The 72,089-nt window shown below is 36.5% G+C and overlaps 2 protein-coding genes across 2 annotated transcripts; one reads left to right on the top strand and one right to left on the bottom strand.

The window, feature by feature from the left end:
* The first annotated feature begins 42,298 nt into the window (after positions 1–42,298).
* LOC113283410 (cysteine proteinase 3-like) lies at positions 42,299–45,771 on the top strand. The gene is made up of 5 exons (XM_026532651.1): positions 42,299–42,561; positions 42,646–42,686; positions 43,357–43,764; positions 44,102–44,245; positions 44,437–45,771. Exons 1-3 carry the CDS (start codon positions 42,412–42,414, stop codon positions 43,709–43,711), a joined length of 546 nt encoding a protein of 181 aa, XP_026388436.1. The 5' UTR covers positions 42,299–42,411; the 3' UTR covers positions 43,712–43,764; positions 44,102–44,245; positions 44,437–45,771.
* Positions 45,772–47,122: 1,351 nt separating this feature from the next.
* Positions 47,123–52,044, bottom strand: LOC113283409 (DUF21 domain-containing protein At2g14520-like). The gene is made up of 11 exons (XM_026532650.1): positions 51,568–52,044; positions 51,028–51,104; positions 50,845–50,928; positions 50,607–50,720; positions 50,109–50,195; positions 49,529–49,668; positions 49,314–49,401; positions 48,929–49,002; positions 48,016–48,143; positions 47,676–47,938; positions 47,123–47,570 (listed from the first exon to the last, which is right to left on the bottom strand). Exons 1-11 carry the CDS (start codon positions 51,743–51,745, stop codon positions 47,526–47,528), a joined length of 1,278 nt encoding a protein of 425 aa, XP_026388435.1. The 5' UTR covers positions 51,746–52,044; the 3' UTR covers positions 47,123–47,525.
* Positions 52,045–72,089: the final 20,045 nt, after the last annotated feature.

Genomic DNA, 72,089 nt, shown 5'->3' with positions numbered 1-72,089 from the left:
AGTTAAATGAACCATGATGTCGAAAAAGAATGGCGGAAAGTATTTCTCGAGCAAGCACAACATCACAACGAGATCCGACTGCAACCTTGATTTATTTTCTAGATATTTCCCTGAAAAAGAAACAAAACCTGATAATAGCATATCTTGTTGGATGCGGCATAATTGATTTAATCGCAATGGACAAAAAATGTTGCATTAGCATGTGATAATCATGTGATTTTATTCCGATAAGATTTCGATCTTTTTGATTCACCAGGGTTGAAAAGTTTGAAAAATACCCTTGTGGAACCTTTATCTCGGATAATGTTGCACAAAACTTGTCCTTTTCCTCCAGGATTAATGAGTGACATGCTGTCTTTAGTATATATCCCCCTTTGTCATTTTCCTTAGATTGCAACTCGTCTCTAAAACCCATCTCCTTCAGGTCCATTCGAGCAACAAGGTGGTCTTTCGACTTAAATTCATTGTTCAACAATGTTCCAACGGTACTCTCGCATACATTCTTTTCGACGTGCATGAAATCTATGCAATGGTGGACAACATGATACCGCCAGTAGGGGAGGAGCCGGAACCATATATTGGAATTTTTCCAGTAGGGCCCGTCGGTCTCCTTCTCCTTCCCCTTCCCCTTTTTTGGGTCGATGGTCCTTTCGATTCTCTTCATCTTTCCACCTCTTCCAGGTTTATCCTGCACTAATTCCACCACAATGTTCTTCCGTACTTTCCCCATTTATTCTTTATAGACTTTACCTCATTGTATATTTGTTTAGGGGTCATAAGTTCCGGAGCCTTTTCAGTTTCATCTTTTTCGTTGAACCCCTTCTGACATCTGAATGGATGATCTTATGGTAGGTATCTTCTATGCCCGGTATAAACCTCTTTTCTACAATGTTTTAGCCTGACATAGTAAGTATTTCTCCCACACACCTTATAATGTTTCATCATCTACTCTCCCCATGCACCAACTCCACATAATGCTTACCGAAAGAAAATGCATTAATCTCACGCAAACGCCAATAATCTGCATGCTTCCTCATGCAGATTATGAACACGCCGAGTCTAGGCTGAAGAACTCGTACATCGTAGTCTGCGATCTTAAAATCGTCTTCTAGGGTTCTTCTTAATGAATTGTACTCAACAGTTTTAGGACCCATAGCAATAAATTGGTAGCAATATTTTGTGCAGTTTATTCTGATCGAAAAGGAAGAGCGGTTGGTAGCAGGAGAGAAGAAAAGGTCCTTGTATTGACAATTAGATATGGTGGCCTAAAAAAATTAGGTTGATTTATTTATTAAGTTCTTTATGTTCAGAAACTACATCTGATTAAAAAGGAAATTAAATAAAGATGAAATATTCATTCCATATATATATATATATATCTCATTATCTGTTTCTGCCATATTTATATATAGTGATGCAGAAATTGAAATATTCGATGTTCTTTATCCAAAAAATGTAGGGACTAAAAAAGAGAGATACATTATCGTACCATTATCCCATATTTGTAGTGGTAAATTCATGTTTTGTATTTTATGGATAGTTCATGTTTTATATTGTACCAATGCCGTTGTAAATATTAAGATGTTGTTGTGATGGGTATTCTAATTCCAGGAGGTTAGCATTAGTGAATTGGTGCATAAGTAGATGTAAGGAGAATCGCAGCTGGTTTCTGCAATTCAAATGAAAGCTAGGAAGACCCCTTCCCCTTGATGGATTCTAATTTTATAGAATCCATGTAATTTCAGCATTCCTTTGTGATTTCAATACAATGTCAAATTTGTGTAATAAAATTAGGCGTGATTTTTCCAAGTTTTCAACACAATACTTGTGCTTTCTATATACTCCTATCCAGTTCTTTGGTCATAGATTGAGTTTGACAATGCAACCAACAACTCCAACACCATTCAATCATACACAAGAAAACAATCATTATTAAACAAGAAAATTAATCCATTAGACAGTCATTAAACATTCATTAATTAAGCAACTCCAACACCATTCAGTCATTAACATTACAAAAAACATGAAAATAAATCTTAAATCCAAAACACAAATTCCAAAAAACAGAACAAGATTCAGTCGTCCACAGTCCACAATTTCCCATTAGATCATTCTTAATTCCAATTTTTCTCTGTACTTTGATGATACCTATTTCTTCAAAATAGTAACTTGTGTAACCATTTGCAAAATCTCTATCATCATTTCCATTAAAGCAAGTTAACCCAAAAAATCCACCAGCTACAGTAGAAACTCTATAAATTAATGTTGTCGGGACCATCAAAAATTATTAATTAAGCGAGATATTAATTAACCGATAAATTAATAATTATTAATTTATATATTAATTAATACTTTATTAATTTATAAATAAATTTCATAAATAATTAGTTTCTGAACAAACAAAATACCATATCGTATCTTTTATATTTCTTATATAAACACAATATCAATATCAAATCATATTCTTTTATAAACACAATATCAAATCATATTTTCTAAATAATTTTTTTTATTTATTATCAAAAAAATAAATATTTCATATAGAAATAAAATATGAAACCATACTAGCTACTAACAGATAAAAAAATATTTTACATAAATACAATATGAAATCATACTACTAACACAAACAAATCATAAACACAATATGGCTTCTCATCTTCAAGTTGTTAAAAAATCAACAATGTCCGATGAAATTCCTAGAGCATTATGCAAGCACAACAAGGATAATCCAACAACACCAAATTTTTTTACAATGATAAGAAAAATTAGAGATGAAATTCAATGCGATATTGATTTTAGTAAAAAAATAAGACAATTAAATCATTTTTCAAAAAGTCTTCGTAAATCATTAATGTACTGAATATATATATAATGCATTACTAATTTATATTTCATATGGGTCCTACATAGGTAATCAAAAAAGTATTATCTTATAATTTTAGCGAATTATTAGTTTGGCACGTTGTCCCTGACTCGAGACCGATCAAAAATATTATTTAAGAGAGTTTATTAAATAATCGAGTATTAATTAAAAGAGTTTCTACTATATAAGAAAATTGGAATAGGTAGAGCCTAACCTGTTGCCGGCCATCACTCGGAGTCGTAATCCGACTTTTCCCTATCCGATCGCATCTCAGTTTCAGAATCAGTCACTATGTTGAGTATGACCTCATTTTCATGTGTTGTTCGTGATAGGTACGCCTGATACTCATCCTCTAAACTGATTTCATTCACAGGGTGGTCTGTATAATCCTTATATCTTCCAGCATAAATTGATGCTATTCTAGCCCTAATCTTTCTCATTATAAACACACCTTGTCTCCTTTCTCTTTTCTGCAACAACTGCAAAAAAATTTCTGGGTATTCTTCATCTTTTACTTTCTCTATGCTTCTCTTCTTTATCTCTTCATTTTCTGCCTCACATACTGATAAAACTCATTCCACAACAGATCCATATCATCATCTTGGTTATTGTTCTGCAAACCTAATTCTTCCTCTTCTCTCATATTCCTTGCCTCTTCTTTCTTCTTATTTTTATTCAATCTTATTGCATTCGATATATGGTACTTAGCTTTCTCTAGTTCCTCCAAATTCATTTCACATACTGCTAATTTGAACCTCATCATCACTTCCTTTCTCTTCAAGCACTCCTCCTTATCAACTTATTCCGCTGTCATTGGGGTCTTTCCTTTTGATGGTTTGGAACCACTCCATTTTTCTGGGTTATTCGGAGCCATTGGTATCTCTGAAACTTTTTTTTTTCTTCTCCTCTCTTGGGTTAATTTTCTCTCTGGAAAATGAATATAATCCCTAATTCCTCTTTCACATTTATTATCTTTTTTTTCTTTTTTCTTCCGAGACCTATTCCCAAGAGATGCATGCAGCGGTTGAATTCAAAGAAATAATAACACCCTATTAAAATGTCATGTCCTTTCAGACCTACTTCATGACGTAATGGTTATCCTTTAGATTTTGTTCCCTTTTAAATAAAAATCCAGTTATAGGTTTAAGCTATTACCGCTTATAAGATAAAACGTGCAAATATGAGTTACTTGCCTACTCATTAAGGATGCGACCATTCAAATAATGCATGCTCATCAAGGACGCGACCATTCGCCAACAGGTGTATTGGATGTCTATATAAGCTTTACTCGTACCTTCTTGAAGCATTCTACAATATTAAGAAAATCCTAAAAGCTTGTAAACAATTTTTTTTGATAATCTTTCATCAGTATAATAGTGATGGATATGTTGCCGGAATTAACTACCAAAATACTACAGCACCTCCAAACTGCATAAAACATTTTAGCAAGCAAATGTATTTCCAAAGAGTGGAATATTATCCTCGGGGACAAAAGAATTGGACTCCTTTTTGGTGTCACACCAAGAATAGGGAAATAAGTTACTCAACTCTTTTATAGATAGGAAGATTTCAGCTCGATCGTAACAACCATCAATCACGATTCCCAGAATGATGGAAACCACGAAGATTTGAGTAAGTTGCACCCAATAGTTGGATCTTGCAATGGTCTGGTATGTTTTTATGTTTCACACCACGGCATACAAGATCTTATATATGTTATGAATCCAGAAACTGGTGAGCACCTACATCTGCCACAACTATGCATCCCAATTGCACGAGATCAAGTACTTTCATGGTATCCGCGATACAATGTAATTGGGGTTTCCGGCTACTGTTAATATACCAATGATTACAAGGTTGTTCGAATTCACATGGATGGAAAAGTTCAAATACACACTCTAGGAGACAAGAATGGATGGAGGAACATAACAGAGGAGATTCCTTACTTTTCGGAGTTCAGGTGTGTGCGCACATGGTTGTATTTTTTGGAAGGATTGTTTTCAGTGGGATGGTGGCATAGTTTCTTTCAATTTGGACACTGAGACATTTCATCAACATTCGCGACCTCCGCATCATATTCCTGATACTAATTTCCCATTACTTGGGATGGTTATGTTCGGAGTTCGCCTTTTATTTTACTACATCCATGAGGCCTATGATGAGGGGTTTAATCATCCTCGGATAGATTTCTAGGCAGTCATTTCCAAAAAAAAATTCAGACATGGGCACCTGCCGGGGAATGAAATTGGAATCATAAGATAAGCATTTTTTTGGAAAAGGATGAGGATGAAGGGTGGCCTACCTATTACCCGATAGCTTTTGGAAAAAACAAGGACCTCCTATTGTGGCAGAATGGGCGTTTATTGCGTTACAATGCACCCACCAGAACTTGGACGGAAATTTGGGGGAAACTATTGTGGGAAACAAGCAGGGTTGCAATTATTCCTCATATGAGGAGCGCGGTCTCGTTGAAGAATTTTGGTGGACAATCAGAAACATGTACTCATGATGTCCATGCCACTAACACATTCCTTGGGTTATCTATGTAGTTTTTTTTTCTTGTATTTGTGTTGTTGTTGTTTTTTTTGGTATTTGGATTTTTTTTCTATGTACAATTTATTCCTTGGGTTATCTATGTAGCTCTTTTTCTCTTGTAGTTGTGTTTTTGTTTTTTTTTTGGTGTTTGGATTGTTTTCTATGTTGAAATGTACAATTTAATTAGTTTGGGTCATTGTTTAACTAGCCAACCTTTGGTTTTTTCCTTTTTATGCGTTACACCTGTGGTCCATTCGTCCGGGCCACCCCAACCGACCTAAGTAATTAGTCGAAAAGTAGAAAACTTATTTGGGTATTTCCTAAGAGATCATGATTTATTTTAGTTTGTTATGTTCGGAATGTATATTAGATTAAAATGGAAAATATATAAACATGAAAATATTCATTCCGTATCTCATTATATTGCTACAATATCTCATTTTCTTAGTAATATGGAAATTGAAATATTCGGTGTAAATACCAAAGAATAGTGATTTAAGATGGAAAACCTAAAAAAATTAGCCAATAGGTGTATTGGATGTCTATATATATATAAGCTTTACTCGTATCTTCTTTTAGCATTCTACAATAAGAAAATCCTAAAAGCTGGTAATTTTTTTTTTATAATCTTTCATCAGTATAATAGTGATGGATATGTTGTCGGAATTAACTACCGAGATATTTCAGCGCATCCAAACTGAATAAAGCGTTTTATCAAACAAATGTGTATGCAAAGAATGGAATACTATCCTTGGGGACAAAAGAATTGGATTCCTTTTTGGTGTCACACCAAGAATGGAGAAAGATAAAGTTACCCAACTCTTTTATAGAGAGGAAGATTTCAGGGGGATCATAACAGGCAACAACCACGACGCCCCGAATGATGGAACCCATGATGATTGGACTATGCTGCACCCAATAATTGGATCTTGCAATGGTCTGGTATGTTTTTATTGTTAGAGAATTGCTCGGTCGAACTCGCATGCGTTGCTATCTCAAGCATGTTTGTCAATGTTAGTGATCATAACTATAAGTATTGATTCCTAGTCTATTATAGCTAAGTCTCGGACTAGGATAGAAAGTGCAGTTGATCTCAAGGACTTCATGGCGATTCATCGTACAAGCAGAAGAACTACTCAAGGAACCGGTGGAACTTCTCTACAAAAAGGTATGTGAAGACTTGAACTTATCTATCACTCAAAAGTCTATCTACTCTATCTACTACTCTTTGAGACAAAAAGTCGTATGCTATATATATAGACTTGGATTATACACACTTGGTATTTCGAGCCGAGTATACCTCGCCTATCTATATCTCGAAATATGTGTTGGTAAGCTTTTCGCTTCGATCAAGTTTATCTTTACCTAGTGACGAAAGTCATGATATGTTTCAATCACTTTGAAAATTGCTTTGACGAGAAATGGTGTAACAACTATATAACGTCCTCTAAGAATGTTTCAATGATTGAAATGAGAGTTTAGATTACATAACCAATGATGGACATAAGCATTGTTGTGGAAACACATTTATGTATAAGTCTTATTCATTGAACCAAAGTTTGCGAACTTTGTTGATCAAGAGAAACCGGAAGAATGGCTTTGCCAAGTCCACGAACTACCGAACTTTTCTTCCCGAGAAATTCTTCTAGAGTTTACGAACTAGCTGCGCCCGCGAACCCAGTCCGCGAACCGACGGAAAGTCTTTTGCCGCGATTTTCTGCTGGAGTTTGTAAACTCTGCCCGGTTGCTTAAGTCCGCGAACCTAGTCTGCGAAATTAAGAAGGTTATATATTTGAAGATGATTTCTGAACTTAAACTTAAAAAGACTAAGGAATGCAGTTTGCAAACCGTGGCTATAAAAGTTCATAAACCGATTCAAGTGAATCAAATCATCTTTGCTTTAATTGTGTCTTGTGTAGTACATGAGATTTCCTTGCAATTGAACAACTCTCTAACTAGTTCATCTTGAAGTCATTTGAACTAGTTATGGTGAAGAAGAACATGGTTTATATGAAATGCTCATATGGCTAACCTTTTGGTTAACTATTATTGAACCAACAAGTGCATACGTTTGGGTACGGTTGACAAACCCAGAAGCGTGCATTGTCAAGTGTGTGTAACAAGCTAAGTTTTCGATCTACCGGTTGAGAAATATTAGCTTGAATCTAAATCAGGTTTTCATTTAACGGTGGATATTGTTGTTTTGTGACCAAGGGAAAACCCTGATTTGAAAGACTATATAAAGGAGACATCTAGTATTGTACAAAACTAATCCCCACACCTTACGTGTGATACTAGTTTGTATACAATAGTCGATTCTCCTTTAACCTTTGGTTTTCTTCTTCTAAAACCAGGTTAACGACTTAAAGATTTCATTGGGATTGTGAAGCCAGACCGATAATACTTTTATCGTAGTTGTGTGATCTGATCTTGCATCTTCTATCATACGAGTACAATCAGATTGATTGGCTTGAGATTGCATCTCCGACAGGCAAGATATAAAAAGTAATCACAAACATATTCGCCTCATTGTTTGTGATTCCGCAACATCTTGTTTCGCTACCATACTATTAAGATTGTTGTGAGGTGATTGATAACTCTAGGATGTTCTTCGGGAATATAAGACCAGATTATCAATTGGTTCATGTTCACCTTGATTATTATCAAAGACGGAACAAAACCTTTAGGGTTTATCTGTGGGAGACAGATTGATCTTTTGATAGACTTGTCTGTGTGAGACAGATTTGTTTATTATCAAAGCCTGCGATTTTGGATCGTAGAAACTCTTATTTGTGGGTGAGATCAGCTAAGGGAATCAAGTGCGCAGTATCCTGCTGGGATCAGAGGCGTAGGAGCATAACTGTACCTTGGATCAGTGGGAGATTGATTGGGGTTCAACTACAGTCCAGTCCGAAGTTAACTTGGAGTAGGCTAGTTTCTGTAGCAGCTTAATACAGTGTGTGTTCAATCTGGACTACGTCCTGGGGTTTTTCTGCATTTTCGGTTTCCTCGTTAACAAAATTTCTGGTGTCTGTGTTATTTCATTTTCCGCCTTATATTGTTTATCTTTATAATTGAAATAATACAGGTTGTGCGTTAGATCATCAATTAGAGTAATCCAACCTTTGGTTGTTGATTGTCATTGGTTGATCCTTGGATATTGGTCTTTGGTACCATCCAGGTTATTCCTTGTGTTTGATTAAAGACTCGTTGATTTCTATTAGATCGAGTAAATCAAAACAAGAGAGAGATATTAACTACTCAATATACTTTACTCTAGATTGAGTGTGACTGTCTAGTTGATTCTCTAGCAAAGTATATTGGAGTTAGTCCATACAGATTGCTAAGTGGAATATTGGGTGGTGTTTTTAGACCCCCGCTTTTTTAATTGGTATCAGAGCAGGCAAACACGTTTAAGACCTCAAAAGTTTGTGTTTGTAGCGATGTGACTCTATGGACAGAGGTGCTATCTCTATTAACGTACCACCAGTCTTCGATGGCTCTAATTACTTATGGTGGAAAATTGTTATGCGAGCTTTTCTTCAAGCACGTGATTTTCAATCATCGGTATATGTTGTTAATGGCTATGTTGCTCCCGTTGTGGCATATGGATATGTAAACGTTCCCAAGAATATTGGTGAATACAGTCCTGCCGAGATACTTGCTGCAAGCAAAATTCCGACGGTTTGAATGCAATCATACATGCCATTACCCCAATTTTTCAGCACCATGTGTCAAATTGCACAAGGTCTAAAGATACTTGGGATATCTTAGAAACCTTATTTGAAGGTAACTCCAGTGAAAAGGAAGCTAGACTTCAAAATCTTAATTCCGATTGGGAGAACCTTCATATGGCAGATGAAGATACATTTGATGGGTTTAATCACAGAGTGTCTGAAATTGTTAATGCTTCTTTTTCATTGGGTAAGACTATTCCTGAAAAGGACATTGTGATAAAAATTCTCAGATCGCTGCCATCTAGATACGAGTCTAAGAATCATGCCATCGTTGAGGGAAATAAGCTTGATAATCTTTCCAGAAATACATTGGCTGGAAAGCTAAAGATCTTTGATCATGAGCAAACATCCAAAATCGAAAAGGATGTTGCCTTTAAAGCACAGGAGAACACTAAATTACTTGATAAAGGTAAAAGTGTTTATGTCTCCGAGGATGATCGGTGATGAGCACGAAAGTGCGGCGCATTTTCACCCATAAATACATTAGTTGGGACTCATTTTATCACTAATAAACTTGTTTGTATGTGTTTTTGTGAAATAAGCTCTTATGGAGAAAGTTGCTCGAAAAGTGGTTTTTGTACCCCGGAGGACACATGTTATCCGGACTCTCAGTTTTGGATAAGGGACACCTCAACTACTAAGGGGCGTCCAGTTACTAAGGGGCACCTTGTTCGCTATTTACATCCCATGGCTATTTGCACCCCATCTTTGTTAAGGGGCGACCATCATCGTCCCCATTTGAATCTGGTTTTTGGCGGGAAAATGGTTGCAGAATTAGGGTTTGAGAATTGGAGGTGTTTGAATGAGACTAAAACGCTGAAACTAAATGGGTTTTCTCTAATTGAATTAACAGAGCTGGTAATAGTCTTCGTTTCGACCAGAATTGGATAGATAATCATATTTCAATAAGACAGTATTTTCAAGTTTTGGCGGGACAATTTTGCAGTCAACTGAGGAAACTATGGTTCGATTTCTTTAACATTTTCTGAAGAGATTAAATGGCTGAGATTGATTGCATATACTTGAATTGGTCGAACAGGAATGATATGGGCAGTGGATTCGAAGAAATTGGGCTGGATATTTGATTTGAAGAAAATAGGGCATGTTATCTACGAGAGCAAACCCGAAACTTCCCGTGAAGAATTGTGGAGTGTTTTAACGAGATTTTATCTTGGAATTGAATTGAGAATACAATGCTAAGTCAAAACAGGGAAGGTAATGTGATTTGTTACGTGAAAGAGAGAAGATTTCTTCATATCTCGAAAGCCAGGGAGGATAAAATATCTCGGGTATGATTCTCTATATTTGGAAATAATGCGTGTGTTTTGAGAGTATTTGACACTAGCTGGGATGTGCAGAGGCGTGTTCATATAGAGTTGGACTTATATTGACGCGTGAAAGAGAGAAACAAGGAAATAATTCCTGTAATATGGCCACGGTAATAAATAGAAGATATCTGCATTAAACTCGAGAGATTTCACTGCTGTTGTGTATAAAAGGGGCTTCCAGAGGTCATAGAAGGGATATCGAGAGTTGGGGAGAAGAACAGAGGGTTGCAGAGCAGATTTCTCTACTGCTGCAGAGATGAAGAAGAAGAAGAAGAAGAAGAACATTTGACGCATGTTGACTGTCGCAGAGAACTGTCGTTTATTAGTAGAACTCGTAACAGTCAGTTTGGCACGCTTGTTTTGAATTTGCAACAATTCTTGTAACGGTGACTTCTGTAACACCAATACAGCGTTGCAGATTCATTGTTTTATTAGTTTTCTTCAATAAAAACACCATTTGAGCTATGAATTATATTTTTGAGTGTGTTTTCATCATGAGAAGCTATACCCCAACACTGGGTCGACGGAGGAAGCCGAGTGTCATACATGGGTAAAATTATTTAATTCTTTTTAAGACTTTTGCATTAATTAAAATAGAATTATGATTTGAATTAATTAGTTATTATTTTATTTGATGGGTCATGGTTGCTTAAATGTTTGATGTCCCATGCTTACGATTTATAACTAATATTTTGAGAATCTACTTTGGCAAAGTAAGAGTCGATGTTATTTTTATTGAGCGATAATTGTTGAGAATGAATAATTGAGCCTTATGATATGAATTCGGTGGAATCCTAGTCCCAGTAGCTCTCTTTTATTATTTTCGTTAAATCTTTAAATTTAGTCTTCACATCTTAGAGTTCGAATCTTATATTACTACAACAAAAATTAAAAATCACATCATTTTGGCGCCGCCGACGCGGATTTGTTTTTAGATTAATTTTTAGGTTTATTTTTTTTATTTTGTACAGTATTTTCAATTTTTAAAATTTTTTTTATTTGCGTTTCTTTTTGTATTTCTTTTCGGGGAAATTTTGAGGATAATGACTTCTTCTGGGGATACGTCATCTAAGATGACGCTGGCGGAATATAAGCGTAGAAAGTCAAATTATCAGGAAACCTCGTCTGAGATGATGCTTGCTGAATATAAGCGTAGGCAACGGTATGGAGTTTTTGACCCACATGTGGTAAGTGAGGAATCTCCTCTAGAGATATATGAGAAGAATTATAAACACACACCACTTAGTTTAGACTTAAGATTGAGAATTCTGGAATTTAAAAAATTATTTAATGATGATAATGATCAGTCTTGTAGTGACTCTCTGGTCGAGATAGAATTTTTAGATGACCCTGTGAATGATTGTGTAGATGATTTGTCTAATATATTAGAAGAATCTATCTCGCAAGATCTTTCACCCGACTTAGAGGTTGTTTCTAGTCCCCTAGACTTCCAAAAATTGCTTAATTTAAGGTTAGAATTGTGTGCTTATAAAGTGTTGTTGGATTACTTTGCATCTAAATATCCAGAAGATTTTCCTATTTCTGATACTGTGCATGAGCCAATTTAAAATTTCCCAGTCCCAATAATACCCCCATATTATGTTCTTTACACACTTCCATGTGTTGTAAAAACTTGGTTTGGAGGTAAGTCTCTGTTTTTGATAGTTTCAGTGTCTCCGCATCGTGATAACATAAGTGTGAAGCTGTCATTTTAGGTTGTTAGTTTATGGAGATCCTTTTTGTACATTCCAGTAGATGTATTTTTATTTTTATATTTTCGTTTACTTTTTGCATTTCTCATCTTAATATTTGCGGTGGATGACTCAATTACATTGAGGACAATGTAATGTTTAAGTGTGGGGGAGAGGTTAACTTTTTACTTTATTTCTTCAGGAAATTCCTTGTAAATCATGACCAGCTATGTAACGGGTCCGTTCTTTTTTCTTGCATGTTATGACCAGCTGTGTAACGGGTCTAAAAAAAATGAAAAATAATAATAATAATAATAATGTGATTGTTAGGGTTATGACCAGTTGTGTAGCGGGTCTTTTCTTTTTTTTTTTTGCATTATATGACCAGCTGTGTAGCGGGTCTAATATATATATATATATATATATATATAAATATGACTAGCTGTGTAGCAGGTCTCTTTCTCTCTTATTATATGACCAGTTGTGTGTAAAGGAGGCTTCCAGAGGTCAAAGAAGGGATATCGAGAGTTGGGGAGAAGAACAGAGGGTTGCATAGCAGATTTCTCTGCTGCTGCAGAGAAGAAGAAGAAGAAGAAGAACATTTGACGCCTATTGACTGTCGCAGAGAACTGTAGTTTATTAGTAGAACTCGTAACAGTCAGTTTGGCACACTTGTTTTGAATTTGCAACAATTCTTGTAACGGTGACTTCTGTAACGCCAATACAGCGTTGCAGATTCATTGTATTATTAGTTTTCTTTAATAAAAACACCATTTGAGCTATGAATTATATTTTTGAGTGTGTTTTCATCATGAGAAGCTAAACCCCAACACTGGGTCGACGGAGGAAGCCGAGTGTCATACATGGGTAAAATTATTTAATTCTTTTTAAGACTTTTGCATTAATTAAAATAGAATTATGATTTGAATTAATTAGTTATTATTTTATTTGATGAGTCATGCTTGCTTAAATGTTTGATGTCCCATGCTTACGATTTATAACTAATATTTTGAGAATCTACTTTGGAAAAATAAGAGTCGATGTTATTTTTATTGAGCGATAATTGTTGAGAATGAATAATTGAGCCTTATGATATGAATTAGGTGGAATCCTAGTCCCAGTAGCTCTCTTTTATTATTTTCGTTAAACCTTTAAATTTAGTCTTCACAAATCTTAGAGTTCGAATCTTATATTACTACGACAACAATTAAAAATCACATCAATCGGTCTGAGGATGATTTTTCGGATGAAGATCTTGACAAATCAGTCTCCTTGATCACAAGACTGTTTAGGGATCTTCTACTGAAGAGAAGTAAACGGTTTTCAAGAGACAAACCTAGGTCATCAGATAAACCTCACAATCGCGCTCCTCTTAAAAACAGGGATGCTGACGAGGCTGATGACGAGGATATGCCACAGTGCTTTAAGTGTAAAGGTTTTGGTCATTCTGCAAATGAGTGCCCAAATCGTAGAAAATACATTGGGAACTAAGGTCTTGCTGTAACACTTGATGAGATATCTGAGATCTATGATTCTGATGAAGACAGGAAATCAAGTGTCGGTCTTCTATGTGAAAACATTGATTTTGATAATTGTATCAATACATATATCAACCTTGATGGTTTCGGTAAAGAGGAGAATCCAATCAAGATGGAAGAATCAATTGACCCATCCTTTGGAAACTCTGGTTGTAATATATCAGGATCTACTATGTGTGTAGCTGCGCTCATACCACAAATGCCTGAATACTATCCAAGTTTGACGTGCTCGTTTTGTTCTTAGAAAGGTCATGAACTATCAAGATGTTACAAGTACAAACATCAAGTGAGGCACGCCAACAAACTTCAACGAAGAGCAAATCGATTGGCAAGGAAGCTTAAACTTGCTCAGAAGACTGCAGAGGTATGTAGGATTTTATCTTCGCCTAAAAATCTGGTTTCCAAAGATAAAATAAGACCATTAGAGAAGAAGGTGTGGTAAAATTGCATTGATAGACAGAAGCCTGAGGATTCCTCTCTAGAGGAAAATGGTGGACAAATTGTTGTTCACAACAACATAAATTGATTGTGTTGTTTAACAAATCTTGTCTCATGTGCCTGATCAAAAGAGATAAGATTGTGTACTGCTCAGGCTTTTAGGAAAAGTTTTTTTTTGGTTTGTTTTCCTGTCTATCAAATAAAGTAAAGGGTTATCATCGACAATTCTACTCTTTATAGGGTTTAGAGTTGGGCATCCATGAACCTGTTTAAAGGTTGTGAACCTTACATTCCTTTTTCCTCTCTGATATCCTTTATATCTTAAGACTGCTTGATGAGATTGTGAATTCCACTCACAAAAACCAGTTGTTTATAACTTTTCTCTAAGCATCATGTCTTTGGATGGAAAATATGTCAATATGATTATTAAGCCATCAATCAAGGAAAAAGAAAAATCTCCAGTAACTCCTTCCTCAAAAAGAAAGAGGACGAATACAAGAAAGCCAAGGGTTGTCCCTTCTAACTCTCAGAAGTTTTTCGATGTTCTTGATGAGTTGAAGGAAGTAAGAAAGGATATTAGTGAAATAAAGGCTTGCGTTTTAAGATCTTTGGAAATTCAGAAGGTCCTGATTCAACATCATCATCCAAGACGGTTCATTGGTATTGATTCCTTCCTCCATGAACCTTATATTCCAATGGCTGTTTATGACAAGGAGTTCGGGAATGATAAGGAATTTCTCAAAGATATTGTTGCCTAGTATGTCTTCTTTTTGATTTAGTTGGAAGAATAACTAGTGCTTGAATAACAATGATTGTGGTTACACATAGCTATTATTTTCATCTTTTTTTTAGGTTTATTGGTATTTAAATTCTAAAAATATTTGGAGGATGATGTTTTTGCAGTATTAATCTTTATGATTTGTTATATTGCAATTTTTTATGGGATATGTACGTTTGCGTCCGTGAACTTGAAGGTCCCATATTCTGTCAAAAGTAAAGTCGTTTGTGATCGGTATTCACGTACTGGTAAAAGAATGAATAGACTTTTGACAAATACAAAAGTTAAGCCTATATTGTCAATTCTTTGATGGAATATAGATTAAAATCTTTTGTTTTCAAGGATTATGTCTATTAATATCATTATGCAAATAGTGATTCAAGATAGAATGAATCCTTGAGTATTCCGCAGTATTGATCATCCCTGATCCATATTTTATGTATTACTGTGAGGCTCCGTAATATGTCTTATGTTGAGCACGATACAACCAAGTTGATTAATTCTTGATTTGCTTTGTTGGTTGTTCCGTAAGGTACTTTATGTTGAGCATTTTTGAACTAATTAGTTTGGTCGTGTATTCCAATTATATTAATTATGGGTTCACTTGTAATTAATCTAGTTGATTATTTTCATACTCTGTAGGATTCCTCTTATGTTGAGTATATGAACGACTATCTTATTCATTTCCTAATGGTTACGTTAGCCGTATGCTCTGTAAGTTCTCTTATGTCGAGCATAGTCAATTAAGTTGATCACTTTTTGTGTTTAATTTGATTGCGTATTCCGATTAAATTAATCATGGGTTTACTTGTGATTAATTTGATTGAGTTTTTGGATATAGAAAATCAATCTTATGGTTTTTGGTGTCCAATAAAAATCCTTCTTTTCTTTCAAAATTAAGGTCGCTCTTGTTGTTATTTCGGGAATGACATCAAATGGGGGAGAGTTCTTTTGAACTTGTGCTTAATGGTAATATCTTGAGGGGAGTGTGGCTATGGAATATTAGAGGGGTTATCTTGTATCTTTAAGCTCCTTGATTAATGCTATTATCTTCGGCTATATGATTGCATCTAAATTAGATGATATGTATTTTCTTTTAGTCATGAAATGTCTCTTACAGAAATTTCATTATGATCCCGTTCTTGTACCTTTGCCAATTTTATTGACAAAAAGGGGGAGAATTAATATGTGGTTCACAATACAAATACATATGCTTTTGGGATCATTGTGTAAGGGGAAGTGGTTTCCATTTGAGATGGAGTATTGACTAAGGGGGAGTGATGCATATCACCATAGTATTATTGTTGAAGTTGTGATACAATTGGACTTTGACACTGTGTAATAATACTATGACACTATATAACAATGATCGAGACCGATGCTTTCTCATTGTTATAGCTACGGATCTTCAACAGCGGTGATGCTAAACTTACAACCTTTGGGATCATTGGAGTACTTGTAAATGACGAAGATTTTGAGGATTGTTGAAGATTAGACATGTGGAATATGAGCTACCAAAGTTTCTTTATCTTTTTTGTATTCCATATGTATTGATAGTTTTGTCACTAAAATTGACAAATGGGGAGATTGTTAGAGCGTTGCTCGGTCGAACTCGCATGCGTTACTATCTCAAGCATGTTTGTCAATGTTAGTGATCAAAACTATAAGTCTTGATTTCTAGTCTATTATAGCTAAGCCTCGGACTAGGATAGAAAGTGTAGTTGAGCTCAAGGAATTCATGGAGATTCATCGTACAATCAGAAGAACTACTCAAGGTACCGGTGGAACTTCTCGACAAAAAGGTATGTGAAGACTTGAACTTATCTATCACTCAAAAGTCTATCTACTCTATCTCCTAATCTTTGAGACAAGAAGTCGTATGCTATATATATAGACTTGGATTATGCACACTTGGTATTTCGAGCCTAGTATACCTCGCCTATCTATATCTCGAAATATGTGTTGGTAAGATTTTCGCTTCGATCAAGTTTATCTTTACCTAGTGACGAAATTCATGATATGTTTCAATCACTTTGAAAATTGCTTTGACGAGAAATGGTGTAACAACTATATAACGTCCTCTAAGAATATTTCAATGATTGAAATGAGAGTTTAGATTACATAACCAATGATGGACATAAACATTGTTGTGGAAACACATTTATGTATAAGTCTTATTCCTTGAACCAAAGTTCGCAAACTTTGTAGATCAAGAGAAACCGGAAGAATGGCTTTGCCAAGTCCGCGAACTGCCGAACTTCTCTTTCCGAGATATTCTGCTGGAGTTGTCGAACTAGCTGCATCCGCGAACCCAGTCCGTGAACCGGCGGAAAGTCTTTTGCCGAGATTTGCTGCTGGAGTTTGTAAACTCTGCCCGGTTGCTTAAGTCCACGAACCTAGTCCGCGAACTTAAGAAGGTTATATATCTGAAGATAATTTCTGAACTTAAACTTAAAAAGACTAAGGAATGCAGTTTGCAAACCGTGGCTATAAAAGTTCATGAACCGATTCAAGTGAATCAAATCATCTTTGCTTCAATTGTGTCTTGTGTAGTACATGAGATTTCCTTGCAATTGAACAACTCTCTAACTAGTTCATCTTGGAGTCATTTGAACTAGTTATGGTGAAGAATAACATGGTTTATATGAAATGCTCATATGGCTAACCTTTTGGTTAACTATTATTGAACCAACAAGTGCATACGTTTGGGTGCGGTTGACAAACCCACAAGCGTGCATTGTCAAGTGTGTGTGACAAGCTAAGTTTGTGTGTGCGACAAGCTAAGTTTTCGATCTAACGGTTGAGAAATATTAGCTTGAATCTAAATCATGTTTTCATCTAACGGTGGATATTGTTTGCTTTGTGACCAAGGCAAAACCCTGATTTGAAAGACTATATAAAGGAGATATCTAGTATTGTGCAAAACTAATCCCCACACCTTATGTGTGATACTAGTTTGCATACTAGAGTCGATTCTCCTTTAACCTTTGGTATTCTTCTTCTAAAACCAGGTTAACGGCTTAAAGACTTCATTGGAATTGTGAAGCCATACCGATACTACTTTTATCGTAGTTGTGAGATCTGATCTTGCATCTTCTATCGTACGAGTACAATCAGATTGATTGGCTTTGATATTGGTATCTCCAATAGGCAAGATATAAAAAGTAATCAAAAACATATTCGTCTCATTGTTTGTGATTCCGCAACATCTTGTTTCCCTACCATACGATTAAGATTGTTGTGAGGTGATTGATAACTCTAGGCTGTTCTTCGGGAATATAAGACCGGATTATCAATTGGTTCCTGTTCACCTTGATTATTATCAAAAGACGGAACAAAACCTTTAGGGTTTATCTGTGGGAGACAGATTGATCCTTTGATAGACTTTTCTGTGTGAGACACATTTGTTTATTGTCAAAGCCTGCGATTTTGGATCGTAGCAACTCTTATTTGTGGGTGAGATCAGCTAAGGGAATCAAGTGCGCAGTATCCTGCTGGGGTCAGAGGCGTAGGAGCATAACTGTACCTTGGATCAGTGGGAGATTGGTTGGGGTTCAACTACATTCCAGTCCGAAGTTAGCTTCAAGTAGGCTAGTGTCTGTAGCAGCTTAATACAGTGTGTGTTCAATCTGGACTAGGTCCCGAGGTTCTTCTGCATTTGCGGTTTCCTCGTTAACAAAATTTCTGGTGTCTGTTTTATTTCATATTAAGCATTATATTGTTTATCTTTATAATTGAAATAATACAGGTTGTGTGTTAGATCATCAATTAGAGTAATCCAACCTTTGGTTGTTGATTGTCATTGATTGATCCTTGGATATTGGTCTTTGGTACCATCCAAGTTATTCCTTGTGTTTGATTAAAGACTCGCTGATTTCTATTAGCTCGAGTAAATCAAAACAAGAGAGAGATATTAACTCCTCAATATACTTTAGTCTAGATTGAGTTTGACTGTCTAGTTGATTCTCTAGCAAAGTATATTGGAGTTAGTCTATACAGATTTCTAAGCGAAATATTGGGTGGTGTTGTTAGACCCTCGCTTTTTCATTTATGTTTCACACCACGACATACAAGATCCTGCATATATTATGAATCCAGAAACTGGTGATCACCTCCATATGCCACAACTATGCATCCCAATTGCACCAGATCCAGTACTTTCGTGGTATCCACGATACAACATAATTGGGGGTTTCGGCTACTGTCAACGTACCAATGAGTACAAGGTAGTTCGAATTCACATGGATGGTAAAGTTCAAATACACACTATATGAGACAAGAGGGGATGGAGGAACATAGCAGAGGAGATTCCTTATACTTTTCGGAGTTCAGGTGTGTACGCACATGGTTGTATTTTTTGGAAGGATTGTTGTCAGCAGGATATTGGCATGATGTCTTTCAATTTGGACACTGAGACGTTCCATCAACATTCGCCACCCCCGCATCATATTCCCGGGAGTAAATTTTGGATAAATACTTACCCATCACTTGGGATGGTCATGTTCGGAGTTCACATTTTATTTTACTACATCCATGAGGTGATTGATCATCCCCGGATAGATTTCTGGGCTCCCATTTCCGAAGAAAATATTCATACATGGGCACTTGACGGGGAATGGAATTGGAATTATAAGATAAGCATTTACTTTGAAGAGGATGAATGGCCGACTTATAACCCGATAGCCTTTGTAAATAACAAGGACCTCTTATTTTGGCAGAATAGGTGTTTATTGCGTTACAATACACTCACCAGAACTTGGACGGAAATTTGGGGGGAACTACCGTGGGAAACAAGGGTTGCAATTATTCCTCACACGAGGAGCGTTGTCTCGTTGAAGAATTTTGGTGGACAATCGGAAACGTGTACTCATGATGTCCATGCCGCTAACAAATTCCTTGGGTTATCTATGTAACTTTTTTTCTTGTAGTTGTGTTTTTTTTTTGGTATTTGGATTTTTTTCTATGCTGAAATGTACAATTTATTACTTGGGTTATCGCTTTTTTTCTTGAATTTGTGTTGTTTTTTTTTTTTTTGGCGTTTGAATTTTTTCCTATATATGTTGAAATGTTCAATTTCGTGTATCAACATGATAGTGTTGCCGCTAAATGTTGGGTCATTGTTTAACTAGCCAACCTTTGGTATTTTCCTTTTTTTACGTTTACACCTATGGTCCAGCCGGTCGGGCCACCCCAACCGACCTAGGTAATTAGTTGAAAAGTAGAAAAATTATTTGGGTATTTCCTAAGAGATCGCGTATATTAAATTAAAAAGGAAATTAGATAAATATGAAAATATTCATTCCATATATCATGAGATCGTGATTTATTTAAAAAGGAAATTAGATAAACATGAAAATATTCATTCTATATCTCGTTAGATTGCTACAATATTCGGTGTAAATACTAAAGAATAGGTGATTTAAGATAATGATGGAAAACCTAAAAAAAATTAGGGTTTTCCTTACAAATATATATAAATTCCACCAAGCATATAAAAAAATTAACATAGAGTATTAAGAGGAAGATGAGTTCTGCTAAGAGGGATTGTAGAGATGAAACTGAAGAGAGGATCAAAAAATGTCCTCGACTGATGGCTGGTCCTCGTAAATTGAGGATTATCATTACTGTGGATGGAGTAACTACTGTTCTTGGTGTTCCTCTCGACGTTGTAATTAGTTCTGTTGTCAGTAGTGTTGACAATGATGATGTTCCTATTTATGATGATGTTATTCCTGGTGTTCCTCTGGACGCTGTAATCAGTAGTGTTGAGAATGCTGATGTTTCTGCTTATGCTGATGTTCCTACTGTGAATGATGATGCTCCTGCTTAGATTATTAAAATTATTGATGAAGATCGCGATGTTCCGACATGGAAGAGGATCCAAAAGTTAACAAGCATGATCTTAACAAACAGGTGGAGCCTGATGAAGCAGAAAATGGCAAATCTGAGGATGACAAGGCGCCCAAGCCTGATGGTTGGAGTGATCAAGTTCACCTCAGCATTGTGAGAAGAATTGTTTGAAGATTGGGGATGGTTCATTTGATATGGGTTTTTTTTTTGATGATAGGTTTTGATTTATGTATTTCTTTTTGTGGACGCTTTGAAAGTTGTTTTCATTTCTTGTTTCGTTTGCTAATTTTGTCATTTATAAGAAGGTGATGTTTATGAATTCTTTTATTATTTAGGTATTGGAATCATGAAATAAATCACATAATTATTTACAAGTTCACAGACTTTACAGAATGCAATATACTCTTGCAAATTTATTTATTTATGAGGTGTGCATTCTTTTGGAAAACTAAATATAATTAGCTGAAAGAACAAAGGAAATGTAGAAAAATACAGTTGTTCCGCTCTGTAAACAATAAGAATCAATTTATCACTTTAAGTTTGATCTTATTATCTCCTTGCCAATACTTTTAACAAAAATACGAGTTTGAACAAGTAAAGTCCTATTGAAAGTAAAGTACTGCTATACGACGATGTTAATGATAATGATCTTTGCGTGGATTTGGATGAGATTGAGGAACCAGACTAATCTGACAAAGAACCAGACTCATCTAAGTTCTTTGCTTTTTAAACAGGGTTTTTAATGTGTGAACTTTTAGTTTACGTATTTTTAAATATAAAGCATTTCGTCTGACCATTTTGTTTTCAGTGGTGGTTGTATTTATTTTTTAATATCGCACTAGATGCAGGCTTTTTACGCTGATAGATAGGTTGACATTTATGTGATGAATGATTCACGTTGAACTTTTATGTTTTCTGGAAATGATGAACATGAAAATGGATGGGTTTAGTTTCTTTATCTTTAGTAGCTTATTGTATGATTAGACTAATATGTTTCCTACATAGGTGCCACTAATAATTCATATGTTTCCTCCATATACCATGAATAATGCAGGAGACAACCCAGCTTAAAATTATTAAGGAAAATATTATTTGAAATAGGAAAGTAATTTTTTTCTATGGCCTCTTTTTGAGTTAGTTAGAGATAGGAAACTAAATTTCGAAAATTTTGGGAAACAAATTTATCATAACTGTCTATGATTTATTCTCTCATAAAATAAGGAAACTAACCATATTGGTTACACATCAAAATTTTGGAAATAAAAAAAGAAAAACACCAAAATATTTTGTTTGGAGGGTGATGAAAATGAATTTTACTAGGCGGGATGATTTCAAAAGGAAAATCAATTCCCGCATGATGGTTTGGTTAAATTCCAAGAAGAAAAAGAAAGATGAACTTCGATCTACTTTTTCATTTTTTATAACTCGATTCATTCTCTCTATGAAATCATAATTCTAGTACTATCTCTGATCTTTGCAAGGAACCCAGCTCTTCAGACTCGATCGTTGTTGTTGGTATTATATCTAAAACCCATTATCGAATGACTATTAAATTGATGTTAGATTTTTTTTTTGATCTCATGGAATCAAATGTTAGATCTTATAGGTTTACTAGCTAAAACATGATTAGGGTTTTTATTCGGCTGTATCAAAGAACAAGTTAATGGCAATCACGGGTTTTACGATGAGATGTGATTTCATTTTGTTACAACAATAATGTTTTAGGCTTAAGTTACATGCATGAACTATTATAAGATTTAGGTAAGGATTTTTCTTTCATGTTACTTAGTTAGGCTTTACTAGTTAGTTAGGTTTTACAAAATTAAAAAAAAAACTTAACGATGCTAATTGTTTTCTAGGGTTTTATTTATTGTTTTGGTTGGATTTTTATTGAGAGTTAATAACTCTACTTTGATCGACGATGTTGTGTCAATCATATATATATATATACAAGGCTTCTCAAGATTTAATCATTTGAGTCTCTGTTACTTGGCGAGCCTGTAACGTCTGCATTTTAAGTTGCCACTTTTAATGATACCATGTTGCTGGTTGGCCAATTTGACTATCATCTTCAAGCTAAAAATGGATAATCATTATGTGGTGCTTTAGTGATCTTGGCTTTTGTAACAAAAAGTTATATAAGACCGTTTAAGCGGTACCTTTCGCTTTGTGGATAACACAATATTCATGAGGATATTTTGTGTGTTGCAGTGATATTTTAGCCTCAAGTTACATGCATCAGTGAGTTCATGTTTGTTTTATTTTCATATAATAGAAAATAGGTGTAACACATGTTGCCTATCCTGTTAGGTTTAGCTAATATTTTCCAAAATAACCTCAAATTCCTAACTGAGATGCACGTACCTACACAGCTTTTGTCATGGGAGAAGATGATGATTACAACGTGTCCCCAGAGGAGGACCAATGGGATGATGAGGGGGATTATGATGAAGAAATGATGGAGTTAGATGAGAGTCATGACGACATTGTACAATCAGATGACGATGATGGTGAAGATATGGTCCCCGCTGTTAGATTTTAAGAATTAATAGGTAATGTTCGAAATCTTGTACTTACTTGTTTCTACTTAAACGTCACGTGATTTCATATGTTGCCTCAGTTATTTCCAGAGTCATACGATTCTGAAAATGATGATCTCAAAGTGTTAGAAGAAAAAGAATTGAAAAATGCTCCAGAAGCAGAAAAGCAGCCATAACAGGAAGACTCTACAGAAGAGATCATAAAAGAGAGGGGAATGACAAGAATGTTGAAAATGCATAAATACTTCAAGAATTCTGATGCCAAAAGAAGGGATATTGAATTTGATAAAATGTTCCGGCCTATTGGTGACCATAGAATTGAATTCAGTAGTTACCTAGGCTATTTAGCCCGTGATATGGTTGGCATAAAACATTATGTTGGAAGGAAGTCCTTCCAACAACAAAACAAAATATGTGGGACAAAATTCTGGTATGCATATGCGGTTATCAATTGTCGTGTTTGTTGTCTAAATGTGAGTCTGTGATGAACATACATTAGTTGTTATTGCAGCTTCATTTTGAGGTGCCCCATGAATTTAAGCGAGTGGTTATGAAGCGTCTACCTGTTCAGCTGCGGGATATCAGAAGGAAATTGTACAACAATCATGTAAAACCCTTCCTGGAAAGACCAGATAAACTAAAAACTTTCCCCAAAAAGTACGAAACGGTAATGGACCAAGAAAACTGGGACAATTACCTTAATCATGTATTAAAATCGCCTATATTTAAGGTATGGAATACACATTGATTTTTCTAATTTGTGTTTCGTTCTTATTGTCTATCCTAGCATACTAATGAAATTATTTTTATTTCCTCAACAAGAAAAATTCGGAGAGGGGAAAAGAGGCAATATCACAATCCAAGTTCCCACATCGGACGGGACGAGGAGGATACCCGGGATTAAAACTAAAATTAGTAAGTCTGTTGTCTTATTTATTATACACTGCACAGTAAAACCGGCCATATCAGATACTTTTGTTTTGTATGTCGTGTTGCATGTCTCGTATATGCAGAAACTTATAACGGTATAGGGATGTGTCCTCTTACACCAATCTGTAATTTTGTCACATTAGATGCTTTGGAATAGGTTTTCTGCTTTACACAGTTAATATTTGTGCGGATGTAAATCCTTACTTGTTTCTGGTAACTATTAGGTCAAAGGGGGAAATGTTGCCGAAGAAGATCTTGAAGACCGGTGCTTCATGTGGGAAAAAGCACGCGAAAACAAACACGGAATTGTACCAGACGATTTTGTCAGGGAGAAGACAACTGAAGTTGTGAGAAAACAGAAACTTTACAGTCCTCATGTTTTTAACCAAAGTAAGTGCGCAAGGTTTAAATCAGAATTTAACACATTATTTGAACAGGAATAGAAGCGGAAGATGATTCGAGAGGGAACTCTAACGGTTGGTCATAACGAGGATGCCCTAACAGTTGTGATCGGCCCGGATAAGGGTGGACGTGTCAAGGGGGCTGGCTTTGGAGTGACGACAACCCTTTACTTTCCAAATGGAAGAAAACCAAGACACTCGAAAGAGAATGATGAACTGCGTGAAAAGCTGAAAGCTAAGGAGAAAGAATTAGAGTCTACTAAAAATGCGTATCAGATATTAACAGATAACTTGTTATCTCAAGGAGTTGACATTGCGAAAATTGTGGGCAACAATATCAGCAAGTCTGGAGGAGAGGTAAGTGAACTGAATTTTGATTAGATTATGTAATTTTTTTAAAAAAAATTGGCAGACAGTATCTGATTTTTTTAAAACAATGTGTTCAACTACAATCACAGGATGCAGGACCTAGCAACGTCTCCAATCGATCTAAGAATAACATAGGTCCAGAACCAGTTAAGCAACTTCCAAAAAAATATGGGAAATCCGGTCCGCAGAAGTCATCTGAAAGCATCTATACCAAGAAATAACACAGACACCAGAAGTCAACTTTCAAGTGTCAATCAATTTATACCAACAACCAAAGGTTGGATTATCTAATTGATTGAGCTATGCACAACCTATGACATTTCAATTATATAAACAAATATTATGCGAAAAATAAATAACACAGACACCAGAAGTTTTGTTAACGAGGAAACCGAAAATGCAGAACAACCATGGAACCTAGTCCAGTTTTGAACACCACACTGTATTAAGCCGCTATAGACACTAGCCTACTACAAGTTAACTTCAGACTGGAATGTAGTTGATCCCTAACCAATCTCACACCGATCAAGGTACAGTCGCGTTCCTTACGTCTCTGAATCCCAGCAGGATTCTACGCACTTGATTCCCTTAGCTGATATCACCCACAACTAAGAGTTGCTACGACCCAAAGTCGAAGACTTGATAAACAAATCTGTCTACCACAGAAAAGTTTATTTTAATAGATAAATGTATCACCCACAGAAATACCTACGAATTTTGTTACGTCTTTTGATAAATCACGGTGAACAGGAACCAATTGATACACCGGTCTTATATTCTCGAAGAGAAGCCTAGTAATATCAATCACCTCACAATAACTTGAATATGTGGTAGTAGAACAAGTTATTGTGGAATCACAAAGAATGAGACGAAGAGCTTTGTGATTAATTTTTATATTACCTATCGGAGATTAAATCTCGAGAAAATACTAGAGAAGATAGTACTCAATACGATGAAACAAAGTAAGATCAGAACACACAACTACAGAGAAAATAGTTGGGTCTGGCTTCAGAATCCCAACGAAGTATTTAAGTCGTTAACCTATAATGGTTTTGGAAAAACCTAGGTTAAAGGAGAATCGACTCTGGTCGCAACTAGTATCACACAGGAGGTGCGGGGATTAGGTTTTCCAGTTGCTAGAGTTCTCCCTTATATGGTCTTCAAATCAGGGTTTGCAATCAATGTTACCTTGGTAACAAAGCATTCAATATTCATCGTTAGATAAAAACCTGATTAGATTCAATCCAATATCTTTCAACCATTAGATGGTCTTGGCTTGTTACACACAAATGAAATGTACCTTCATTTATATATGGGTAACCGTACCTAAACGTGTACACTTAGTTGGCTCAAAAATAGTTAACCGAAGTTAGCCATATGAACACTTTCATAAACCTTGTTCATCTTAACACAACTAGTTCAAATGACTCAAATGAAACTAGTTATAGAACTGTTCAATTGTTTATATTCTCATAGAAGTATACAATACACAATTGAAGCAAAATCGGTTTTGATTCACTCGAATCAATTTATGAACATTATAGCCACGGTTTGCAAAGATTGCATTCCTTATTATATAAATGTATTTGTTCATGAGTATGTAAACATACTTAATCGATTTTAGTACTTAAACCACTCAAGTATGCAAACGGGTGCGCATACTTCAGTTCCTGGACTTGGTTTTGTTCGCCAGTATGCAAAGGGTACGCATATTGTCGTTCATGACGGAACTCAGTTTAAATCAGTATGCATACGGGTATGCATACTATAGTTCCCGGACTTCAACTGTTGAATCAGTACGCATACGGGTATGCATACTAAATTCTCGGACTTGGAATACACTTGCAACATTTAGCATACAAGTACGCATACTATGCTATATCCAATCAATGGTTAATTGTTCTAAACTCCCATTTCAATCATTGAAACATTCTTATAAGACGAGAATAGCTATCTCACACAAACTATTAGCTTCAAAGCAATTTTCAAGTGATTATGTGATCAATACGAAACATTCAGAGTCTACATCAAATAACTGTCTCAAACAAATCATATAAGATGTTACCAGGCGATTTTGACATGATCATATTTTGACTTTCCTCAAGAATTAAAGATGAACTTGGTTAAAGCAAGAGCTTACCAACACATAAAAATATGTAAGCGAGTTAAACTCAGCTCGAAATATCAAATATGCATAATAACGAAGTCTATATAGCTAATACGACTTTGTCTCAATAGGAGATAAAATATAAAATAGACTTCTGAGTGATAGATGAGTTTAAGTCTCCACATACCTTTTGTTGATGAAGTTCCACAAAATCCCCTTAGTAGTTCTTCGTCTTCAATTGATGGATGTCGTGAAGTCTAAATCTCAATTACACATTTTATCCTAATCCGAGACATAGCTATAAGTAAACTAGAAATCAAGACTTATAGTTTTGACAACTAAACTTGACAAACAAGCTTGAGATAACAACGCTTGAGAGTTCGACCGAGCAGTGCTCTTACACCTTCTGTTTAGCTAACCAGTTAGGACATACTGCATCTTTGTGATCAATAATATGACAGGAGTGACAGAATTTTTTTAGCACTCTAAGATGTCCACATTTAATAAGGAAAGGATTTATTATGCATTTAGTAACCAGAGGGATGCCTGCCGGTAGAGCATGTTGAACAGAGATACAAACATAGACTTTGACATTCTTTTTTAGAGGGTGATTACCGTAAGGTTCTTTTGCCTCAATGAGTTCTCCAAGCTTGAGGGTGATCTTTTTAAGATCTTCAAATTTAGTGAACTCTTTAGGAACACTGCACAAGATTATCTATATTATCTCATCTGTAAAGAAAATATGATTATAGACTGGGTAACCAGTAGGAGGAACAACTCACATAACAATTAGAAAAACACAAGCAAACCAATGACGTTTTTCATTAACTCTATTTAAATAATTTTCTGCTAGAAATCTAACCTTATTTATTAAGCCAATGAAGGTTGTGACTGTTGAAAATTGAGCAAGTGGCCATTGAGAGCCGATATGGTGTCTGATGGAGGATGTATGAACCAAAGTCTCACTACATACATAACCAACCATGCACCATTTCCAGTTGTTATCAATTTCAGCTAAAATTACTGTTTTTTCGATGAAAACAAGTTCAGTAAGAGTAGAAGGAAGATTTGTAGGTAAGGTGAGTTTTTCCGTCATTTGATAAGATAGATTTTTTATATTAGCAGATGTGGGTTAAGTAGTGTCTGAAGGATTAGAGGACTCCATATAGCTAAATAATTAAGATAGGTGAAGATGATTGGACTTAGGTAAGTTTTTAAATGAGTGGTTAGGGTATGTTTATACATGCACATCTGGAGGCGACACTTGATATCAAAGCATGTGTTATGATAATGACATATCACAAGTATCTCCAGGAGGATTGAAACCATGGTTTATATAGGAGATTGAGCCTTAAATTTGGAAAGGTTAGAGAATTGAATTTGGTCTCCACACATAAAAGGGAATGAATAAGATGAAAGTCTGAAGAAGAAAAAAAAATCATGCCTATGGTGAGAGATACTTTTGTTGATCAGAGTTTTCACTTTACTCTCATTTCTCATAAGATCTCTGTAGAGGAGAGCATATTTGATCACGTGAATTTGGTGTAAAAGGTATAATAAGACAGCTCTACTGATGATGCAATTTTGATAGCGTATCATGACGTAAAACAAGTGAACAATCGCCTCACCAATTGTAGTTATTGAGTAATGATTGTCTTTGTTTTTTGCACAACTAGGTTGGTGATATCCACATATACTTCCAAATGTGATAAATGTAATATGGGTGGGTTTAGGGGTGGTATGAAATATATATTGGGAGGGAAAAATTTGGTTTGTATATTGGTTTGAAAAATGGTTGCATGATGATTTGATGAAGTATTAGTGTAATTGTGATCAAACCATAATGCTATCAATGGCAATTTTCTGTGGTTTGTATAAGGGATTTGGAGAGGTAATTTCCAAGGCACATAAAATCAACCCAAAAGTAGAAAAAATAATTAATGAAAAGAAATTATTTGAGATGGCAAATCATAGAGGAGAAACAAATTGTGCTTTACAAACTTCCGGCACCTACAACTATGCCAAACAAGTAGCATTAACACTAAAAACCAGGGAGATGACTTATCTGAAAAACTTCCTAGAAGGCAAGATAAATTGAAGGAATAGAAATGCTTAGAATGAAAGAGGTAGGCAGGGTAATGCAGTTGAATATACCTTATGGAAGGAAAAAAGCATGGTGAGAGATGCTCGAAAGTAGACAGAGAGAGAGAGAAAAAATGCAAAGTTGGATACGTGGGTGAAGAGGAATAGGGAAACACAAAATGATTCTGATGAAGATGATAAATTTGCGAGGATAAAAGATAAGAAGGTAGTTGAAAGTGATTCTGAGACATAGAGAAGAAGAAAAAGAGAGTATAGAACGATAGAGATGAACGATAAAGGACAAAATGCCCCAAAATCGACCCCCCAGGTTTGAAAATTCCCCGGACGTTAGGCAAGAAATCAAAATGCCCCAAAACCGTATCAAAATGCCCCATTCTGTTATGTTTTCCGTTTCAGAGCGTTAAGTGGTCAAATGCATAAGCATGTGGCCCGCACGTGGAAATCGTTTGACATTTATACCCTTCTGTTCACCAAGATGAAAATCCAGGGTCCTGTTTTGGGGCATTACATGTACCGTTTTTTTTAAATGACCACGGTGTCCTATTAGCTAGGATCGCGACACGTGGAACATCCTAGCTAGTCAACGGCTAGATTTTCCGACCGTTGTGATATTCCGACCGTTGTAATAACGGTCATTTTTTTTTGTCTCCCCTGACTTATAAATTGTGAAGATGATCCAACCAAAAATCAGTAAAAAAAATTCCTTCTTCATAATGGCTGCTACATCAAGCCAGGAATGTGAGATGTGCAACGAAAGAAATCATCAATCAATTGATTGTCATTGGATCTACACAAGGTGTAAATTAGTTCCTTGTAATGGTATTCGTAAACTTTTAAAGGTCAAAGATGGTGCTAATTCAGGGAAGAAATTCTTCTCTTGCTCTAATCCCATGTGTTCATACTTCGAATAGTTTGATGATGCAATTAAATCCATTGCACCTCAGTATAATGGAGGTTGTAAAGCTTGTTTTGGTGATCACAAATTTTCTGATTGTCCTTGGTCACAGACTAGATGTATCAACCCCAAATGCAATTCAACAAAGGTGAGGATTTTAAACATAGCTCAAACATCATGGAATTATGGTATTGGCTACCTAAAATGCCTAGAATGTGAAGATTTCCAATGGGTTTCTGATGCAATCTTTATGAAGAAACAAAAGCAATTAGATAATATTGAAGATCAAATTTGTGCACAACTAAAGATAAAGTGCACAATTAGAAGATAAAGCACAACCAAAACTCATGTCAGAAAAGCTTAATGTAATGTTATCATATTGGAAATCCATAGATTCATAAATAAAAGTCTGCTAAAACTTTCAACATAAACTAACTAGTAGTATGTATGCCATTAAAAGACATAGGTCTATAAATGCTAAAAGACAAAGACATAAAAATACATAAAATAAGAACCCAGCATTTCTATTGTTGATACTTGGAGTTAGGTTTTCTAACCCTTTTTGATGATGGTTCGGTAATGTTGATTGTTTGGCTAGAAATGTTAACAGTACCATTAAAAATCTGGTTAAAACAGGCACTAGAAGGTGTAGAAGAAGTAGATGGTACCTTCCTTTTAGATCCAACATCAACTGCAGTGGAGGAGGATGGTGCAGTTGTCTTACACTTTTTCTGGGAACCAGCTGTAGAAGAAGATGGTGTAGTAGCAGCTTCCTTACCCTTTGAAAATGGTGGTACATCAGTAGTAGCAGTCTTTGATGCAGATGTTGTTGCAGTAGTTGGTGCAGACAAGGCCTTCCTCATCTTCTTTTTTGGTGCAGCAGTAATACAAAACTCATCTCCATTAACAGAACATTCCATTCTAACTCCTTTCTTCTTTGGATTAGAACCAACTTGAGGACCTTGACAGGTAAGGATGTTATGATCAAGACCTTTACATACACTGCACTTTGTTACTCTTTTGGGCTGCTTGTTCTTCTCATACCAAGACTTCTTTCTCTTGACACAAGGTCTTCCCTTATCTCTCAATCTGTGTGGATGTATAATGTTGATACCAGTCTGCAAACAAAATAGAAGTTAGTAAACTTTAAATGCACAGATCTAGAGAATAAAAAAAATCCATAATAATAATACAATAAAGTAAAAGTACAAAAGTAGATAATATTATTCAATGAAAAGATTCTCAAAAAAAAAATAAAAATGAAATCAGACAATGGAAAAAGTAAAGACTTTTGAAAAAGTTAAGGGCTAAAAGTTAATCTAGGTTGTCCTTTTGAGTATCAAACCTTATTCTGATACTCATCAATGTCTCCCAAAGGTGTTATTGACCATTGGTAGGCTGTCCTATAGTAATCTACAGTGTAGTACTTACTGCAGTACCTGCACAAATAATTGATAGAATCAGTCATCATTCATTTATTGCATAACCACATTCAACTATGTAGGTGTAGTAGATTTACTCACTTGGACCAATTAGGATTCAATTTAAACAATGCAACTACACCATGCAAGCAAGGGAACTGCCTCAATTGCCACTGTCTACATGTACATTTTTTTTCTTCTACTTTTACCACAAAAACTTTGCCAGTAGCTTTGTTGGTCACCTCATACACTTTGTGTTCTACAGAAGGATCACATTCATAGTTACCTCTAAGATCATACATCACCTTAATGAGATCTTTCCCAGCAGGAACAAGTTCACCAGCTTGCCAAGTTGCAGCAAGCTTTCTTCTATTTGAAAACAGCACCATCACCAAGTGTGTGAACATGGTTGTCAGCAACAGATGCTTGTGTCAATTCCACTTGCTCTTCATTCTCAAAATCAAGTCTTGTTGGTCTCATATCTTTAAGCCCACTAACAGTAACAGTCTTATTAAGTCTTGGACTCCTCCTAAACTCTACCCTTTTACTAACAGTTTTCTTCTTCACTGGGCTGATATAATTAGTCACACCACTTACCCCACTAACACTGGAAGCATCATAAACATAACCCCATTCTCTCACTGAAGGAGTAGGAATAATTGGAGTGAACCACAGTCTGACCAAATTATCTTTATTTACTTTCCCTTTGTTCCAAAATGAAATAAACATTTCTTCTGATTCACACTTATCACATGCATTCCCTTCTTCATCATTAAATAAAAACAGCTCAAGTGTAGAATTCATACCTTGTTCATTCACCAACCTAGTCTTTACCATAGCCATAAAAGCATCTCCACTGGTACCAGCTTTACAACCAAGAATATGCAAGTCTCTAAACCGGCCACCTATATCAGTTAACCAGAAATTCCTATCCTTGCTACCCATTCTGTAACAGATCCCCAACAAAAAAACAATAATTATTACAGTAGTGAAACAAATTTTACAGTAATCATTACTGTAAACAAATAGTATGAAACAAAACACTGAATAATATGATTACATTAATGAAACAAATTTTTACAGGAAATTTTTTTACAGTAATGAAACAAAATAATACAGCAAGGGTGTTAGCAGCCATGGTAGTTACAGAAATGTTTTGCAGTAATCATACTAAAGATTACAGTAATCATACCAAAAATTTCATAATCATACTAATTTCATTTTACCTGAATGAAATTACAACACAATCCCCAATTTCATAATCATACTAATTTCATAATCATACCAATTTTCTTCAGTTTCACAAACAAACCCTAATTTGTACTTTCTGAAATCACCCTGCAGCCATTACCAACTCAGTTTAAATCTCAAATCGTCACAAACCCTAAAACGTCACAAACCCTAACTTCAGATTATAACAACATCATCTCAAACCAATTTCATAATCACATTCCCTGAATCGAAAAATCAAAAATCATAAATATCCTAACCCATATCCTAAATCGCAAACCAATTTCACAAACCCTAACCCCAAATCGTAAAGCATATACCAAATCAAACAGATCAAATGTAGAAAGATACTCATCACATGGTTAATCACAAACCCTAAAACGTCAAATTTCTGAACGAAAAACTTACATGTTCGTCACCGGGAAGAGAAAACCTGCCTCTTATCTACTCCGTCTCATCTATCTTATCGATCTGCAGTTCCCTTTGTCCTTCCGGTCTATCAATCTCTCAATCTCTCGATCTCTCTCGCCTGTAACCCTATCACTCTCTGAACTTTCGATTTCTTTCTGTGGCTGAAAATCGATTTTGGTGAAGATAATACCTGTAGCACACGTACGAAACACACATTTGCTACAGGTGTCAGTCCTTGACCACGTGTCCTTGAAATAAATGCCCACGTGTTAAGAGAACCATATCAGTACGTGTCGGGTATTTTTTCTTGCGAAGGGCAAAAATGAAAAATCACACAATAGTTGACTGGTCAAAGGTAGTGAAAATGCCCCAATTTTGACCAAAATTTGAAAACTAACGGAATGGGGCATTTTGATTTCTTGCCTAACGTCCGGGGCATTTTCAAACCTGGGGGGTCGATTTTGGGGCATTTTGTCCTTTAACCCCTGATCTTTTTCCAAGACCATGCGTGAGAGGTTGGATGTCGATTCTAATAGTGACAAAATTGAAGGTATTGGTACTGATGGAAATATAGAGGTAAGGGAAGAGATGTGGAAGATAATAAAGAGAATTCTTATGATAAGGAAGACGAGGAGGCATCTAGTGTATCTGATGGGTATGAAACTGTTGCTTCTAGTGGTAGTGATGATGGGATGGATACTGAAGAAGAAGGCTTTGGTAGTGAAGAAGAGGATGAGGACTCACAGTAATTTTTCAAAGAATCACAAAGGCATTGATCTTTAGGGTTCTGGTAAGCTTGAAGATAACTAGCGAGTGTTTAATCAAAACGTATTTCTGATTCCTACTTTTTGCCTTCTTGATGCTGGAGTTGTCTTTAGTAATCTTTCTTAGTTGATGGTTTAGTTTGTTGATGTGTGAAGTAGTACTCATGGATTTATTGATGAAATATTGAATAGTTATGATTTGTCAATGTTTGTGCAGGTAATGGTTACCGTGATGTTTCGGTGTTGGCGAGAAAAAGTGTTGTCAGTCTGGGTGTTTTCTTAGTACTTAGAAGGAGATCTAGGATGGGGTTGAGACAAATTGCAGCAGCGAGCTTCCGTTGTAATTAACTGAGTCATGTCAGTATTTATAATCTGCTTGTGGCTGATGAAGTTATGGATGTTCAGGGGAGTCAAAATAGTAACTCTAAATTGGTTGCGTGTCTTGTGATTTTGTTATCTTGAATAAACTTTCTGTCGTGGTTTTGAGTAGATTGAATAACTTACCTGATGAGATTCTAATAGGTAACAAATGCAAAGAGATAACAAGGTATTGATTAATATGAAGATGAATTGCAACTGGTTGTAGTAAAGATTAACAGATGAACACATTGGAATGATAAAGAATTTTACATCATGCTGATGGAGCATAGCTCTTCAGATTTACTTTAGTTTATGTCTCTCTTCTTACTTAACCCCACTAACTGTTAGATTTTATTATAAGAGCAAAGGCTATGGGGCTAAGGGTCTCATTAAAAACGAAAAGTTTAACCAAAAAAGACCTAATTTGGTGCTACTATGGGCAGAGAAACCCCCTTTCAGACCAAACTCAATCGTGCACTCTTTCAATTGAACGGGTATCTGATAATCTCCACTACACAGCTGATTAAATGCCTTTTGAAAAAACAAGAAAAAGAAAAGGAAAAACAAGAGTCGTTTGAGTCTAAAATTGTTAAGAACAATGTAAAAATATTGCATAAATATATTTTAGGTATTATTAGATATTTAGATAAACAAGAATCTTATAAAATCTTTTCAAAATATTAAAAAACTAACAAAAAACTTTGATGTGGACGGCTAATCAAATTCCGTCAACAATTTTTGTGTTCTCAAAAGGCAAAATATGTGCCGCATAGTCTCTATATTACTCCTTCCTATAGTGACAAACTCACTCTATCACCTAGTCTCTCAGCCACTTTGGAAGGGATAGAGTGTTAAAACACTCTGTCCCATAGCCCTTGCTCTAAGTCCAACTGATATTGTTACCGAATTTTTCTTTACCTTTTTTTTACGATTAGTCTAAGAAACCCTTTAAACTTTCTCGACTAATCTTTGAATTTGATTTCATTTTGGGATTGTGTTTGATGTAAAAATTGCGCAGTTCATAGAGAAATAATTAGAAAATAAATAACGTGTTTATAATTTAGTGATCAGTGAGGGTTGTTTTAGTGCGAGTTAAAAAATATATTAAATCGTCTTTGGTTTGTTAGTCGACTATGATTTTTGCTTTTCTCGGATTACAGTTTGCTATCCCTCTAAAAGATCAAAAAGTATAAGAATATGTGTGAGACCAAAGTTTTTAGTATAATAAAACTTGTTTCCCTTATAATTTTTATACCTGACTTAGTTTAGAACCCCAAACCTATTTCCAGCAAAGTGGTATAATAGTCCTTCGCCAGTAATCATGGATTCGTTGGAACAGAAAGAGGGACACCCCTTGCTATTGAACCACAACAAGAAATATTATCTGTAGAATGGTCGATCAGGGTATGCAATAAGCAGAAGTCGAGATAAAAGGTCCTAGTTCGGAAAAGATATAGCATTGTGAGGCTTTTATAGAAGCGGTATACTATTAAGTTTCCTACGAGGAGTAACACTTATGCCGCATAATAGATGTAGAGTCGTACACCTCCTAAAAAATATGTGTACAAATAAGAATATAACCTATATCAATATAAATAGATGATTCAATAATCTGAAAAGAAAATTACTATTCCTCAAGAGTAAATAGCGGTCGATGATCTTGCATCTGTAGGTTGCTTCTTAAAAGACCACGATTCATGATCATGGCCAAAAAGATGCAGAAACTAAAAGTAAATATCATATTATCAGGAGAAACAATCCAAATAGCATCATTACACCCTATGTATAACCTGCAAGCTTTTGGTAAAGAAAATATCATGATCCACATTACCTTTGTCAAATCTAAAATTCTCTTCGATTCAATCAGACGAGAAGTAGTAGTTTTGAGGATAAATTGGCACACCTGATTGATTGAGTAACTTATCTTAAATCTAAGTAAGGTACTTCACGAACCTCCATACTAATATATCTGCATTTTAGAAAATCAATGCTCTATGATTTTACAATGATTACAGAACTTTAGGCATTTGAGAATTTCAATTTGCTGATAAAATCCTCAAAAATTTGTTTTAATCTACATATTTTCAAGCATCCTTTTAGAAAAATCAACCTCAAATAAAACACTAGCATGATATCCATACTCACATTTTAAAGTAGCTTCATCCATCTTAATTGGATTTCTAGTACCTTCGCCAATTGATAACAAAAGTTTTTCTTTCCATAATTCAAGACTTAACCCAAACATTTGAAGTTTAGATTCTCAAATTCTCTGGATGAAAATTAGGTTCCCAATTATGAACCCTCGTTATTTGATCATTAACCTCCTAAGAACCTTATGTGATATACTTTTTTTTATCACCAATCTAATCACAAAGAAACCCTTACCAAGAGGAATTATGTGACGGTTTCCACATAAATGCCGATGATTCATCAAGCGCTTCTAAGTATCCAGAAAGTTAAATTTTTGAAAATCTACTTCCAATTTAGGAAAATTTCCATGCATATAAACTCCGTCAAACAAACCCCCGGGTAATAAGATCGCGGGATCATCGCTTTTCAAAACGTACTTCAGGAAAAAATAAAAGAAATATCTATCGAAGACATACTACCAGAATATCCAAACTTAGATCTAAAAAATCCATCAAAAACGCACAAAAATCATCGCGAAACAAAAATTAACAACCACCAAAACAAAAATTAACAAACACCAATTTTCAGTAACCAGATATCTAACAAGGATCTTGATGAAACACCAGAAATCAACAAGAAAAATCACCTAAAATCCATTAAAAATGCACAAAAATCATCGCGGAACAAAAATTAACAAACACCAATTTTTCAGTAACCATATATCTAGCAAGGATCTTGTTGAAACACCATAAATCAACAAGAAAAATCACCTAAAATCTAAGTAAATTTCATGAAAACAAGAAGTTGACTAAGTCAATGTCTCCAGAAAATAACCCTTATTTTTCTCTCTCCCTCTGTTGTTGTTGTTGTACACAGTCCCATAGTAAAAGGAGTAAAGTATGAACAAATATTTTTGACGAATTATTTCATCTTCTCCAAATCTTTATTTGTTAACGACATTGGAACAGAGGTTCATGTTGGTTGTCTTTGAGAGTTTTTATAAAAACATCCTAAAGTTTTTTACTTCCAACTTGATCTTCTTGCATTCTTCACGAAGAGTTGTGAATCTTTGATAGATAAAACAATTTGATCTTAGCTTCTTCATGTTCTTTTTAGAATACGAATTCTTCTCACAAGGAAGAGTTTTCAAATCTTCCTTGATAGTTGTAGAGTAATCAACAACCTTAGGAGTACAGTTTTACTTGAAAGAATGACTTTGAAGGTTCCATGATAAGTTTTTCAGACAAATTTGATTTAGTTTTCTCAAAAGTCACGTATAAATAGTCTTTCCAAAATCCTATTTTTGGAAGAATTACCAAACATAGTAAAACCAAGAAAGAGGAAATATGGCAGAATTTCCGATAGCAGTTCCGGAACCTTTCTTAAAACAAAAATCCGTTCTCGAATTATAATTTCAAATATGAATACAGAATTTCTAAAAAAGTCATTCTTCCAAAAGGAATATTCTTTTTTGTGGTTTTTGCAAGAAATTAGTTTCCGCTTAACAACATTACATAAATCAAAAAAGAGATGGAAATGTTAATTGAGGTGTTTGGTGTGTCCCAATATAAATATGAGAATTTCCTTTAGAAAACATCAATTTCTTGCCAAAAATCAAGTATAAATATCAAAAATATGATTAGATAATAATATCTAAGTGCATATAACTATCTTAGCTTGTTATGTAGAAATTTTCATGGATCATGTTCTCTTATATTGCTTAGGAATCATATAAGTAGGGAAAAAATCTACAAAGAGCATAATGTATATTGATACCTAAATCAAGTTATATGCGTTTGGACTCGCAGAATGATAAGGTGATAGACTGGGTCAGAATGGTTTAATCTTTACAAAAGGTATTCAAGAGATAATTTTGACAACCACTGTAGGATTTCATAATCAAGAAACCAAGTAAACAAGGTCACATAACCTTTTGAACATGGACTTATCTCTATGGAGCAAATGAGGCTCAACAGGAGGTGAAAAATATCAACAGTAGTGTGAAGGGGTATTGTCCATGGTGCTTAAAATTGAATAAATTTATAACTAGTCGGGATGTGACCTTTAATGAGAAAGCGATGCTTGATTCCAAAAAATCACAGGTTGGGGCTCTCAAAATGAAAGTGACAGTAGTAACAGTATCGAAGATGATTCGATGAAGGTGGAGCAAAGAGTTTTTAGTTCTACTATAGAAGAAAAAAAAGAAACTCTTGTAGATGATGAAGTTAAGGTTGAAGTTTATAATGAGGAACCTATTCAACAACAAGTTGAGAATACTCAGTTCTTATCATATCAACGTGAGAGATATAATGTTAGTGCACCAATTCGTTATGGTTTTGATGATTATGCGTCTTACACATTGTCCGTTTTTTAAGATGTCTCGTTTATCTTAAGGAGGTGATGAGTAGTACTCATTCCATTGAGTCCATGGATGAAAAAATGAAGTCTATGAATAAGAATGATACTTGGGAAATTGTTAAGTTTTCTAAGGATCAAAAGAAAAATGAACGCAAGTGTGTGTATACAGTGAAGGATGTTATCTCAAATTCTAAGGGTATTTAGTGGTGTACGATGTTAGGAAAGGTTAGTGTATATGGAATATTCACAAAGAGAAATTGTAGATCATAATGAAGTTTTCTCTCCGGTTGTTAACCACACGTCTATACGATTCCTTTTGGCATTTGTGGTATATTTTGACTTAGAGCTTGAGAAACTAGATGTCAAGACTGCTTTCTTGCATGGAAATTTAGAGGAAGACATTTAGATGTCACAACCCATTGGTTATGAAGTTGCTGGTAAAAAAGATTATGCGTGTCAACTTCATAAACTATTGTATAGTTTGAAGCAATCACCAAGAAAATGGTACAAGAAGTTTTATACATTTATGTTGCAACAGAAGTACGCCCATAGTGAATAAAATCAGTGTATTAGTTTAAGAAGTTTCTGATGAAAACTTAGTTTATCTCTTACTCTATGTTGATGATATGCTCGTAGCTGCAAGAGTAAATCAAAAATTGATATTTTGAAGAAACAATTGAGATTAGAGTTTGAGATTAAGGATCTAGGTCTATATAAGAATATTTATCAAAATTACTTGAGATATATCGAAGGGAAGGTTATGTCTTACCCAAATAGCATCACCTGAAAAAATTATCTGTCGTTTTGGCATGCTTTGAACTTATGCATAGGCCATTGCAGATCTAATACCCCCCCCCCCCCCTCTTCACTTAGATTGGAAAATTTTAGGTTACCTAAAATAATGAAAGTACTCTCTAAATAAAACTATATGCCACAAACGGCGACCCAAACGGACTCCTAACGAAGAAGTTATTAAGAAAGCAAAAATTCCTAAAACGGTAAAAACGACCTTTTGAGGCCCTAAACCATGGAATTTGGCTAAAATTTCAAGGCCGTGCTACGTAGATCACGACTTGATCATTGGTCTGTTTCCAATCAATTTAGACCCGTCTTGAGCTAAATTACGATACTCGGACTTTTAGCCTCCAGATAGGCTTGCTCATCTGCATCAACTTGTCTTCTCGTGCCAAGGATGCATCTATCAGTCTCATGACGTACTTTCCTCAGGCTTATGCAAGCTCCGCTAACTTGCATATTGATATAGATTACTTTCTATACCATGCCCAATTCAGAATTGGTGCATATTCCGACTCCGTGTAGCTTGATAGGCAGTATGAGAATACAGTAAATGGCATGCAAACTAGACTCATCGAGTGTGGACACAATCATCTCTTGTATCGCAATAACGATTCAGATGATTCGAGAGGCCAGTATACCGCAATCATCTCGCTATTTGATGATATGAACAATAATATGCTGGACCGACAATGCTACAACTCATTGCGATTGTCTACGTACCTTTACCTACTCTAAAGGGATCAAGCACTGACCGTAGTTCATCCTCGAAAGGACCGCAACTTAAGCTAACTTATATTGCAAGGTTTTGGCCTAGCAATAACAGTAATGGCCTAGTATGTATAGGCCGTTTCGTCAAAATGCACAAAGGTTACGCATTATCGGGTCCGCGACATGGCATAGTGATGCCTAAGCATCAAATGCCCTATTTTCAAGGCTACGCAACTTTAACTGAGGCTTACGCATCATTTATACTCTTTCGTCTAAGGTATGAAGTATACTTGGTGCATGGTCCGCATATGCACCTTCAACCAACTACCCCTCCCTATATATGTTTTACTTGACGTTTCTACAATTGTGGAAAGGGGAGAGGATGGACATTCACCAAGTCCCATTTTTGAGGTGCTTTCTTCACTATTCATGGTCGTTGCCATGTATTTCTGAATAACCAGCAATGATTGCTGAGTTTCTGTTCTTTAATGCACAATGATTGCGCAACACTCGTTCTGGCTATTGCACACTCGCTCTGGCTATTACACAATGATTGCGCAATGTTCACTCTATCAGCCCGCTCTAGCATATTGCACAATTGTTGTGCAATATTGGCATTAGGCTAATGTTCCCTTTACTAAGCAACATAAGCTTTGAATGAAGCTTCATTCCAGGCCATGGCACATCTTTGCGCATGCGCCATGCTAAAAACACGGGGTGTTATATCATTCATCCCTTTAAATAATTTTGTCCTCGAAATTCAAAACAAAAAATATTTTGGACAAGCTCTTCGATTTGGATTCCTGAGCAAAAGTCTCATACCAGATGATCAAAAGTCACACAAGTTTTCTTCAGTTTGTTATGGAGTATCAATTAGGACATTCTGGGCAAACACCCCATACCACGTACCCAGGAATCTAAAAAGAGTACACAACCTAACACGAAAATATCAATTTCACCAGTTGTCAAAGGATATCTCAACAAGGTATCCTAAGGGGTGTCCCATACCACCACTCAGGAATCCCTAAAGTTCACAAGTTGAAGGATGTCATCGGAATGACATGAAAAATATTAAGTGGGAATGTTATAAATTCTCTTCATTTTGGTTGACCTTGCACAAGTACCCCTGAGGGGTAAAAATTAAGTTTTTTGGAGTCAACTTGAGAAAGTTACTTCCACTTTTTGCAAGCAACTTGTATAAAGTTGCGTCCACTTCTGAAAACAAATTGTGCTAGTTGCTTCCACTTTTCAGAAGGTAGGGGTGTTTTTAAAAATTGAATAAGGGTATATTTCAAGAGGTAGATTTTGAGGGGTATTTAAATAATGTTCCCATATATTAACATAGTACTGTATGGAACAGAATCTAGTTTCCCACCGTCCCCGACGGTCATCCAGGTTGCCACTCGTAAGTCGGATGCTAGCCGACCTGATGATGCACTCCGTTGGCCAGTTTCCAACGTGTGGGGATGATCGGTCTCATTGTCTGCCTACCGTTCCAAACGGTCTTCCGGATATCCACTCGTAAATGGGGTGCTACTTAGACCGGGTAAACTCATAGTTTTTAAACAAGCTCAAGTCGATTCGCAAAATAACTGGCATAGCGGCTACAAATTCTTGTCGCGTGAAAGTTGGCCTACTCTCCAACTTTAAGTTTTTCATTCAAGAAAAATACTTGCTAATGAGTCCACTCCGCATAGTTTCTAGAGTTATCTCGGAACTTGCTATGATACCGACTGTGACAGACTGCAAATTATGACTTTAAAAGTCAAAAATAGAAGTCAAAAACAAAAACACGTAGCTAATTCGGATATCAGAAACAGAAGTCCAAAACAAAAACGCTTGGTTCACAAGAAAATTTTGCCTTTAAAAGTATTTATATCCACGCAAACTTCTTACTATAAATCCAATCCACAAGTTTATTTGTGGATGTGTCCACACATCTCATTTCTCTTTTCCCACCTCTTTTAGGGCATCGCATTTATTTTCGGATGTAGATATATTTACTCTCCTTTCTCTTTTTCCACCTCTTTTAGGGCATCGAACCGTCTCAGTCTCTCTCCACTTATTTTATGGCTGCGCTAGAACACTCGAAATCTCAAGCTTTTCCAAACTTAGGTCTTAACACATGGACATGGACATGGATGTGGATGTGGATGAGGCTGTAGATATGGATTGGGATATGGATGTGGAGGAGGTTGAAGATTTGGGTTTGGATGTGAAATTTGCTAGATTACAGGGATTAGCTCATGGAGAAGATGGGTTACTAGAAGATCAGGTATTTCTTGATTTTGGTTTAGTTTATTTATTAGTTGTAATTACTTTAGTATTTGCAACATAAGTTATTCTATGTCTTACACAGGTATGGATTTATAAGTTGGAGAAGAAGAAGAACAGTGACAGGTAACTATGTGCATTTGTTTTAAGATTAAATTACAAGTTATTATGGCTTTGAATGTCGTTCTGTGCTAGTATGATTCTAATTTGTTTTTTTTAATCAGACTCATCCAAATTGTTTGTTTTTGCTTCTGAGATTAGAAATCTCTGTTAAAATTTTGTCTGAACTTGGGTCTGAATTATCAATACTGGAAATGCCTAACAGTCTGTTGGGCCACTTGTTCTGGAGTTGAACATTTATCTTCAAAGACTCTCTCCCAGCATTTGGTAAAGGCTAATGCCTTAAAAATAATAGTTTCATTGTCTTGTGTACTGCCATTGGAGTTGAGTTCCAAACAGTGCAAACACACAATCAAAGAACAGATGCTGTGTGATACATCTAAGAATTGATCTTAACCTTTGTCTAGTTGGTAATACATCTAAGAATGGATCTTAACTTTTGTCTAGTTGGTAATAAATCTTATAAGCATTTCCAAAGAAAAAAATTGATCCTTTGAGATGTGGCCACACTCCACAAGTCCTTCCAAAATTTCTTTGATCTGGCTGAGGCCGAGGTGGATGGATTCTGCAGCTTAGAGTAAAGAGATTTCGCAGTGAAATCTCCATTTCTAGTTGCATATCTCGTAACCTTTTTTGTTGCATGTTTCGCGACTAAGAACTTTTTACCCCAATGCAGGGTCACATCCACATGCATTCAACAAGTGATCCCATACATTAATGTGGATAGGTGTGAGCTGGCTGTTCAACAATATAACACGAAGCACCGCAATATTGAACTGCATGAAGGAGAAACGTTTGACTGGCGAGCACTTGGCGCATTATCAGATATTAGAGACCAAGGTCTCTGTGGATGCTGTTACGCAGTCACTTCTGCGGACAACATAATGGCAGTGCACCAGATTAACCTGGAGGAACTGGTTGATCTTAGCTGGCAAGAGATCATTGACCACTGTCCATGGACTCAAGGATGTGGTGGTGGGACCACATTGAGTTCGTACATGTACGTATTAAGAAGACCAGGAGGGGATTGAGTCGTCTCCAACATTACCCCTACATAGGTCGACAAAATACATCTCCTGGATTGGTAATTTTCGACTCAGCTTTACCCTTTTTATGTGATGAAGAGTTCTTCAGTTACACTAGCTACGCTATTTATATATGATGAAAAGCTCTTAGCTGTAGGAAAGTACGGTTAATGGAATTTATTTGTTATATACCGCACATGATAACTTGTACAATTGAACTTCTTTTCGTTAAAGTTTTGATTGCCCATGATAAAGGCAACATAACGAGCATAGACCTACTCTTGCATAACCTTACTATCCATTTAGCACATAGCTCAACCCTTATCTTTTATTACTATGGAGTCTTCTAATGAGATGACTAATACGACTTGATTTTTGTACCTTATTCGTTTATAGGTGCTTCCTCCAGCCGCAGTGGGTATTCATGCTGTTATGCGGGTTAATTACTTTTCCGAAAGGAATATAATGAGGCACATTAAAGTGCAACCCATCAGTATAACCTTGTATTGGGGGCCTGCCATTCAGAATTTCCATGGCCCGGTAAGATCTTTCACCGTTGCTTTTGTTTGCTTATTTATTACGTGGGTATACACCCAAATACATGAAGGTGTGATCTAAGCAAAAGCTGCCCTTTCGAAAACATCTAGCTCATGTTGGTCTTTAACTAACAGCAAGTCTTTTATCCTCTTATTCTCTATTTCCATAGCTAAATGTATCCAAATCTCTGTCAGGTGTTTTTGGAATTCAATATGGCTCTTACAGATCAAAGAGCACATCTACATTAAGAAGCAATAGTATTCTTCTAAGTTAATATAAAAGGCGAGCAATACTAAGTTAAACACTAGGGCTGACATGGTTTAAACAACAAGCTCATGAGAAATTAGTGTAGACACAGGCTTAACTACTAGAAAGAACAGACATTGGCTGCACTGTTATTAGACCTTGGGCAAACTTCATCAATGACTGAAGCTGCAAAATAGATGTCTATTTGGAGGATTTTGGTGCAGATAACAGTAGCGGGACTAGCTCTGGAAAGCAAATTAGATAGATGGCTAGCTTACTTCAGATGTTTCAACTCCCTATCACATATTTTGGAAACACAATGTCCTTTTGGATGAGTGATGAAAAGAATCGGATTTGGTTTTACTTTTAGATGTTCTTGTGAAGTTGTAGTTGACAACATTGCGAGCTTGCTTGCTCTTTCAGTTCTCACAGTGTAGTACCAGTTGTTTTTTGTCCAAAGGAATTTTCATTATCTAAACGGTGTAACAGTTTGGGAAACCATCACTATTCCTTTCAAGGATCACAATCTACTTTATTTGCACATTGTTAAAACTCTCTAGCGGCTGGTTTCAATTGTGCAATTCTGGAACCGTCACTCTTCAGTCTTTACTCAGGATATGGATAATCAAAATTCTTTTGTATTTGTAACATAATGTATAGCAGAAATAAAACACTCATTGTGCCTGAATAAGTTTGTGTGAGTCAATGTGGGTGTCTAACCTTTGTTTTCGTGGAAGTTTGCCGACATCGTCCTAATTTTCCTCAACTTCAAATGTTATGATGGGGAGACGGCTATGACTTGGTCCTTACACATTTTAGAGACACCACGAATGCAAGCTCATTCGCTTCTTCTCATTGGTTTTGGAAGAAATGGTGATGGAGATGATTATTGGCTGCTTCAAAACAGTCATGGTGAAAATGTAGGAGATGGTGGGATCTACCGAGTAAGGAGAGGAGGGGAGTAAGATATTCTCTTTGGGAAAATGGAAGATGGGGTTCGTACAGGTGGTTTGGTTATATATGCTAATTTTCCTGTCGTAGCAGTAAAGTAAAAGATATAAACAGGGTGGTTCTTTAATGTAGTTCTGTCACATTGATCTTGCAGAAGAACCACTAAATAATGTTTCTGTATTTCGATTTCTGGATTCTTGGGATCTATTTAGAACATCTGGCTGATCGTGTAGCTAGTTGTTTTTTTTTTGGAAGCATTACAGACAGCTAATGTTGTACTAGTATTACTTACAGCCTCCTAGATAAACAATATATTCTGTTAATTGGTAGAACCGTAAACACACAAATGCTTTTGTTATGACCAAGAAACAAAGAGAAACAAACACAAGGGATCAGCTAGAGCCTAGAGGGAAAGTTAGCCTGATCCAGAAGAGAAGAAGGGACATGAGCAGATGTCCACCAAGCTTGGACATTGTGCGAATCTTTATGTTCCTATTCATTAAACACCCTTTGTCTCTATATTAGTTTTGAACTGAATCCTTTTACTATTGTCCGGGATTGATGTCATTATATTTTGAGTTTCTCAGTAAAATTCGTCATCTGAACTCAGTTTATATTTTGATATAGATGATCAACAAAATAAAGCAAAACCAAGCCAAAGCAGAGATTTACAGATTGAATTCGACCACGTTCATACTTCTGGTCTGAGAACTAACTAATTCCATCAATATAGTGCTGAATTCTCCAAGGAATAACGTTGTTGTTCTTCAAAAATAGATAATTAACATGGAAAAGCCAGTGTGCTATATGATTATAAATTCTCCCGTGATGGAACAAAACACGATCAGTTCCAATACAATTTAAACATCGGCGTCAAAAAAACTTCTTGCCTTGATCAATATTTTGCACTCCCAAAGGGTGCACACGTGAATAGTGGTAAAGTTTCAGTTTTCTAAACAAAGAAAAAGCGAGATGGCTAATTATGTTTTTCAAGATTCAGCTACGAATAAATTGCTTTCTTCACATTTTTGTGGCGAATGGATGATTCTTATAATCATTATATTCCGAAGATATCATGAAGGGTTTTAATATTGCGTGCTTACGTCATGAACAACTGCGGCAAAATTAGATTGAAACGAAGTCGACGAGAAAGAAGAAGAACAAGAAGAAGAGGCGTGCCTCACTCGGTGATTTAGAGTTTTACAAAATTAGAATCTGGGAAGCATTTATCATTGAGCACAATCACACGCATATATCTCTAATCGGGAAGGAGCATATATACACGACTACTGTCCCGTTGTTTTCATTTTGCTATTGCACATTGTGAAAGGACCTGTAAAGAATAATTACTACACATACTTCCAAACATTACTGATCATGGAAGAACAATGAAAAGTACAACATCAATGATAGTTGTACCCTTTCCGTTCCTGCCTACATGCATATCCTCAATGTTACATAATTTATATCTTATGTTAACAAATATGGTGCTAGTTACTTGAAACTTGAAAGCATCCTGCTAAACAGCAAAAGGTAAGAGATCAGCCAATACACATGAAAATAGAGGATTTTATTTTATGTGCATGATAAGAGATTAGACAGGTATCAATTGTTTGAGTTCAGAAATCAGAACCAATAAGTAGGAAATTTTTCCTTTCCTTGAATGAGTCTGGAAATTCTCCATCAGGCACAACACAGCCTTGAGTTGGGAGTTCTCATACAAAGTTGCTTAAGCCAGAAAGACAGTTACAGAAGATTAGTACTGGTCCCCTGTTAATCCAAGTCGGTAGCATTCCATCGACACGAAAATCATGCCTTAAAGTACATCGATGATATATATCTACGCGTAAATCAGCTGAGTTTCATAAACTTTCAATAAACAGTAGAGGAAATCTATACTGTACTTCATTTGACATTCTACCAGAGCTATGTTTAGCAGCAGTACGAACTACAATGAATAAATGAAAAAAAATCTCCATGGGACATTTCGTATTATATATACCAGTACTAAACAAAAGGAAGATCGACTGTTATCCTCTATCATTTGTATTACCTGTATACGACCATAGAAGAGCAACAGCCACTGTTATAAATCCTCATACTGATGATCTGTCTCGTCAAAGATCTCCTCCTGAGCAGGTACATAAAACAAACTCGAAGTGAACAAATATTCTCCAGGAGACAAAAGGAAAAACCAAAGAGTGGATGAAGTATGACATAAAATTTAGTTAGATACCTGTAACAGCTCTTCAATGACGTCTTCCATCGATATAATCCCTACTGCTTCTTCTTCATCAGCAAGTGTTGGAAGTGGATTGTCATCAATATCCAAAACGTCAGTATCCCATTTCTTGGTCTTCACCTTTTGAGTTTCCATACTTGAAGTATTAGCATTTGACTGAAAGCTATTCAATTTCTTGAATGATTTGCTTTTGAGAGTTTTCTCCGGAGGCTTCTTTTCAGTATCAATATCTACCCTGACCTCTCTCAAGGTATTATCTGCACACCACAAATGGCGATTAGTCTGATTTGGTTGATTCGTATGAGGATTCTATTAAGTTCAAGGTTTAGCTTACCAACAGCTGAAAGTTCTGTTTCTGCCTGCTTGATGTGCATGTCTCGGCTCCTGATGACAACAGCCATGTGGCTGTGACCTTTCTGAAATTCGTTCAAGATATCATATAGTGGCAAGGTCTCTGGAACTCTACAATCAAACATGTCCTATAGTGTTTAGCTTTAAGATGCATATGAATAAGATGAGGCGATGTGACAAAATTTATAAGATGCGTATACACCCTGAAATGTCAGAATCTGATCCAACTTGAGCTTTTCTAGGCTAAAGACAAAGAAGATGAAAAGACTCAGTTGACAGCCAAAGACCTTGTCACCTTGCCATGACAACTACAAGTAAAGTTTCTTTTCCTTCTGAAAGGGCCCGTTTGTTAAAGCAGAATACCATAAAAAGAGAAGTAACTGCGTAGCAGTTCCCTAGAGAAGTAACTGTGTAGCAGTTCCCTTCCTACAGATATGAGGCTATGGGCCATACGGTTGTTTACAACAGAGCAATGTTTATATTGAGCTACATGCCATATGCTCCTTAAAAACAGAACAATGTTTAGTGTCAATAGAATATAGGCTCCTGTTATCATCGCTAATAGCCTAATATCCTCCAATATTTCCTCAGGTCCTCCAAAATCTGTCATAGGATTCCTTATAGAAGAGAAACACCAAACTTTTTTATACGCTATCAAAGTATAGTGTCGTAACTCGTAAAGAATTGTTAGGTCAAATTTCAAAGAATGAACAAGGGTAGGTAAAATACCTAAAGGGTTATAGTGAACAAGGTGCAGATTACTACAAAATCCGTGATATTTGACAGACATTAAAGTAACTAAAGCCTAAGATAGTTATGTACCAGATAACAAGTTAAGGAGTTTGACTTTAACCACATGACACTAACTTAGATTAGTTAAATAAAAAATAACATACCTTGGAATCTTTCGAATGGTCACGCTTTTAACAGGTAACTCATCATTTGGGTGAACGGTTAGCAAATTTTTAACCTACAATGACAAATGGAACACTTGAGATATGCATGGCAACAAAAGGATTCCCTTGGAGATATCTGTGGGGCAATATCATATAACTACACACAAGTATTCAGGAAATGTTCAAGAGCATTCGCATGTCACACGATAAATAATAAACTCAAATTTTAGCAAGAAGATATAATCTTATGTTACTTTTTCAGTAGTTGCAGACGTGAAACCGGTGCACAGGCATATTTTTAATGCATGTAGCATTTAGGAAATCAGATAAATTGATTAAAATGCTAAAGTCACCGAAAGAACACTACAAAGGTTGTAGAGATTACCAGAATAAGTCCAATTATGTTTATAGGCTGCTCATAAAAAACTGGCAATCTGCTATGCCCTTTCTCCAGAATTAGATTCATCAACTCCCTGAACAATTTCACGTGTATAGTGCTTAGTATCACAAAGTATCCCAGGTGACAAAATTAAATTCCTTTAGCACTGATGGTTGTTTTCGTATAGGAGTCATAGCATCTCCTGCTGTATAATTGCTCACCTATCAAGCTTTGCATTAATATCAATTGAAAATGTTTCAGCTATAGGAGTCATAGCATCTCCTGCTGTTTTCGTAGTAAGCTCAAGTGCTCCTGCTATGATGGTTGTTTCATCATGAGTCAACTCTCCCCCTTTCCCAGCCTGGGTACAGGTAAGAAAAGAGTAAATATTTAGCCTTTAACTGGAGTGAATTGTAAATACAGAATCTTATCAAAGTGACATGATATAACTCAAACAAGAGAGTAACAGAACAGCTTTACCAAATACAAAAACAGAAGCTGCACAAGATCTATCAAAAGCAAGTATTTACAATAAAGCTTTGACAAAACATTAAAAGCTGACAAATTTGATAATTGCTGAAACAAACACCCCTTCTATTGTAACCCAGATAACTTGTTTAGATGTAACAACAACAAGCCTGGGTTGGAACCCACACTTTCCCTTCTTCATACTCCTTTGTACAAGATATAGAGGACAAAATTCATAAAGGTAAATAAACATGGATGCAGAACAACCAAGTTTTTTCCATTTAAAGGATAACCATTGCAATGCAGATTAAGTGGTACACCGAGAAAGCTCACCTCATTACCATGCATATCAACAAGCGTTTTCAGCTCAGCTCTACGGAAAAGAGCAACGTGGCGGTTTCCCAGCAAATAATCAAGTAGCTGATCGAGACAAAAACATAAATTGTCAGTACGTTGCAGATGAGACTCACTAAAAAAATTTGTTTACTCTGTCGATAAGGTTTTACTACTTATTAAAGGATCACAGACCAATCCACATATGGAACTTTTTTTAAAGGCTAGTCTACTGTAAGGGTGAACTCGATGCAGAGGACAGTTTAAATTCTTCAATTTCTTGTGAACTACAACTTGAAATAACTAAAGACCCAATGCCAATTCTCATAATTAATCGTAAAAATCCTCTCTTTTCTTCATAGAAAATAAGTATCATTACTCTTGACTGATGAAATTCTTGGTGGTTAGCCTTTCTACTTGTTATACACATTGGCATATCCAAATACAAAATTTACATATCAGAACTCAAAATATTTAACTGAAACATATAAACAGTACCTTGCTTATTGGAAATGCAACCGGATAGCAAACAAAGACAAGCACACGCACAAAAGGTGACACCTTGGCTCCAATTGCCAAACCATATCTGGAGCAGATGGATTGGGGTATTATCTGTTGCAAACGAACAAAGTTTAAAATCAACATATTGAGCTGTAGTCTTACCTTAGGTGGTAGTCTATCACATCAAATGCATTAAGAAAGTGCCTTTTTTCAGTAAGACATAATGTTAACTCACCTCTCCAACCAAGAGGATCAATGTTACTGAGATCAATATGGCACCCCAAGTGGTAACCAAACCATCAAGAAAAATAGGGAGCGCCTACCAAAAAAGATAAAAAAAAATGAGTTAACATGCAGAGAGTTCTGAACATACATGCTAGGAGATAAAGTTATCCGCGTCTGATATAAGTATTCTTACCTCCATTGCACCAGCATTGCAAATAAGAAGGGTGCACAAGAGTAAATGTTGTTTCTTCACAACGGGCAATATCTTCGCTGTTAGTAACAAGAATATAAAAAAAGTAAATTATGATAAAACTAGAAGGCTCGTAACCAGAATAAAGATAAACAACATGTCAATGTATATTTTCTTGATTTAAACTAAGTTTATTATAATGATCTTTATCATTCAAAAACGAATTAAACTTCAGACAATCAAAGACTTGTATCAGTGGTGGAACCACAACCACCAATGACAATGGCTTTTACCCCAATCCAGACCTATAAACACCGAATCAATCTTACTGAGAGACAGCCTCATAGATTTCAGTTTTAAAACAGGAGGACAAACAAGAGAACTCGAAATCAACAAAAATTAGGTCATGGTTGTGTCTTAGCTGTTAGGTCATCACAATTATTATTATTTTCCAAAACCTAATGCTTAACTCAGACATCATTGTAGCAAACAAAAACCAGAAAGCAAGAGAAAAAAAAATCGGGTACAGAAGAAGAGAATTACCAGCGTGTTTACGATCCTTGGGAGTACCGGATTTAGCAAGAACTTCAAGATCAACGACGCTCATAGACATGAGCCCTAATGTTAATCCAGACATCAATCCAGCAAATAAAACCAGAAAAGCAATAACCCCGATATAAACAAAAAATCCAGTTTCACAGCAATGGTACTCAATCGCCATTCAACAACTATCAAAATCCTCTTCTCCTCTTCTTCTTCTTTTTCTTCACTAATTACTCAAACCTAGAAATTGATCTTATAAAGAAAAACACAACTCAAAATATTCCATTCTCAGATTTCTTAAAGGAGACAGAGACACGATTTATTTTTGTTTCCTTTTTGGTGTAGAAAGAAACTTCCCGGAAACCCTTTTCGAAGATTGTTTTTGTTTATGCGGAACTCTACGGAGACGAAAACGAAAGGAACCTGAAAAGACAGTACTACAGATAGAAAGTGGAGAGAAAGAAAGAAAGAAAGAAAGGGAGAAAATCAGTTATTAGCTCGAAGTTTGAGTTTGTTTAGTAGGAGTAATATGCGGTTATGATTTTGTGCATTTTTTTATGCGCTCCTTTGCTGCATACGGGTGCCTGTTGTACATGTAATTTATGTAGGAAATATCATATAATCCTAAGAATAATATATTAGGATGAGTCTAGTTCGTTTGTTTGGTCCTTTTTTAAAATATAAATTATAGTTTGGTCTTAGAAATTATAGTTTGGTCCTAGGATGATGTCATGGATGATGTAATTGTTATCTTGCAGTGGCATAAATATCTTTTTGGGATCATTACATTATCCATGACGTCACCATATGATATTTATAGTCAATTATCAAGAGAGAAGATATTATTTTCAGATTCTCTTTCTCTCTCTTCTTTATTTTCAGATTTACTTTCTCTCTCTTTTTTATTTCTAGATCTAGTTTTTTTGTTTCCCCCATTTTTTTTCTCTGCTCATGATAAAGATGATGATGAATAACGATGTTTTTGCGTTCTTTTTTCTCTGCTAATGTTGTTGTTGATGATGATGATGATGAAGGCAATAAAGAAGAAGATGATGATGAAGTTTTTGCGTTTCTTTTTCGTTTTTTGTCGATTTACTGCTGCTGTTGAAGATGATAAATACGATGAAGATGATGTTGTTGATGCCGTAGATGATGTTTTTTAAATGTAGTTTTTGTGTTCTTTTTTCGTATTTGTTGTTTGATGTTGTTGTTGAAGATGATGAAGACGATGAACATGATGAATACGATGTTGTTGTTGTTTTGAAGACGATGATGTTTGCTGCTGCTGTTGAAGATGTCGAAGAAGATGATGATGTTTTTATATGGAGTTCATTCCAGAAATGAAGTCTGTTTTTATATGAAGTTCATTTCTGGAATGAAGTCTGTTTTTTTAGGTTTTATATGGACTTCATTTCTGGAATGAAGTCTGTTTTTTAAGTTTTTTATATGGATTTCATTTCTGGAATGAAGTCTGTTTTTTTTTTAGGTTTTTATATGGACTTCATTTATGGAATGAAGTATGTTTTTTAGGTTTTTATATGGACTTCATTTCTGAAATGAAGTTTATTTTTTTTAGGTTTTTATATGGACTTCATTTCTGGAATGAAGTCTGTTTTTTAGGTTTTTATATGGACTTCATTTCTGGAATGAAGTCTGTTTTTTTAGGTTTTTATATGGACTCCATTTCTGTTTTTTTAAGTTTTTATATGGACTCCATTTCTGGAATGAACTGCTACAAGAAAATAAGTAAAAATTAACACGGAAGAATACTTTTGTCAGTTTAATATTTTTAAATAATTATGGATCAAACAGTAAAGGTATCTTCCTAAAGGACCAAACAGATATGGACCCATCTAAAAAGGACCAAACGATATTTTTCCCTTAATTTATACACCGTGGGAGCATGTTGTAGTTTTATAACTTTTATTAGTAAAGCATAGAAAGGTTGTGACTTGTTAGCTCATATAAAAAGTAGAAAAGTAGAAATGAGAATAAAGATTGTGCTTTCAAAAGAAAAATAAATAAAAATTGTGATCAAATATATTCTAATTGAATGGCAGGTTTTACGTTTTCTTCATTTGTTATGTGTTGGGATGTTGCCCGGTCATTATGGAATGAACGTCAAGGAATGCACTGTGTTGCTCTTCCTTTATGCAACCTTAGATGCCTAGATGTGTTAGGATGGTGAGTTGTTTTTGAGTCATTGCCACAGATGGAGTGGCAGAAAAACTTGGTTTCATGTACAAAATAGTAGGCAAATCTTGTAACATCTTGGGCTTTCATTATTGCTTTTTTTTTTGACTCATGTAACATCTAACCATATTTTCTTTAGTCTTCATAATTCTTTCACGAAAGAGCTCAATTGATTGATGGAAAAATCGGGAATATGTCCATTTTCACCTATTCATTTGGGGATCTATCCCATAACGACAAAAATTAAGGAATCTATCCTAGTGAGAGAAGAAAACTGTTAACTAGTTAATATTCCACGTGTGTGGGATAACAAGTGTTGTGATTTTATATTTCTGCCCTTATTGTTCAGACAATTAAATGGTAAGACCATGACTTAAAAGATATAATCTCACATGAACTGCAAATAAATTGGGATTTTGTGCTCCAGTGCGGATACGTAGAAGCATCAAGACGACACTACGACAAAGAAATTGGTATCGCAACATAATTAAACATATGTAACTATATAGTTGGAATTCGACTAGTCATTGGATTGATTCCACGCGCGATACATGTCCGGAAACGGGACAAAATTTGATTCTATGAAATTAAATGAATGCGGTAGGCGTATTTTCTAGGGAAACAATCGAAGGTGGGCATATTTGCTGTAGAACTATGTATTACAATCAATCAACATCAGTACTTTCAACCCAATCAAAGGATTAAGGTTGTTGATCCCTAATCTTAGTCTCAATCATGGGCATATAAGAAGAACACCATACTATTCTGGGGCTTAATAATCAAATCAGGGAGAAGATGGTTTTTATCAGCTGATGATCGTGGTTAATATTGTTGTAATAGTCTTGCAAAGAAGATGGTAAGAATCGTGGTTACACCGTACTGTTTTGGGGCTTAATAATCAAATCAGGGAGAAGATGATTTTATTATCAGATCGTGGTTAGTATTGTTGTAATAGTCTTCCAAAGAAGATGGTAAGAATCGAGGTTACACCAACCTGTTACTTGCTTGGATGCCATCAGTAAACTCAACTCACTGTTGGGTGAACGATAAGGGCAGAAATGTAACATCACAACACTTGTTGTTCCACACATGTGGGATATTACCTTGTTAACGGTTTTCTTCTCTCACTAGGATGGATTTCTTAATTTTTTTTCTATCCCCGGATTTCTTAATTTTTTTTCCATCATGGGATAGATCCCCAAACGAATTAGTGAAAATGGGATATATGCCCAATTTTCCCTTGATTGATTGAAACTCCTTCCAGTCTATTCGAATGAGTCACGTTTGGTGTTGCACATTTAAGAAAACATCCACCCCAACATGGTTGCCTATCTTATATTCCTGCGCATATCTTATGTTCCTTTCGCACATGGCCTAGCTACCCTTATAGCTAGTTATTAATTAGTACTTAGACTCTTTGAGAGCATAAGGTTTAGGGGATGTACTGCTTCGAATTTCCTATTAGTACTAAATCTCGTATTAATTTGCTCCGTCATTGCTTACTGCTTAGAGCATTCAAGTTCAAATGAATGAGTTTGATCATATTTGGTGCCTTAGAGCAACTGCAATGGGCGACTAAACCCAAATATATGGTCCAGATACGTGACACAGTCGAACAGACTAAAGATCATATACCAGACTAAACCCAAATTTGAGACTATATTTGGTCTGGAGCAACGACCAAAACCAAATTTGGTCGAGCGAAGTTATAATCTTCGTCCGTTAACAGGCGTTTATATAATGCACGCTTCATCTGAAGCGGTGGTATAATTCTCGTCCCAAGATCAGGCGGTTGTATAATATACGCCGTAGCTAGGCGAACCTATAATGTACGCCCGATCGGGCGTTAGTATAATGTCCGCCTGATAACAGGCGTGAGTATAATGTTCGTCCCATTAAGGCATGCATTATAGATCGGGCGTTAGTATAATGTCCGCCTGATAACAGGCGTGAGTATACCTTATCGTCTATGTTTGTTACCATGTTTTTGAACTGATAAAAATAGTCGACAAAAATGTTCCATTAAGTACATTTTTGTTAATGCTTTATACATGTGCTCAAGCTAAAGAATATAGCTAGTTAGTAGTTAATTGACTTTAGTATATACCACGTCTAGTTTAGAAGTACTAAAACCCGTATAATTGTATCACTGTATACAATAGCTCCACTAGTAGTTAAAGTACAGACTAGCCAATTACTAACTTGCTGGTCTTGATTCGATTTAACTTTTAACAATTTTGACTAACTGCAAAACGATAGATGGGAGTGCGGAGATTATATCAACGCCCCTGTCCCGGTGTGCATTATATAAACGCCCCATCCGACGTGGATTATATCAACGCCCCTATTCCAGGCGTAAACTATATAAACGTCCCACATAAAACGTTTGCTATATCAACGCCCCATATCCGGCGTTTACTATATCAATGCCCCAAACCGGCGTTTACTATATCAACGCTCCACGATCAGACGTTGATTATATCTTCGCTCGATTAAATATACTCGTTTATCGTTGCGTCACACTAATGACTAAACTCAAATTTGATCGTGATTTTTGATCTTTGATCTTTGGTTTTGATCGCACCATTGTGGACGCTCTTATAGGACGAGAATACTCACTCATTCAACTAAACTCCTTCCCACACTCGTTCAATTGAAAAAGTGTCCAACACTCAAGACTAAGAGGCTGACCTTCATGCGCTTGGGAAAAAAAAGAACTCCTTGATGTTCAGTCTCCTGGGAATTTTTTTCCGGTTTTTCATTTGTTTTAAATCCTTATTTCGCGTGTCCCACAATAATTTTATTTGTTATTAAAAAATAAAACATAAATTTGGGAGGTGCATGTTCAGCATCTTGGGGAGGATTTTTTTCTCGTTAATCTCCTAATGTGCTCACCCACTACCAGAAATTTACTCTTCAAGCTAGTCCCCCACTCGACCTGACAGTGCTTACATGATTCAGATTTAAAATTTGTACTATTCAGCCAATAACAAGAGCCCACCCCTCTGTTTTAATCTCTAACAGCAAATCACTTTGTTCGAAATATAATGAATTTATCCCATCCAAATGCTAAATAAATTAAACTAACACTGTAAGCTATCATTTAGTTAATTGTTCAGCATGGATTGAATTTTTGGGTTAAAGCAAATATGCTAATGTTTTTCCAATATTCCAACATAGTTTTGTGGTATCAACAAGCTCTCTTGGTGTGTTTTTAATTAGCTTGAGATTTCTCAATGTATTTGTTACAAGTTAAACATCATATTATTATTAGCATATTTATTTCTTACAAGTTAAACATCATATTAGCATATTGATTACGTAGAAACTGCAAGCCGTTTGTCGGAAAAAAAATGGTGAGTTCTATGGACGACGAAACGACAAAAAAAAGAGAATGATCAATGCGAGAGAAATATATAAAGGAGTGATAGCAACAATGGGAATAATACGGTCAGTCCTGATTCGTCGTATTTTTCTGTTTAATTTGCTCCTCATCATATTTTCATGCTGCAACGAGGACATTTTTCACATGCATCTTCATAAGATCCCATTATTGGGAATTTGTCAATTTTAAATTATCAGTAGTTATCAACTACAAATCAAAGTGTTGTGACTTTTCCGAACGGATTTCAAATTTGGGTCCAAAAGGTGTAAATTATACCAGCAGTTGCATCCATTTAAAGAGTTACAACTGTTTGTAACCTTTCAAACTCTATAATACTATCAATTTGGACTACGTCACACCGTGAAAAATGTTGATATATTTTTTTTATTAGCAAGTCCGTATGTTTCATCTCAGGTCAATGACGCATCTTTGAACAGGCGTCATACGAAAAGCGCGGGGGTCACAGTCGTTTTCTATAACCTAGGTTCCTCATAGAACTGTATTTTAGGTTATGACTTTGAAGACTTTACTTAGGGATTCGTGAAGCCCGATCAAGTTATCTTTATAGTTATTGACTTATTGTATCCAAGATAGATATAAATCTCATAGATCTCTTTGTCTCAGACTTTGTGACTCCTCACGATAGATACCTAAGCTCTTTTTTGATTTGTTTGTATTGTTCTTGAGAAGTGGTTAGTGATCCAGGCTTCTCTGCTAACGGAGTGTAAGGTTCAAGATCCGTGAGGTTTGCTGGACTTTGTCTACAACAAACAAATTTCCAAACCTACATTGAAACATATTAAAAGGGAAATCAAATAGGCTTACATGTTAGAGGTAGATGGGTACCAAAAGTCTTCATTAGGCTGAAGAAACTCTTAGGTTGTAAAGGACATCAGCTAAGGAATCAAGTGCGTAGAATCTTGCGAGGTTCAAGAGACGTAAGGAACACGACCGCGACTGAATTTCTTGGAGGGTTCATTCAGTATCAACTACATTCGAGTCTGAAGTATGATAGTAAGCTAATGTCTGTAATGTCTTAATATAGTATGATGTTCAAAGATGGACGAGGTCCTCGGGTTTTTCTGCAGGTGCAATTTTCCTCGTTAACAAAACTTCTAGTGCCTTGTGTTTTTCCTGTTCCCCCTCGTATTGTTTATTTTTATATTAGAAATAACACAAGTAGTACGTAATCAATCTAAATAGTTTAGGTCATTATTATTTGAGATAAGAAAACAAGACTTGTTTTTATTGAATTCATATCTTGAAAGATAACTTGCAAGTTTCATTCTTGTCAGAGTTCGGATACGACTAGATTGATCTTGGATATTGATTTTTGAGATCATTCAAGAACTCTTTTACATACATGAAACTTTAGTTCATACATATTGATTGTGGAAAATAAAGAGAAAAACTCTATATACATTTGAAAAAGCGGGGGTCTAACAACACCACCCAATATTTCGCTTAGCAATCTGAATGGACTAACTCGAATATACTTTTAAGAGAATCAACAAGACTCAATCAACTAAAAGTATATCAACGAGTTTATATCTCTCTTGATTTAATTTACTCAAGCAGAAACTGCGAGTTCTAATCAAATACAAGGAATAACTTGGATGGTACCAAAGACCAATATCCAAGGATCAACCAATATGAATCAACAACCAAAGGTTGGATTATTCTAATTGATGATCTAACGCACAACCTGTATTATTTTAATTATAAAGATAAGACAATATAATGCGGAAATTGAAATAACACAGACACCAGAAATTTTGTTAACGATGAAACCGCAAATGCAGAAAAACCCCGGGACCTAGTCCAGATTGAACACACACTGTATTAAGCCGCTACAGACACTAGGCTACTCCAAGCTAACTTCGGACTGGACTGTAGTTGAACCCCAATCAATCTCCCACTGATCCAAGGTACAGGTATGCTCCTACGCCTCTGATCCCAGCAGGATACTGCGCACTTGATTCCCATAGCTGATCTCACCCACAACTAAGATTTTCTACGACCCAAAATCACAGGCTTTGACAATAAACAAATCTGTCTCACACAGACAAGTCTATCAAAGGATCAATCTGTCTCCCATAGATAAACCCTACAGGTTTTGTTCCGTCTTTTGATAATAATCAAGGTGAACAGGAACCAATTGATAATCCGGTCTTATATTCCCGAAGAACAATCTAGATTAATCAATTAGCTCACAACAATCTTAATCGTATGGTAGCAAAAACAAATGTTGTGGAGTCACTAACGATGAGACAAAGACGTTTGTGATTACTTTTTATATCTTGCCTATCAGAGATATCAATCTCAAGCCAATCAATTTGATTGTACTCGAACGATAGAAGATGCAAGATCAGATCACACAACTACGATAAAAGTAGTATCGGTCTGGCTTCACAATCCCACCTTGATGGTAGTTTTTAGCTTAGAGTTAAAATTGTAAAACCGCACATCTGACATGACGTCACTATGACCATTAGCACATTTATTGAATCGATCAGCATGCCTACGTAAGAATGACCAGGGTACCTTTTTTTATGTGTCATGTTCCACGACAGAACCCTTAACATTGACCGACGTCATCTATGCCAAACCCTAATTCTCAGGCAACCACGCCAAGGCATGCCAACCATGCAAGCCGCACCACTGTGCCAATGGCAAACCATGCCAGCCACATCTCCGCGCCAAGGCATGCCAACCATGCCACCCGCACCACTGTGCCAATGGCAAACCATGCCAGCCACATCTCTGCGCCAAGGCATGCCAACCATACCAGCCGCACCACAGTGCCAATGGAAAACCATGCCATCCGCATCTCCGCGCCAAGGCATGCCAACCATGCCAGCCGCACCATTGTGCCAATGGAAAACCATGGCAGCCACATCTCCGCGCCAAGGCATGCCAACCATGCCAGCCGCACCACTGTGCCAATGGCAAACTACGCCAGCCACATCTCCGCGCCAAGGCATGCCAACCATGCCAGCCGCACCACTGTGTCAATGGCAAACCATGCCATCCACATCTCCGCGCCAAGGCATGACAACCATGCCAGCCGCACCACTGTGCCAATGGAAAACCATGCTAGCTACATCTCCGTGTCAAGGCATCCCAGCCGTACCACTGTGCCAATGGAAAACCATGCCAGCCACATCTCCGCGCCAAGGCATGCCAACCATGCCAGCCGCACCACTGTGCCAATGGAAAACCATGCCAGTCACATCTCCACGCCAAGGCATGCCAACCATGCCAACCTCAGCACTATGCCAATGGCAAACCATGCCAGCCACATCTCCGCACCAAGGCATGCCAACCATGCCAGCCGCACCACTGTGTCAATGGCAAACCACGCCAGCTACATCTCCGCGCCAAGGCATGCCAACCATGCCAGCCGCACCACTGTGCCAATGACAAACCATGCCAGCCATATCTCCGCGCCAAGGCATGCCAACCATGCCAGCCGCACCACTTTGCCAATGGCAAACCATGCCAGCCACATCTCCGCGTCAAGGCATGCCAACCATGCCAGCTACACCACTGTGCCAATGGAAAACCATGCCAGCCACATATCCGCGCCAAGGCATTCCAACCGCACCACTGTGCCAATGGCAAACCATGCCAGCCACATCTCCGCTCCAAGCCATTCCAACCATGCCAGCCGCACCACTGTGCCAATGGCAAACCATGCCAGCCACATCTCCGCACTAAGGCATGCCAACCATGCCAGCCTCACCACTGTGCCAATGGCAAACCATGCCAGCCACATCTCCGCGCCAAGGCATGCCAACCATGCCAGCTGCACCACTGTGCCAATGGCAAACCATGCCATCCACATCTCCGCGCCAAGGAATTACAACCATGCCAACCGCACCACTGTTCCAATGGAAAACCATGCCAGCCACGTTTACCACGCCAAGGAATGCCAACCATGCTAGCCGCACCATGTGCAAATAGCATGCAAAACCCTTGGCCCCACCATGCCAAACCAACCACACCTTGCCTTGGCCCAAACCATGCTAGCCGCACCATGTGCCAATGGCATGCCAAACCCTTGGCCCCACCATGTCAAGCCAACCGCACCTTTCCTTGGCCCCACCATGCCAAGCCGTCCGTACCAAACCCTTGGCCCCACTATGCCAAGCCATCCGCGCCATTGGCCTTGGACCCACCATGCCGTCCTTCCCCATGCAGCTACCAAAACGAAGGCGTGCGATAATCAACGGCCACCCTTCCATCCTAGATACAAATCCTAGCCGTCCAAGTTCACCAAACAACGCATGGTAACCTTTGGCCCAAAACCCTAGTTTTGGCCACGCCAAACCGAGTCAAGGAATTCCATGCCACATGTGCCAATGGTATGCCAACCACCTTGCTGCGCCATACCATGCCGGATTCCCCATGCGGCTACCAAAACGAAGGCGTGCGACGATCAACGGCCACCCTTCCATCCTAGATGCAAATTTTAGCCGTCCAAGGTCGCCAAACAACGCATGGTAACCTTTGGCACAAAACCCTAATTTTGGTCACGCCAAACCGCGCCAAGGCATGCCATGCCACATGTGCCAATGGCATGCCAACCACCTTGCCGCGCCATACCATGTCGTCCTTCCCAATGCGGCTACCAAAACGAAGGCGTGCGATGATCAACAACCAACCTTCCATCCTAGATGCAAATCCTAGCCGTCCATGGTCGCCAAACAAGGCATGGTAACCTTTGGCCCAAAACCCTAGTTTTGGCCACGCCAAACCGCGCCAAGGCATGCCATGCCACATGTGCCAATGGCATGCCAACCACCTTGCCGCGCCATACCATGCCTGCCTTCCCTATGCGCCATACCACTTTTTCATCTAAGATGCAGATCTTAGCCGTCCAAGGTTACCAGCTAACGCATGACAACCTTTGGACCTAGATTGGTCGCGCCTAAACAAAGACAAAACCCTAACTTTTGGCCGCGCCTAAACTGGGCCATATTAAAGCCATACCGATCATACTTTCATGCCATTGGCTACCAAACTAAAGGTTGCAATAATCAACGACTACCTTCCTCTTAAGATGCAAAATCTCGACCGTTGAAGGTCACCACCGAGCCGACAAGTCTCCCAAGCTTAACTTTCTAGACAACAACAATATGCTACATGTTTTCCACGAAAACACTCGAGACATCAACACAGGTCACAAACTGGGGGATGCGCATTGGGTTTTGGTTTGGCGGTTTACATCGTGCGGCGTACACTACGCTCGTTATAAGAAAGTGTCATAAGGATGAGGCGGTTAGAAAATACAGGGAGTAATGGTGAAACACTTTCTTTTATGGAACATCAATTCCAAGCGTTACCGGCTACCACCTCCTCCCATTTACTCACCCGTTTTTCATTTCTTAATGAGACCAGAGTATGTTTCACTTCGACTTGTATAAATAGGCATTACCTATTTCCACCGAACAACAAGTTCAGGTCAGGAGCATACAACACTCAGAAAAGATTTGCTAGCTTTCCATCTGTTAGCTTCCCACTTTCTGATATAAGTCGTAGAAAACAACTACTCTTCCAGAATCAACTATTCTGGTCTCAACACTTTCTTCGCTTTCCTCCCCAAAACCAACCCTTCTCCTTCACTTTGTGACCGAAGCAAGTCTGGAACAACGATTTCTTGGTTTAGGCCGGATTTGTACAGATTGATCTCTCGAATCTAAAGTACTCCCTTGCAGTATTTTGTTCAGGGTTTAAATTCGTTTCTCATCCACACACCCGAAATTACCGAAATTAGCAGAAACCGTTTTCACCCTCAAACAACTACACAAGACACAATTGAAGCAAAGATGATTTGATTCACTCTAATCGGTTCATGAACTTTATAGCCACGGTTTGCAAACTGCAGTCCTTTGTCTTTATAAGTTTAAGTTCAGAAATCATCTTCAGATATATAACCTTTCTTAAGTTCGAAGACTAGGTTCGCGGACTTAAGCAACCGGTAGAGTTTACAAACTCCAGCAGAAAATCTCGGCAAAGACCTTCTGCCGGTTCGCGGACTGGGTTCGCGGAGTAGTGTAGTTTGTCAACTCCAGCAGAATTTCTCGGGATGAGAAGTTCGGCAGTTCGCGGACTTGGCAATGTCATCCGGTTTCTCTTGATCAATAAAGTTCGCAAACTTTGGTTCAAGGAATAGGACTTATACATAAATGTGTTTCCACAACAATGTTTATGTCCATCAGTTATGTAATCTAAACTCTCATTTCAATCATTGAAACATTCTTAGAGGACGTTATATAGTTTTTATTCACAAACCATTTCTCGTCAAAGCAATTTTCAAAGTGATTGAAACATATCATGACTTTCGTCACTAGGTAAAGATAAACTTGATCGAAGCGAAACGCTTACCAACATATATTTTGAGATATAGATAGGCGAGGTATACTCGGCTCGAAATACCAAATATGTATAATCCAATCTATATATATAGCATACGACTTCTTGTCTCAAAGAGTAGGAGATAGAGTAGATAGACTTTTGAGTGACAGATAAGTTCAAGTCTTCACATACCTTTTTGTCAAGAAGTTCCACCGGTTCCTTGAGTAGTTCTTCTTCTTGTTTGATGAATCGTCATGAAGTCCTTGAGCTCAATTACACTTTCTATCCTAATCCGAGACTTAGCTATAATAGACTAGAAATCAAGACTTATAGTTTTGATCACTAACATTGACAAACATGCTTGAGATAGCAACGCATGCGAGGTTGACCGAGCAATGCTCTAACAATCTCCCCCTTTGTCAATTTTAGTGAAAAAACTATCAATACATATGGAATACAAAAAAGATAAAAAAACTTTAGTAGCTCATATTCCACATGTCTAATCTTCAACATTCCTCGAAATCTTCGTCATTTCCAAGTACTCCAATGATCCCAAAGGTTGTAAGTTTAGTATCACCGTTGTCGAAGATCCGTAGCTATAACAATGAGAAAGCATAGGTCTCGATCATTGTTATACAGTGTCATAGTATTATTACACAATGTCAAAGTTCAATTGTATCACAACTTCAACAATAATACTATGGTGATATTTATCACTCCCCCTTATTTAATACTCCATATCACATGGAAACCACTCCCCCTTACATAATGATCCGAAAACCATATGTATTTGTAGTATGAACTACATATTAATTCTCCCCCTTTTGTCAATAAAATTGGCAAAGGTACAAGAACGGGATCATAATGAAATTTCCGTAAGAGACATTTCATGACTAAAATAAAATACATACCATCTAATTTAGATGCAATCATATAGCCGAAGCTAATAGCATTCATCAAGGAGTTTAAAGATACAAGATAACCCCTCTAATATTCCAAAGCCGCACTCCCCTCAAGATATTACCATTAAGCACAAGTTCAAAAGAACTCTCCCCCATTTGATGTCATTCCCGAAAGAACAACAAGAGCGACCTTAATTTCAAAAGAAAAGAAGGATTTTAATGGTCACCAAAAACCATGAGAATGATTTTCTATATCCAAAAACTCAATCAAATTAATCACAAGTAAACCCATGATTAATTTAAGGAATACATAATCAAATTAAACACAAAAAGTGATCAACTTAATTGATTATTCTCGACATAAGAGAACTTACGGAGCATACGACTAACATAACCATTAGAAAATGAATAAGATAGTCGTTCATATACTCAACATAAGAAAGATCTTACGGAGTATGAAAATACTCAACTATATTAATTACAAGAGAACCCATAATTAATCTAATTGGAATACACAACTAAACTAATTACAAAAGTGATCAATTCAATTGTCATTTGTTTTGCTCAACATAAAAAGACTTATGGAGCAATAACTAAATAACCAAACAAGATGATTAATTTAGTTCAAAAATGCTCAACATAGAGTACCTTACGGAACAACCAACAAAGCTAATCAAAAATTAATCAACTTGGTCGTATCATTCTCAACATAAGACACATTACGGAGCCTCACAGTAATACATAAAATATGGATCATGGATGATCAATACTGCGGAATACATAAGGATTCATTCTATCTTCAATCACTATTTGCATAACGATATTAATAGACATAATCCTTGAAAACAAAAGATTTTAACCTATCTTCCATCAAAGAATTGACAATATAGGCTTAACTTTTGTATTTGTCAAAAGTTTATTCATTATTTTACCAGTACGTGAATACCGATCACAAACGACTTTACTTTTGACAATATATGGGACCTTCAAGTTCACGGACGTAAACATACATATCCCATAACAAATTGCAATATAACAAATCATAAAGATTAATACTGCAAAAACATCATCCTCCAAATATTTTTAGAATTTAATACCAATAAACCTAAAAAAGAACAAGAAGATGAAAAATAATAGTTATGTGTAGTCACAATCATTGTTATTCAAGCACTAGTTATTCTTCCAACTAAACCAAAAAGAAGACATACTAAGCAACAATATCTTTGAGAAATTCTTTATCATTCCCGAACTCCTTGTCGTCAACAGCTATTGGAATATTAGGTTCATGGAGGAAGGAGTCAATACCAACGATCCGTCTTGGCTGATGATGTCGAACCAGGGACTTATGAATTTCCAAAGATCTTAAAACGCAAGCCTTTATTTCACTAATCTCCTTTCTTACTTCCTTCAACTCATCAAGAACATCGGAAAACTTCTGAGAGTTAGAAGGGACAGCCCTTGGCTTTCTTGTATTCCTCCTATTTCTTTTCAAGGAAGGAGTTACTAGAGATTTTTCTTTTTCCTTGATTGGTGGATTAACAATCATATTGACATATTTTACATCCAAAGACATGATGATCATAGAACAATTATAAACAATTGGTTTTTTTGAGTGGAATTCACAATCTCATCAAGCAGTCTTAGGATATAAAAGATATCAGAGAGGAAAAAGGAATGTAGGGTTCGCAACCTTTAAACAGGTTCGTGGACACCCAACTCTAAACCCTATAAAGAGTAGAATTATCGATAATAACCCTTTACTTTATTTGATAGACAAACTAAAAGAAAAAAAACTTTTCCTAAAGCCTGAGCGGTGCACACTCTTATCCCTTTTGATCAGGCACATGAGACAAGATTTATCAAACAACACAATCAATTTGTGTTGTGGTGAACAACAATTTGTCCACCATTTTTCTCTAGAGAGGAATCCTCAGACTTCTATCTATCAAAGCGATTTGACCATACCTTCTTCTCTAATGGTCTTATTTTGTCTTTGAAAACCAACTTCTTAGACGAAGATAAAATCCTACATACCTCAGCGGTCTTCTGAGAAAGTTTAAGCTTCCTTTCCAATCAATTTGCTCTTTGTTGAAGTTTGTTGGCGTGCCTCACTTGATGTTTGTACTTGTAAAATCTTGATAGTTCATGACCCTTTTGAGAACAAAACGAGCACGTCAAACTTGGATAGTATTTAGGCATCTGTGATGTGAACGCAGCTAAACACATAGTAGATCCTGAAACATTACAACCAGAGTTTCCAAAGGATGGGTCAATTGATTCTTCCAGCTTGATTGGATTCTCTTCTTCACCGAAACCATCAAGATTGATATATGTATTGCTACAATTATCAAAATCAATGTTTTCACATAGAAGACCGATACTTGATTTCCTGTCTTCTTCGGAATCATAGATCTCAGACATCTCATCAAGTGTTACAGTAAGACCTTTGTTCCCTGTGTATTTTCTACGATTTGGGCACTCGTTTGCAAAATGACCAAAGCCTTTACACTTAAAGCATTGTGGCATATCCTCGTCATCAGCCTCGTCAGTATCCATGTTTTTAGGAGGAACGCGATTGTGAGGTTTGTCTGATGACCTAGGTTTGTCTCTTGAAAACCGTTTACTTCTCTTCAATAGAAGATCCCTAAACTGTCTCGTGATCAAGGAGACTGATTTGTCAAGATCTTCATTCGAAAAATCATCCTCAGAGACATAAACACTTTTACCTTTATCAAGTAATTTAGTGTTCTTCTGTGCTTTAAAGGCAACATCCTTTCCGATTTTGGATGTTTGCTCATGATCAAAGATCTTTAGCTTTCCAACCAATGTGTTTCTGGAAAGATTATCAAGGATATTTCCCTCAACGATGGCATGCTTCTTAGACTCGTATTTAGATGGCAGCGATTTGAGAATTTTCATCACAATGTCCTTTTCAGGAATAGTCTTACCCAATGCAAAAGATGCATTAACAATTTCAGACACTTTGTGATTAAACTCATCAAATGTATCTTCATCTGCCATACGAAGGTTCTCCCAATCAAAATTAAGGTTTTGAAGCCTAGCTTCCTTTTTACTGGAGTTACCTTCAAATACGGTTTCTAAGATATCACAAGCATCTTTAGACCTAGTGCAGTTTGACACATGGTGCTGAAGATTTGGGGTAATGTCATGTATGATGGCATTCAAACCGTCGGAATTTTGCTTTGCAACAAGTATCTGGACAGGATTATATTCACCAATATTTTTGTGAACATTTACATCTCCAACTGCCACAACGGGAGCATCATAGCCATTAACAACATATACCCATGATTGAAAATCACGTGCTTGAAGAAAAGCTCGCATAACAATTTTACACCATAAGTAATTAGAGCCATCGAAGACTGGTGGTACGTTAACAGAGATAGCACCTCTGTCCATAGAGTCATATTTCTACAAACACAGACTTGTAAGGTATTGAACGTGTTTTCCTGCTCTGATACCAATTGAAAAAGCGGGGGTCTAACAACACCACCCAATATTTCGCTTAGCAATCTGAATGGACTAACTTGAATATACTTTTAAGATAATCAACAAGACTCAATCAATTAAAAGTATATCAACGAGTTTATATCTCTCTTGATTTGATTTACTCAAGCAGGAACTGCGAGTTCTAATTAAATACAAGGAATAACTTGGATGGTACCAAAGACCAATATCCAAGGATCAATCAATATCAATCAACAACCAAAGGTTGGATTGTTCTAATTGATAATATAACACACAACCTGTATTATTTCAATTATGAAGATAAAACAATATAAATGCGGAAATTGAAATAACACAGACACCAGAAATTTTGTTAACGAGGAAACCGCAAATGCAGAAAAACCCCGGGACCTAGTCCAGATTGAACACACACGGTATTAAGCCGCTACAGACACTAGCCTACTCCAAGCTAACTTCGGACTGGACTGTAGTTGAACCCCAATCAATCTCCCACTGATCCAAGGTACAGTTATGCTCATACGGCTCTGATCCCAGCAGGATACTGTGCACTTGATTCCCTTAGATGATCTCACCCACAACTAAGAGTTGCTACGACCCAAAATCGCAGGCTCTGACAATAACCAAATATGTCCCACACAGACAAGTCTATCAAAGGATCAATCTGTCTCCCACAGATAAACCCTAAAGGTTTTGTTCCGTCTTTTGATAATAATCAAGGTAAACAGGAACCAATTGATAATCCGGTCTTATATTCCCGAAGAACAGCCTAGATTAATCAATCAACTCACAACAATCTTAATCGTATGGTAGCGAAACAAGATGTTGTGGAATCACAAACGATGAGACGAAGACGTTTGTGATTATTTTTTATATCTTGCCTATCAGAGATATCAATCTCAAGCCAATCAATCTGATTGTACTCGTACGATAGAAGATGCAAGATCATATCACACAACTACGATAAAAGTAGTATTGGTCTGGCTTCACAATCCCAATGAAGTCTTTAAGTCGTTAACCCGGTTTGAGAAAATAAAACCAGAGGTTAAAGGAGAATCGAATCTAGTACGCAAACTAGTATCACACGTAAGGTGTGGGGATTAGTTTTGCACAATACTAGATGTCTCCTTTATATGGTCTTTCAAATCAGGGTTTTTCCTTGGTCACAAAGCAAACAATATCCACCGTTAGATGAAAACCTGAGTTAGATTCAAGCTAATATTTCTCATTCGTTAGATCGAAAACTTAGCTTGATATACACACTTGACAATGCACGTTTCTAGGTTTGTTAACCGTACCCAAACGTATGCACTTGTTTGTTCAATAATAGTCAACCAAAAGGTTAGCCGTATGAGCATTTCATATCAACCATGTTCTTATTCACCATAACTAGTTCAAATGACTCAAATGAACTAGTTAGAGAGTTGTTCAATTGCAAGGAAATCTTATGTACTACACAAGACACAATTGAAGCAAAGATGACTTAATTCACTCGAATCGGTTCATGAACTTTATAGCCACGGTTTGCAAACTGCATTCCTTTGTCTTTATAAGTTTAAGTTCAGAAATTATCTTCAGATATATAACCTTTCTTAAGTTCACAGACTAGGTTCAAAGACTTAAGCAACTGGTAGAGTTTACAAACTCCAGCAGAAAATCTCGGCAAAGACCTTCCGCCGGTTCGCCGACTGGGTTCGCGGACTAGTCTAGTTTGTCAACTCCAGCAGAATTTCTCGGGATGAGAAGTTCGGCAGTTCGCGGACTTGGAAAAGCCATACGATTTCTCTTGATCAACAAAGTTCGCAAACTTTGGTTCAAGGAATAGGACTTATACATAAATGTGTTTCCACAACAATGTTTATGTCCATCATTAGTTATGTAATCTAAACTCTCATTTCAATCATTGAAACATTCTTAGAGGACGTTATATAGTTGTTATTCACAAACCATTTCTCGTCAAAAAATTTTCGATGTGATTGAAATATATCATGACTTTCGTCACTAGGTAAAGATAAACTTGATCGAAGCGAAACGCTTACCAACACATATTTCGAGATATAGATAGGCGAGGTATACTCGGCTCAAAATACCAAATGTGTATAATCCAGTCTATATATATAGCATACGACTTATTGTCTCAAAGAGTAGGAGATAGAGTAGATAGACTTTTGAGTGACAGATAAGTTCAAGTCTTTACATACCTTTTTGTCGAGAAGTTCCACCGGTTCCTTGAGTAGTTCTTCTTCTTGTATGATGAATCGCCATGAAGTCCTTGAGCTCAACTACACTTTCCATCCTAGTCCGAAATTTATCTATAATAGACTAGAAATCAAGACTTATAGTTTTGATCACTAACATTGACAAACATGCTGGAGATAGCAACGCATGCGAGGTTGACCGAGCAATGCTCTAACAACATTCTTCTTCAAGGTTCTTTGCTTTGATATACTTTTGATTATATTAGAGGTCTTGCCCATACAGGTTGTCGAACGAAAAAAAATTGGTGGTGTATTTGGTACCCTCTCCTTATCATGTCTGTTATATCTTATTTGTCAGATAAGGTTGCTATTTCAGGATTGTTTGTATCTAAATTTTGGTTCTATGGTAAACAATATATTGTCGAAGTACTTTTTCTAGGTTCTAAAATCAAAATCATATAAGACAATCCTAAACCAAGAAATAGACATTCACGTCTTGCTTCAGTCACAAATAGAAAATATGGGCAATGCTGAAGTCATGTATGCCAAGATTGGGAAGATTGTATGGCGCAAATTCATTACTCTTCTTACTGCTCTTTACCGTCACCACTACTTGTTTCCTTCATGGGGTGTTAGCATACCACATATTAATGTAAACCACCGACCAATACTCCATGAAAATCCCCCCATGTGACATGTTTTGGTATTTTAGAGTAGAGTCATGGACTACATCGTATTTTGGCTAAGCCATAGTCATAATGTGCTCCGACCAAGTGTTCAGCTCTGGAAAAACTGATTGACATAAAGTCAAAATGTAGTGATACTGAGTCTTTGAATGACTCATATTAGAGCATAGCTCGGTTGAACCCACCAAGCGTTGGTATGTCAAGTTTGGTTGTCATATTTTAGTGAATCAAAACTCATCTAAGAGTCGCTTGATTATGTACTAGAGACAACTTCGTATAGGTTAGACTAGAAAGTCTAGGATTATGAGACATACAAGTATTACTCGAAGACTTGAAGAATGTGAAGAAGTAACAAGCTACAATGACGACATCATCCTTCCTCTTGAGGTTAGTAATATTTGACTTGAATTGTTTCATTCCTAACGTATCTTTCAAGTCGTGCTATATTAAAAACATAATTGCGAAGCTGTGAATGATTATACTCTAGTAGTGAGACATGATCACATGATCATAGTGTTAAGGAATTAGGATACGAAGTATAATGCTTATCTTTTGAACTTCGTATATATATGACATCGACATAATCGTATGAATGCTATTGTGATTATGTGTATGGGTAAAGGTGAAGATTCTATCCTAGGAAACAATGTTTACATTTGTTTAAAGGAAGTACATTCATGAACTTGTTTTATCAATCGAAAGGGAAATCACTAGGCTTATTGGTATTGTTATTCATTGCATATCTTTGGATTACCAATATGTGTGAGTTGGTAGAACCGATCATAACTTGTTATGTACCTTGGTATAACTAATCACAGTGCCTGACTTATGATTTGGTATGACTTATTAGTATAACTGATCCTAAGTAATCACCTAAGATGGTATGATCGATATTTTTAATTGATGTGACTGATCCTAATAATTAGTGTGACCGATCACAAAAGAGTTGTGTAATCGATCCTTGTAATTGGCGTAACCGGTCCTAGTAATTGGTGTAACCGATCCTAGTGACTTGTGTAACCGATCACAAGTAATACCATGAGTATATGGTAACCGGTCCTGGTAATTGACGTAACCGATTCTGGTAATTGATGTATTCGGACCCAGTAACCATATTGAGGTAAAACCGATCCTTGTGTTTGGTAAAACCGTGAACCCATGATTAGTGATTTGATATTTGATCAATCACATAGTTGTCTCGGAATACAGATGAACCAATTATAAACTTGTTTGGAAGTGTGGTATAATCGATTCAAAGATTGTAAATACGAAAAAAGATTTACAAAGAAAAGATGGAAACATATTTTGAAAA

This window comes from Papaver somniferum, chromosome 5 (assembly GCF_003573695.1).
Source record: "Papaver somniferum cultivar HN1 chromosome 5, ASM357369v1, whole genome shotgun sequence".
Lineage (NCBI taxonomy): Eukaryota > Viridiplantae > Streptophyta > Magnoliopsida > Ranunculales > Papaveraceae > Papaver > Papaver somniferum.
Note: the sequence above shows the minus strand (reverse complement) of the source record. Positions and strands in the feature narration are given on the sequence as shown.

What these genes read in the sequence shown, in the direction of transcription:
- LOC113283410 (XM_026532651.1), top strand. Translation starts at nt 42,412, where the DNA reads ATGGACATGGACATGGATGTGGATGTGGATGAGGCTGTAGATATGGAT. An exon ending in ATGGGTTACTAGAAGATCAG is followed by an intron (nt 42,562 to 42,645) that starts GTATTTCTTGAT and finishes TGTCTTACACAG; the next exon opens with GTATGGATTTATAAGTTGGA. An exon ending in AAGAAGAAGAACAGTGACAG is followed by an intron (nt 42,687 to 43,356) that starts GTAACTATGTGC and finishes ACCCCAATGCAG; the next exon opens with GGTCACATCCACATGCATTC.
- LOC113283409 (XM_026532650.1), bottom strand. Translation starts at nt 51,745, where the DNA reads ATGGCGATTGAGTACCATTGCTGTGAAACTGGATTTTTTGTTTATATC. An exon ending in AACAGAACTTTCAGCTGTTG is followed by an intron (nt 47,939 to 48,015) that starts GTAAGCTAAACC and finishes TGTGGTGTGCAG; the next exon opens with ATAATACCTTGAGAGAGGTC. An exon ending in TCATTGAAGAGCTGTTACAG is followed by an intron (nt 47,571 to 47,675) that starts GTATCTAACTAA and finishes GTACCTGCTCAG; the next exon opens with GAGGAGATCTTTGACGAGAC.